At 46.2% G+C, this 70,999-nt stretch overlaps 2 protein-coding genes across 2 annotated transcripts; both read right to left on the bottom strand.

Annotated features, from left to right (window-relative positions):
• Positions 1-39,524: 39,524 nt before the first annotated feature.
• Positions 39,525-45,435, bottom strand: SHISAL2A (shisa like 2A). Its single transcript, XM_054384581.1, has 3 exons — positions 45,254-45,435; positions 39,677-39,816; positions 39,525-39,616 (listed from the first exon to the last, which is right to left on the bottom strand). The coding sequence occupies exons 1-3, from the start codon at positions 45,433-45,435 to the stop codon at positions 39,525-39,527; spliced, it is 414 nt and encodes a 137-aa protein (XP_054240556.1).
• Positions 45,436-53,397: 7,962 nt separating this feature from the next.
• On the bottom strand, positions 53,398-64,567 carry GPX7 (glutathione peroxidase 7). Its single transcript, XM_054384399.1, has 3 exons — positions 64,361-64,567; positions 56,336-56,597; positions 53,398-53,561 (listed from the first exon to the last, which is right to left on the bottom strand). Exons 1-3 carry the CDS (start codon positions 64,565-64,567, stop codon positions 53,398-53,400), a joined length of 633 nt encoding a protein of 210 aa, XP_054240374.1.
• Between the last annotated feature and the right edge of the window lie 6,432 nt (positions 64,568-70,999).

Raw genomic sequence — 70,999 nt, 5'->3', positions numbered from 1 at the left:
TTTAGACTTCCAAGAATATTCTGTATTTCTATCCAATCCTGTGTGGAGCTTTTCTTTAACTACTTTAAAAAGAGTTAGAGAGACTCTCTTGTTCTCTATAAAACCAAGACACACAGGTCTTGGTACCATGGTATGGGCACCTGCACCTGACACAAAAGCAGCCCAGGAAGTACTGCAGCAGGGTTGTGCATGGAGGAGCAGAGTGACAAGGAAGCAGTGCCTGAGGTAAGTCATTTTTATTCATTCTCTTCCCAAGCCCTTGCTGTCTTTAATGCATAAAACATTGGGAAGAAAAAAATGGTTCCGCTTTCTCACCTGTCTCTTAAATGCTAAGGATGTTTCTGCTCCTCCTTTGTCAAGTTCCCAGTAAGCCAGGGGAAGGCAAGACTTAATACTCTTGTTACACCTAAATGTAAACTGTGAGCAAACTTATAAACAATATCTACAGGCCTCTTCCATATGCCATTAAAAAAGCTTAGGAAAGTACACCTGGGCACTTCTGCTTCCTTTTCCTCCTGTCTTTCACCTCTCTGCTTCTGCTTCCCTAAAATAGAAAGGTAATAGTGTTAATCTATTCCCTGGGGCTCTTGTGAAGATTCATTAGTTAATATTTATGCAGCAAAATGAAATAAGTGTTGTGTAAGTGCTAAGCACCATTATTGTTCTTTCTCTTTTCATTAACTCACCCTGTATGTGCCAAGCAGACCAGATAAACACAGTCATTAACTGTCCTCAGTGCCAGTCAAGTGAAAAGGCAACATGACTGCCACTAATTAAAAACCTTTGCTGTGGCTGATAGCCCTGCCTAACAAAACAGCCCCCCAAAGTTTGAAGAATTACAGCTGTTTCTTCACTCATTTGAGCAAGATCTGTCTGCAGCAAAGAAGCTCTGAGCAGGTGTGCAAATTAACTGTGCTGCCTGTTTCCATGTGAGCTGTGCTCTGGAACCCACACACTGTGGAATCTGCACAGGATCACTCAGGAGCTTCTCAGCTTTCAGGATGCCAAACCTACTTTCTGCTTCAAGAAGCCACTGTGGGAGGGCACAACCATGGAGGAGTGGAGGAAGTGGAACATCTTCCTTATGAGGAGAGCCTGAGGGAGCTGAGGCTCTGTAGCTTTGAGAGGAGGAGACTAAGGGTGACCTCATTGCTGTTGATAAAGATGTGCAGGGTGAGTGCCAAGAGGCTGGAGCCAGGCTCTGCTGGGTGATGCCCAATGCCAGCACAAGGGGCAGTGGTGGAAGCTGAGGCATAGGAAGTTCCATGGAAACAGGAAGAAATATTTCTTCCCTGTGAGGGTGACAGAACACTGGAACAGGCTGCCCGGGGGATTGTGGAGTCTCCCTCTCTGGAGATAATCAAAACCCACTTGAATGTGTTCCTGTGTGATCTGCTCTTGGTGATCCTGCTCTGGCAGGGAAGTTGGACTGGATGAGCTTTTGCGGTCCCTTCCAGCCCCTAACATTCTGTGATTCTGTGATTCCATGACCACCCTGCTCTAGAGCTCTGCACTGGGAAGCATCCTGTGCTGGAAGAGGAAAAAGAGAAACCAAAATCAGAAGACAAATTCCAGGAAAGAAGGCCAGCAGATCACACTGTGGCTGTGGATGGAAGAGCTGAGGTGAGCAGTGGCGCGGCCTTTTCAGCTGGGTGAGCTCTCCACCTCCCAGGCCCAAGGTGTGAGGTTCCCACAGCACACATGGCATGCGGATCCCCCTGCCCCACAGCTCCCAGCAAAAGGGAGAGGCCCTGAAGCCCCCTGCTCTAGTAAAGTGTCTTTGCTCTCTCTACTCTGCCTTCACTGAAAAGCTGACTCCTTCCCCTTTCCTTTTCATTGCAAACAAAACAAATCCTCATTGCCCCAAGCTCCACTCTCCATGTAATCATTTGGCTCTTCAGCAGGGATCTGCAAAATGCAGCATCCTGATCTGGCAGAGTCTTTACACTGGAGCACAGAAAGCTGATGCAGTGCAAAGCACCTCTCAGCTTAAAGATGTGCTCTGTCTGGGGGAAGTTCTCTCTGGAGCTGCAAAACTCTGAACCCATGCACCCTGCAACAGCCAAGGCAAAGCCATGCTCTCTACAACTCCCTGAAGGGAGGTTGTAGCCAGGTGGGGGTTGGTCTCTTCTCCCAGGCAACCAGCACCAGAACAAGAGGACACAGTCTCAAGGCTGTGCCAGGGGATGTTTGGGCTTGAGGTGAGGAGAAAGTTCTTCACAGAAAGGGTAATTGGCCATTGGAATGGGCTGCCCAGTGAGGTGGTGGAGTCACCATCCCTGAAGGTGTTCAAAAAAAGATTGGATGTGGCACTTGGAGCCATGGTTTGGTTGTCAGGAGGTGTTAGGTATTAGATAATAGATTGGATTTGATCTTTGAGGTCTTTTCCAACCTGGCTGATTTTGTGATTCCCTGCAATAGCCAAAGCAAAGCCATGCACCCTGCTTGGGTTAAACTGGAGCATGCTGCAGCAGTGGCAGGTGCTGCACAGTGCTGCAGTTTGCAGCTGGCTCCATCTTTACAACTACTATGGTAACCAATCCCCATTTCCACAGGTTTGCAGTGCAGGAACTTAAATCAGTCTCAATCTCTTTGGAATTTCTCACTTGTCCATCTCAAAGTACAGCTGGTGGTTGTGTTTGGACACTGTCCAGAATACCTTGGCCTTTGCCTTCAGAACAGTTTGACTTTATGCAGGGATTTTTCCTGATGCTGCACAGTGTTATTCCCTAGCCAAGGCTGACATGAACAGTGCACAAGCACTTCAGCTGGAACAGCCCAGCAGAACCAGGCTGTGCTGTTACACTGCATCACAGCCAGACAGAGAAAATCTCTGCCCTTCTTTTAATCAACATGTTGAAGGGCCAGAATCACAGCTGCTGCCTGCTCAACTGTGCAGCAGTACCCAGGTGCAGGGGTGGAAAGAGGACTTTGTGCAGAGGTTCTTGCAACTGAGATCCCTAGTTTGGGAAGTGAAGAACACATGTGAGACAAAAATCAGGCTATGAAACCCCACTTGCAGAAATAACCACTTCATAACACCATTCTGCTGGGCATGGCCTTCAGCTGAGGGAAGCTTTTATTCCTGCTTATGCAGATGGGAAGTTGAAGCAGCCTTCCATGGAAACTCCACAGTCACCTAAGAATGGATCTACTCAAGAGGGACCAATGCCTCTATAATTGCTGGCTGGAGTGGAGCAGCTGCACAAGCAGCCCTTCCTTGCATCCTTCTGCATCACAACAACCTCCTGTCCCACACTTCCCAACTCCAGCTAAAGCTGCTTCCTCCCAGGGTTTATCTGTGGTGGCTCACTGGCAATTCTTGGTACTGAAGTATGGTGCCAAACTCTGCAGAGTTCTGCTGATCAAGGAGCATCTCCCAAACAAACTCATTAAAAGTGTGCAACCAGGGAAAGAGTAAAGATGATGGAAGAAAAACAACTTCTCACAGCACCTGAGACTGAGTGTGGCCTTAAAACCACCACACTGAGGGATCTGGCCTTCCAGTTGGCCAAACTGTGAGGCCTTATTTTACTAAGTTACAGCATTTTACCTATTAGTGTAGTAAAGGTGCACCAAGAAAAGTGTGTCCAGCAGGTCTAGGGAAGTTCTTCTCTCCCTCTACTCTGCCCTGGTGAGACCACACCTGCAATACTGTGTCCAGTTTTGGGCTCCCCAGTTCATGAGAGACAGAGACCTGCTGGAGAGAATCCAAGGGAGAGCCATGAGGATGCTTAGGGGACTTGAGCATCTCCCCTGTTAAGTGAGACTGAAAGCCCTGGGGCTGTTTCTTCTGGAGAAGGAAAGGCTGAGAGGGGATCTGATCAATGTCTATCAATATCTGAGGGGTGGGTGTCAAGTGGAGGGGGCCAGGCTCTTTTCAGTGGTTCACAGTGATAAGACAATGGATACAAACTTGAACATAGAAGGTCTCACCTCAACATGAGGAGAAACTTCTTTACAGTGAGGGTAACAGAGCACTGAACAGGCTGCCCAGGGGTGTTGTGGAGTCTCCTTCTCTGAAGACTTTCCAAACCCACCTGGATGCATTCCTGTGTGGACTACCCTAAGTGTGTGGACTGGATAATCTCTGGAGGTCCCTTCTAACCTCTAATGTTCTGTGATTCTGTGAAAGGCTAAGATTCCTTCTCACTAACCTTGAATCTATTGCCCTGGATACTGCAAATCCTCAGGGAAGCCTGGGGAAATGTTTTCCTTTGGGACATCTGGGTGTTAAGGAAGGATGTGTCAGTAAAAGAGTGCTTGAAGGGCAGTGTGCCTACCCATGCACAGCCCTGCTCTCTGCAAAGGCTTTAAGGAATATTGCTCCTCATGCACTGCATCCTCCAGAAGAAAGTCACTTTTTGTCCATTATCCCAGGTAACAGAAGTAGTCATTATCTCAGTGTAAGGGAAACATGAAAGGGATGCAAAAGATTCTGTTTCCTGGCATCAAGCAGTTTCTAAAAGGTACTGACTTCCTCTGAGGCCCACAGGACTCTGTGCTGGTCTGTTAGATGGAGCTAATCTCACCTGCTTTCAGAGCCATCCCTGTGGAGCCTCTAAAGTACTGAGCTCAGAGACCACAGCAGCTCCTGTGGCCCCACCTAGAAGCAGTGATGGGAAGTGACAGCTCTCTGCTGCAGCCCCATGCTGTAGTAATTCTGAACTTTTCAAAAATGATGAAAATCCCTGAAATGGGATTAAGTTTGGGGAAGTTTGGCTTTGTCTGTCCTCAGAACGCTCCAGATGGCAGCTGTAGGCAGGTGAACTGCTGAAAACCTGCCTGCTGTACGCCAGCACTGGCAGGTGAGCAGAGCCCTAACAGGCAGGATGCAAGTCACTGGAATCCTGGAGGAAGAAAAAGACCCTTCAGTGTGTAAATTATGTTAAGAGTGTACTAAGGGAAAAGTGGACTTTTGACATCTGCAGAGGCCTGACAGGCAGAAAATTTGGGGTTGTATTCCACCTGCTACACGTGTCTCACCTGATTCCTTTCTGTAGCTCTGCTTTATCTCCTGTCCTACATGAAAAATGTGTCTCCTTCTCTCATACTGGAGAGGAGAAGGTTGAGAAGGGCAGAGAACAGCCAAGGTGCCTTCCCAGGTCTGCTCTTGTTCAGTGCCTTGGGCAGTGCCTCATTGACTGCTCTCTGCCTCAGACTGACAGCCCTGCTGCTTCATCCTGCACACAACTGTTGTGTGCACAACAGCAGGATTTGGGATTATGGTGGAATTGCATCATTTGGGAGGAGGACATGGTGGGCTGCAAAGCAGAAGTGGGCATGTCCTCCAGAGCAGTAAGGTTTTACAGTGACAACCTGTCCCATTAGCTCAGATTCTATCAGAAGGCAGCTGCCCTTGTTCATGAAGTGCTGTCTTGTTTAGATTAGGCTTTAAATTAAGCCTGTGTCCCATTTTCATCCTGGGGTGTCACCATTTGGGTTTTCAGGGCTAAAGCCCACAGGACAGAATGTAGGTTACCCCTTCCTTTCCCCTCCCACTCCCCCCATAGGGAAAAGAGGTGATTCAGCCACTTCGCTCTGGGGAGACCTCACCTGGAGTGCTGTGTACAGGTCTGGAGCAATATAGGAAGGACATGGACCTGATGGAGCAGGTCCAGAGGAGGGCCACAAAAATGATCAGGGGGTTGGAGCAGCTCTGCTACAAGGACAGGCTGAGGGAGCTGGGGGTGTTCAGCCTGGAGAAGAGGAGGCTCCAGGGACACCTAAGAGCAGCCTGTGAGTACATGAAGGGGGCTACAGGAAGGCTGGAGAGAGACTGTTTGCAAAGGCCTGCAGGGACAGGAGGAGGGACAATGGTTTCAAACTAGAGTAGGGCAGATTTAGACTGGGTGTTAGGAACAAGTTCTTTACTCTGAGGGTGGTGGAACACTGGAACAGGTTGCCCAGGGAGGTGGTTGAGGCTCCTTCCCTGGAGATATTCAAGGTGAGGCTCAACAAGGCCCTGGGCAGCCTGATCTAGTTGGGGCTGGACTGGATGACCTTTGGAGATCCCTCCCAACCCAGACCATTCTGTGATTCTGTGTTTTACTTGGTTTGGTGAAGTCAGACACAGTCTGGTTTATAAACCTCACTAATCTTCCCTCAGACTAGTCCATCTTTCTCTTCTCCAGCTCTCTCAGCCTGTGTTTCAAGGCTGGCTCTCTGCCTTACAGCTGTGCCAGCAGAGTCCTGAAGCTGGGCAAATGCAGCTATCAGCACAGCCAGGGCTTTGCTAAGTCATTGTTTGGAAGTGGTACTTTCCTAGCAAGCACAGAGTGAGATGATGTCTGCTCACAAATACGTGTAGGCAGACCATTAAATATCCAGGTAATGTCAATTATTCCTCCAAATTGCTGGCACACAGAGCAAAGCAGAGATTAAAAGCAAATCTGTCTTTAGCACTCTGTTTACATGTTGTGCTGTTCAGGGCTCAGCAAATGTTCTCAGCCAGCAAACCCACAGGGAATCCTCTTAGACTGGTTAGCAGGCCCAGGACCAGAAATCACTGTGCTGGAAATAAGGAATGAAAAATTTCAATATTGTTTAACATTGTGGAGCTTTTTCTCCAGAGGAAATACAGTTGTACACAGCTTCTGGATCTAGCACACCTGCATCAGCAGGGGGATTGGACTAACCACCTCCAGAGGTGCCTTTCATTCCTTGCCCTGCTGTCATTTGTGGTTCTGTACTTGCGTGCCCTGGTTTTGCTGGGACAGAATCATAGACCAGTCATGATTGCTAGCAGTTCCAAGTCAGCCAGGAGCCTAAGATGGGAGAGGCAAGGGCCAGGGCAGCTGACCCATAAACATGATGCTCACTATAAAGGGGAAGGTTTGCTGAGGACTGGGGCTCCTCCTGCTTCTCCCTATCCCTGTAGGGCCTTTTGTTGCTATTCTGCTCCTGGGGACTGTTTCTGTTTATTGTGACTGCTGTACATTCACTGGGCTGAGCACAGCTTTGTACACTTCATGCTGGTATTAGTTTTGCTGTTTCATTGCCTGTTTCCATTTCATCCTGCAGCTCTGCTCTCCTTTTCCTGATCCCCTCTCTCAGAGCCACTGCTGTGGATTAGCCCTGGACTCAGGCTAAGTGCAAGACATCAGGTCATGCAAACTGAACCTGGGCAACCAAGTATATATGTGAGATTTTTAATGAGATGAGCAGGAGCTCATTATTGTTTTCTTAACCTGCTGTGCTGACTCCAGCCTCCAGCTGTGGACTGTACATCTCTGGAGTCCCTGAAGAACGTTTCTGAATGTGGAAGTCTGGTGGGAACCAGGGCACCAGTTCTGTCTACACCTTCCTCCTGGCTAGATGAAAGCAGTACCCCTGGGTATTTTCCAGTGCTGGTCTTGAACTGCAGAGCACAATGAGAACAGGAAATGCCATCCACCTTTCCTAGTCCATAACAGACAAGCTGGGGTTCAGTTTACTATGTGAGCAGCACAGCACCTTGCTAGTTGCTAGTGCCACATTTCTCTTGATGCAGCCCAGATCTTGGGCTGCATCAAGAGAAGTGTGGCCAGCAGGTCAAGGGAAGTGATTCTCCCCCTCTACTCTTCTCTGGTGAGACCCCACCTGGAGTACTGCATCCAGTTCTGGAGCCTCTATTACAAGAGGACATGCTGGAATGTGTCCAGAGAAGGGCCACAAGGATGAGCAGAGGGCTGGAGCTCCTCTGCTATGGAGACAGACTGAGAGAGTTGGGGCTGTTTGGTCTGGAGAAGAGAAGGCTCCGAGGAGATCTTCTTGTGGCCTTCCAGTGTCTGAAGGGGGCTACAAGAAAGCTGGGGAGGGACTTTTTAGGGTGTCAGGGAGTGATAGGACTGGGGGGAATGGAGCAAAACTAGAAATGGGTAGATTCAGATTGGATGTTAGGAATAAATTCTTCCCCATGAGGGTGGTGAGACACTGGATCAGGTTGCCCAGGGAGAAGCCTCATGCCTGGAGCTTTTTAAGACCAGGCTGGATGTGGTTCTGAGCAACCTGATCTAGTGTGAGGCCACAGCAGTGGCGCTGGAACTGGATGACCCTTGAGGTGCCTTCCAACCCTGGTTGATTCTATGATTCTATGATTCTATGAGCCTGGGGATCTCTCATTTGCCAGGTTTAATGAGCACGAGGAAGAGTGCTGTGAATAGCTGAGCCCTGCTGCAGCTGTTGATCAGTGGGAATCTGCAATCTAAGTCAGGCTTAGCAGATTAAAACAAGTTTATGAGGCAGTACTGGGCATACAAAGAAATACAAGTTGTGCTTAAAACCCAAAAGTAACACATGGCAGAACTTCAGAACTTGCTCCTTAGACATCACTGAGTGTCTTTGTGAGGCATTCTGGAGCACTGCAGCCCTCTTAATGCCACACTGTTTGACCAGGCTGCATAGTAACACCCAGATGTTAGCACAGCAGCAATTTTGCCCTCTTCATCTTTTCTCCTAAGCCTCTCTCTAACTCTGTCCTCACATAGGTGCCTTCTTTAATGGCCTTAGATAGGAAAGTAAGAGCAGCACAGAGGATTGTCTCAAGTGAAACTAAGCCGTTTCCAGTTTTCTGATGGATTCAAGCCTTTTCCAGGTATTTTGCATTTTTTTTCCTACACTAAGCTCCCAATCATAAGTAGAAAGCGCTTCCAAGTTACCGAAACACAACGAGATCCTGTAAGAAAAGAAGAGATTTTTAAGTAACTGTGTCTGTCCATGGGGTTTGGCAGGGGATAAAACCCTGGCATGCAGCTCTGCAAACCCTGCTGCTCAAAGAACAAGCAATATCTGTTCCTTTGTAGTTTCCATTAAAAATGTCTGGAATAAGCCTGGGTTGAAGGCCAGGTGTGGTCTCAAATTTGGGAAGGTGCAGTAGTTGTTATTTGCTGAAAGTAATTGCTTCCTGTTGTGATTACCATGCCAGTAATGTAATTCTCTTACACTCTTGAGAGCAATAAAGTTGCTGGAGAAGAACAGCAAACATATACCTGTGCCTGCTCTAGAAACCAGGGTAGTACTAGACCTGGTTTGTGGTGTGGGCAGCAGGAGAGCTGCCTTGCCTGTATGACTTCAGTTTGTGTTTAAATGCTTGGCTTAGGCACAGTTAGGAGAGGCAACTAGGTGGTTGTCACTTAGCAACCATAACTGGCTTCAGGAGGACAGCACTTTGGAGCAGACAATGTTTGACTACTAAATATGCCTGCTACAGGGCACCTAGGACCACTCACTTCTCTTCAAAAATGGGGAGAATGGGGCACAGGAAACCACCAAATCATCTTCTAAAAGTGGTCCTGTTCCATTTCTCAAGTTACTGGAGAAGCTTTATCTTTCCTGATTTTCCACCAGCCCATCACCCACACAGAGGAGTCTGTGAAGACAAGTTTGAGGCAGGAAGGATGCAAGTAAGCACCCAAAGCATCTAAGATGTTACTGCCACCAAAGTCACCCACATCCTGTGGACATCCCAGTAGACCTCTCCCTCTGTATGTTCACAAGGATCACCCAGATGCTTCTAAGTTTCAGGCAGGTACTTAGGATGTCCTTGGATGAACAGGAAGTTCTGAATGACAGGAGAGCTGGACACAGAGGAACCTCATGAGGTTCAACAAGGATAAGTGCAGAGTCCTGCACCTGGGAGGGAAGAATAAACTGCACCAGTGCAGGTTGGGAGGTGATCTGCTGGAGAGCAGCCCTGTGGAGAAGGACCTGGGAGTACTGGTGGACAACAAGTTCTGCATGGGACAGCAATGTGCCCTGGTGGCCAAGAAGGCCAATGGGAGCCTGGGCTGCATTCAGAGGAGTGTGTCCAGCAGAGCCAGGGAGGTTCTCCTCCCCCTCTACTCCACCCTGCTGAGACCTCACCTGGAATATTGCATCCAGTTCTGGGCTCCCCAGTTCAAGAGGGACAGGGACCTGCTGGAGAGAGTCCAAGGGAGGGCTACAAGGATGCTGAAGGGACTGGAGCACTGCCTGATGAGGAGAGGCTGAGAGCCCTGGGGCTGTTTAGTGTGGAGAAGAGAAGGCTGAGTGGGGATCTGATCAATGTCTATCAATATCTGAGGGGTGGGTGTCAAGTGGAGGGGGCCAAGCTCTTTTGGATGGTGCACAGTAATAAGCCAAGGGATAATGGATAGAAACTTGAACATAGAAAGTTTCAACTCACCATGAGGAGAAACTTTTTTACAGTGAAGTACAGGGACAGCCTCTGCTCACTTTTGCTCTGTGATACAATAAGGGGCAAAGTATGGAAACTACAGCAACTCAGCATGAGGAGGAACTTTACTGTGAGGGTCCCAGAGCACTGGAACAGGCTGCTCAGAGAGGTTGTGGAGTCTCTTCCTCTGGAGGCTTTCAAGCCCTGTCTGGATGCATTCCTGTGCAACCTGTGCTAGATTCTCTGGTCCTGCTCTGGCAGGGGGGTTGGACTCGATGATCTCTGGAGGTCCCTTCCAACCCCTGTGAGCCTAATTCTACATTTCTTGTAAATTTTGGGACTTTGATACTTTAAAACTGGTCAATGCATCAAAAGTTAGTAACAAAATATGATTCCTTTGTATGAAAGTGCTTCAAGTAACTCCTGTTTCCCTCTTCCCAAAAGATCCTAACTCAGTGGATTTATAAAACCCCTGCAGCTCTTTCTCTACTCTTCTAACACTCTGGGAGGGCTGGGGAAAGGTGCATGGGAAAAAGGGCTGTGCAGCATCAAGCACAACATTCTGTCCCAGACCTCAATGTACACCCACAGTGCAAGTAATTAAATATGTGCTGAGGGTTATTTGAGAAAATAAAGCACGGAAGACAGAAAGAGGCAAGTGCAGAAGGATCACAGTGCTTAAGACTCAAGGCCTAATTCTGTCTTTTGCTGAGCCACTCATACCAGGGGCTCTGAAAGAATAAACTTGCTCTGGTGCATACAAGGGCAGCATCAGGCCCCTTCTGCTGGCAGCTGTGACCTGACAAGAGTACTCTTGAATCACAGATGTAGAGTGGGAGGCTCAGGGCCATGCAGCATCATCCCAGAGGGAGTTAAGCATGGATTTTCCCAGGAGTTTAATTACAGCTTTGAAAAAGGTCTGAGGAGGTGAGGAATAGGAATGCTGAGGCATAGGAAGTTCCATGGAAACATGAGGAAAACTTTTATCCCTGTGAATGTGACAGAACACTGCCCAGGGGGATTGTGGAGTCTCCCTCCTTGGAGATATTCAAGACCTGCCTGGATGTGTTCCTGTGTGATCTGCTCTGGGTGATCCTGCTCTGGCAGGGGGGTTGGAATGGATGAGTTTTCAAGGTCTCTTCCATCCCCTAACATTCTGTGATTCTGTGATCTGATTCTCAGGCTCAGCTTATGCTTAAGAATACATTAAATCTGCTTGCTCACTGCCAGAGCAATGTGGACTAAGGGGTGTTTCCTTCCTTTTTTATGCATGTGCAGCTTTCCTGTCTCCTGAAAACTTGTTTAATGAAAGGCTGTTATGTGTCTGCACTGTGGGGTCCTGCTCTTCCAAGCTATTAGTGTGGAAAGCCTGTGTGCCACCCAAGCATTTGTTAAAGCACCCATACTTCAAATCAGTTTCAAATGTGCCTTACAAAAAAAACCTCAGAGGAGTTGAGGTTCTGGAAGTTACTAAGGATCACTTGAACATTTTCCAGTGAAACTCCAGAGTTTCAGGTACTGAACTGAACATGGTCTTCCTGAAAGAGAAGGACAAACTGAAAGTGTGTTAGGGGAGGTAGGAGCCACAAGCCAAAACTCCAATAATTTCCCCTGAATCCTCTTATGCTGTGAGGCTCAAAACTGCACAAACACTCTGCCCTCCTGAGGCAGAGACAAGGAAGGATTTGAGATCTGTAAGGCTGGAAAGAACTTTTCCCTCTTACATTTCTGCTGCCATGTTAGACTCTAGAGAGAATACAGCAGTGTGTGAGCACTTGCCAAGGTATCATGCTGTGGTGTGATCTGCCTTCAAGAGCAAGTCCCAGAGGTGACTGAGAAACAAGGAAGTCCTAGAGGTGACTGAGAAACAAGTAAGTCCTAGAGGTGACTGAGAAACAAGTCCTAGAGGTGACTGAGAAACAAGGAAGTCCTAGAGGTGACTGGGAAGCAAGTCCTAGAGGTGACTGAGAAACAAGGAAGTCCTAGAGGTGACTGGGAAGCAAGTCCTAGAGGTGACTGAGAAACAAGTCCTAGAGGTGACTGAGAAACAAGGAAGTCCTAGAGGTGACTGAGAAACAAGGAAGTCCTAGAGGTGACGGAGAAACAAGGAAGTCCTAGAGGTGACTGAGAAACAAGTCCTAGAGGTGACTGAGAAGCAAGGAAGTCCTAGAGGTGACTGAGAAACAAGGAAGTCCTAGAGGTGACTGAGAAACAAGGAAGTCCTAGAGGTGATTGAGAAACAAGGAAGTCCTAGAGGTGACTGGGAAGCAAGTCCTAGAGGTGACTGAGAAACAAGGAAGTCCTAGAGGTGACTGAGAAACAAGGAAGTCCTAGAGGTGATTGAGAAACAAGGAAGTCCTAGAGGTGACTGGGAAGCAAGTCCTAGAGGTGACTGAGAAACAAGGAAGTCCTAGAGGTGACTGGGAAGCAAGTCCTAGAGGTGACTGAGAAACAAGGAAGTCCTAGAGGTGACTGAGAAACAAGGAAGTCCTAGAGGTGACTGAGAAACAAGGAAGTCCTAGAGGTGACTGGGAAACAAGAAAGTCCTAGAGGTGACTGAGAAACAAGGAAGTCCTAGAGGTGACTGGGAAGCAAGTCCTAGAGGTGACTGAGAAACAAGGAAGTCCTAGAGGTGACTGGGAAGCAAGTCCTAGAGGTGACTGAGAAACAAGGAAGTCCTAGAGGTGACTGAGAAACAAGGAAGTCCTAGAGGTGACTGGGAAGCAAGTCCTAGAGGTGACTGAGAAACAAGGAAGTCCTAGAGGTGACTGAGAAACAAGGAAGTCCTAGAGGTGACTGAGAAACAAGGAAGTCCTAGAGGTGACTGGGAAGCAAGCCTTGCTGAGTACAGCAGTGTGGGCTCTGCAGCTGCTGAATGATAATGTGAGAGCAACCTGCACCAAATTCTATTGCTACAGCAGCTCATCTGCATCCCCTCTGGATCACTAAGCCCTGGGTGGAGAACCTTGGTGTCACCTGCTCCTTCTTTTACTTTTCTTTACATGCTTTTCAAACTGCACAAGAACAGATGGTGTGCTCCTGGCATTTCACCTCATAACTGTGTCCCAGGCGAGCCTGAACCACAGAATATTTAGCTGATGATGACAAAACTGGACCTGGATGTCCACTGCCTGGTGTCCTTGGCAACACAATTCTACAGATGTGCTCTGGGGGAAATGACCAGGCAGACCAATGCCTTCCAATGCCTGCTACATGCTGTAGAAAGAGTCCCTTCTAACTCCATCCTTCTCTACTGCTCATGCTTGTTGCTCTTCTGTTTCCCTTTTCCTGTGTGCTACTGTGTGGGACTAGCAAAAGATGCTGAGCACTGTTCAGACATAGCCCAAAGCTCCACCAGTGACCTACTCCTGTGAGGGCTTGAAGTCCATTAGTACTTCCAGATTTATTTTAGTCCCATTATATCACTGCAACACCATCCTGTACCTCCATTATTCTCTGTCCTGGGATGTTGTATGCTTCCTCATGCTATGACAAGAAGGTAGAGAAGCAGCTGCACAAAGCCTGGTGCTTTGTGATGGGTTTCCTTCTGGCTGGCTCCTAATGAACAGTTAAGTGGTGAGTTAGAAGTGTTGCTCCATATGCCCTGTCTATGGGTGCAGAGCGACTGCTCACTGCAAACTCTTTGCTACTTTATTTTATTGTTTAGGATACTGTGACATTCTGAATAACTTAAGAGTAATTACCTGACTGAAATGTTACTGCTACTACTGAGGACTCTTCAGCTACTCACACCCCGTCCTGTTACCAAGCTGATAAATATGAAACATCATGTGTTGATGACTTGCAGAGAACATTATTTTCCTTAAGTGGAACATGGAAACAGTTGTGACGTCTTGGAAGGATCTTTACTCCAACTGCCACCCATTAACGTGCAGCTCAGCAGGAAAGTGAGGAGTCAAAGCCAAAGCCACACACCAAAAACTCATCAAAACTGGAAGGAAATCAGAGGCATTTTACTCACCAGTAAGGCTGGCACAGTGTCTGTGTTTGGCCCACATCTGGGGCTACACTACAGCAGCTGCTCCATCACCCAGTGACCCCTCCCCAGCAGAGAGGAGGAATCTGGAAAAGGGGAGAAGACAGCCCCTGGGCTGTAGTGAAAAGACGTTTCTGGGAAAGGGGAGAAGAATTCCTGGATTGAAACGAAAAGACATTTCTGGAAAAGGGGAGAAGACCCCTGGGTTGTAATGAAAACACATTTCTGGAAAAGGGGAGAAGAATTCCTGGATTGAAATGAAATGACATTTCTGGAAAAGGGGAGAAGAAGACCCCTGGGTTGTAATGAAAATGTATTTCTGGAAAAGGGGAGAAGACCCCTAGGCTGAAATGAAAACACATGTAGTGAAATTGCCAACTTATACTAACATCAATCCAAAGCACATAAAGTGATGCTCAGCCCAGCAAAGGTACAGTAGTCAGACTGAACAGGAAGGCAGCCCTGAAGAGCAGAAGGAGGGGGAGCCCAAGCAGAAAATCCAGGCAGGAAGCTCTAGCAAGAAGCTCCCCTCTCCCCAGCAACCTTCCCCCTGTACACTGAGTGTGATGTTTATGGCTTGGGGCACACCTGTGTGTCAGCTGTCCTGGCTGACTCAGAGCTGCTGAAGGCTGCATTCCCAAACAGCTGCTGCCTTCCACGGTCTGCAAAGGCAGAGTGTGCACCTGAGCTGGCCAAACACTGACTCAGAGTCCTGCTCACTTGAAGGCTTAGAGCCACTTATTTTCCACTTATTTCCTTAGAATTGGGGGTAAGGCTGTGCTGCAGGCTTGGGACTCACATCTGAGAGGGAAAGGCTTCTGCACCTGAAGTAGGAGTTTAACTCCTCGTAGGTGGAAGCTAAAGCTTTGAGAGAGGATTTGGTTTACAGTCCCAGATGTGATGCTATTGAAGGGGACAGACTGCTTTATGAGCAATTACTCTGCATCAGATAAAGCAAAGTGCATGTGATACAGTGTGGTGAGTTGAAATTACCCCCCAGCTAATTTGAGAGAATTACCCCCCAAAATAAATTTGCCAGACCAGCTCAGTTGATGGAAGCAAATGAGAGTGGTGAGAGCCTGGAATGGGTTGTCCAGGGAGGTGGTTGAGGCCCCATCCCTGGAGGTGTTCAAGGCCAGGCTGGATGAGGCTCTGGCCAGCCTGATCTAGTGTGGGGTGTCCCTCCCCATGGCAGGGGGGTTGGAACTGGATGATCCTTGTGGTCCCTTCCAACCCTGACCGATTCTATGATTCTAAGCTCTATTTACAAGCAAACTAAAATCTAGAAATATGGAATGCAATGAACCTGTACAAAATCTACAATATTTACATGTATTTACAAATTATAAACAACACAAGAACCCCCCTGGACAAAACCAGGGGGTTACCAACAGCTTCCCCCTCTCTGCTCCCTTCCACCCACCCTGTACAAGAGAAAGAGAAGAGCAGAGAGTATCTTGTTAGTACTTGGCCAGAACAAGAATGCAGCCAAGGTCAGCAAGCCAGCAGAAGCTACCACCTGGTATCTGCTACAGCAAAGAAGCCCAGAAAGAGCAAGAGTTAGTTTATACTAACTTTATGTTAGTTCTCAGACCAATGGGATTGTGTAGACCTTATCATTATTTTCCCTTTACATCCAATCGTAATTTATTTACATTCTACCACTTCCTACTCAATCTGTGAAAATTTTCCTAAGCATCATCCTAAAACTGCCACAGACAGTTAGATCCCTCATACCACAGGAGGCAATCTGCTTGCTGGGACCTTGTCTTGCAGTGCTAGCACACAGGATTCCATTTGTGAGCACCCCTCTCTCTGGGACCCAACAACTGCAGGGGAGGCAGCCAGTCCTGCTCTGCTGCTTTGTTGGGAAAGAAAGAGGGCTGTGATGGGGAAGAAAAGGAAAGTGCTGTTTGCCTCCAGCCCTTCTTCTGCTGAGAAGGGGAGAGAAGAGGAAAGCAGCAAGCCCCCCACAGCAAGAACCCCAATGGAGCATGAGACTGCATCACGATGTGGCTGTGTCATGACAGTGCATTTGTCTCTAAAATCACAGTCCTGCTGCAGGACTCCTGTACCTGCTTGTGCTCAGGCTCAGCACCTTCACCCTCAGGTGCAGACCTAAGGATCTGTAGGACACATGCACCACTTTATCAAGCTCTTCAAAAGATTAAGCCAGACCTTTGCTCTCCCAGCTCCTACCTTCCCATGGCAATGGAGAACAGAAAATATAGAAAGTAACAGAAAATAAAAAAATAGAACTAAAAAGTAAAAAATAGTAAATATTCACAAGTTACAGGCTCTAATGACTTGCCCTTTACAAGAACCACATTACTCAGGGCTGATCTGTACCTGCAGTCCTGAAGGCCAATAACTTTGGGCATTTATTTCCCAGCTGCACTTCAGAATATTATTATTGTTTTTTAAACCCAACGTATTGCACAGGTACCAAAAGTATTCCTTGGAGTTACTTAATGGCTCCCATTAATTATGGAGATATTCTCTATTTGCTGTCCCTGTCATAAATAAAGCTATTTATTTCCCTGGAAATATCTGGCTTTTCATTCAATATGAAGCACTCAGACACAATCTCGTGCGACATTAAAGTCACTGCACCTTATCTCCCAGCACCATTAAAATAAGGAATAAGGTACTTATCTCTCTGCTTAATAATGCAATGAAAAATGGTTCAGCTGCAACACTGTCTCCTCTGCAGGAAAGATTTTGGGGTGACTGATCTTTTTTAATAATGGCAGAATGCAAGGCAATATTGCCCTGAAAAAGTAACAATGTCCTTTGCCTGTTTAAAAATCCAGATGCATGAATTCTGGTTCTTCCTTTCCCTACCTGTGGACTATCCTAAGTGATCCTGCTCTGGCAGGGGGGGTTGGACCTGATGATCTCTTGAGGTCCCTTCCAACCTCTGATATACTGTGAGACTGTGATACCCTCACTCCTTGCATCTAAAAAGTCTCTTTAGCAAAACCAGTAACAGACTGAAGAGTGCAAGCAGTCTACAAAGCTTAGATGGGGTGCTGAAGCCCTGGAAGAGGCTGCTCAGAGAGGCTGCAGAGTCTCCTTCTCTGGACACTTTCAAAACCCACCTGGATGTGTTCCTGTGTGATCTGCTCTAGGTGATCCTGCTCTGGCAGGGAGGTTGCACTGGATGGTCTTTGGAGGTCCCTTCTAGCCCCTAACACTCCATGACTCTGTGACTCTCTGGAAAACCAAGTTTTGAAACTCCACAAGCAAGTTGCTCTGAGTCCATTGCCCCCAGCTGATTCTACACTCCTGTCTCTTCTCATTTCCCACAGGTAGTTATGGCACTGGCAATTTGAAGCCTTTCATAAATAACTTGCTGGTATTCAGCATGTTGCTTTATAGCCTCTCCCATAATTGAGTTGTGCTGGTCTGACATTTTGATTCAGCACTGTAAGAAGAGCAGACTCAATTTACTGAAATTTCTGTGGTTGATGCATTTAGGAGCCAAAGAGGGATTCAATTTTGCAGTGCAGTCATTAAGGCAAACAAACTTGCCCTACCTTTGCAGAATCAAGGGTTAGTCATCAGCAACAGGAGGAACATCTCCCTCTCACAGAATCACAGAATGTTAGGGGCTGGAAGGGACCTCAAAAGCTCATCCAGTCCAACCCCCCTGCCAGAGCAGGATCACCCAGAGCAGGTCACACAAGAATGCATCCAGGCAGGTCTTGAATATCTCCAGAGAGGGAGACTCCACAACCCCACTGGGCAGCCTGTTCCAGTGTTCTGTCACACTCACAGGGAAAAAAAAATTTCCTCCTGTTTCCATGGAACTTCCTGTGCCTCAGCTTCCACCATTGCCCCTTCTGCTGTCATTGGGCATCACCCAGCAGAGCCTGGGTCCAGCCTCTGGGCACTCATCCTGCACATCTTTATCAACAGCAATGAGGTCACCTCTCAGGCTCCTCCTCTCCAAGCTAAAGAGCCCTCAGGTCCCTCAATCTCTCCTCATAAGGAAGATGTTCCACTCCCTTAATCATCTCTGTGGCTCTGCACTGGACTCTTTCAAGCAGTTCCCTGAGGCACTTCTTGAACTGAGGGGCCCAGAACTGGACACAATATTCCAGATGCAGCCTCACCAGGGCAGAGTAAAGGAGGAGAACCTCTCTTGACCTACCAGTCACATCCCTTCTAATCACCCCCAGTTTGCCATTGCTGGCTCATGGTCAACCTTCCATCCACTAGGACCCCCAGGTCCTTTTCTCCTTCACTGCTCTCCAACATCTCAGTCCCCAACCTAGAGAAAGTAACAACTTTGGACAGGGACAGTTCTAACCCAAGGCCTGGTTTCTCCAAGGCTTTTCTAGTTCTCAGATGGAGTTGAGCCCAGTGGTCACATGCAGAGCCATTTTGGCAGTCTCTTGACCCCTCACAAACACCTGAAAGCTTTCTCTCTGCTCTACACTGTGTGAAAGCAGAGGGAGAACACAGAGGCAGAGAAAATGGCAAAGGACTGCATCTTCACAAGGTGCTATATCTGGAAGCCAGATTAGCACAGTAAAGATGAGAACTGACAATGTAAAATGTTCCTCAGCCAGCTGCCTGCTCTTCCCTGCTGCTTCCCTCCAATTCTGGGTCTTGCTTCTGCGCACCCTTTGGGAAATGAAACGAGAACTTTGTGTGAATGAGGGCTCAGGAGGCTCAGGATGCTGTCCCATCAACACCTCCATGCCCTTGTGCAGCTCTATCCGACCAACAAATCCACTGCCTCCAAACACCTCTGGGTGACACTGCATGACCCAGCTGCTGTAATGCTGATGGTGCAGAGAAAAATGCCATGGTCCTTAAAATCCTATTCCCACCAGCTTCTTCTTAACAAGAGGGAAAGGAAAGCTGTAGTTTGGTAACGTGCTGGTCAGCTAGAGTATCCTGAAAGATCAGCTGCCACAACAGGGCTTGTACACAGCTCTTTGTGCTTAGGCTGTTCCCACTAAACAATTCCAGCACTTTGTGCTTGCTGTTGCCACCAAAATGTTCTCTGCTGTACATAAAGCAAGGACCTTCAATGGCTTTTCTAAAGGATGTGGACTGAAACACACAAAGCAGTAACGGAGAAGACCAACAAGCTGCTTTAAAGTACAACATGACTAAACATAACTAACATCTAAATGTGAATATATTAGTCACACACACACATGCATCAGTTACTGCTACCTGCAGACAACACTCTCATGGTCCCTAAGGAACAAGAGAATGACAGAAAGAGGAAGCTATGCACAATAATCTCTTCAGCCACCAGAAACCAGCACCCTGTCTCCAAAGATCTACTCCAGAAATAAATGTTTGAGCACTCAGACCACTCCTGGTGCTTGTTCAGGTCAGGGCTGCAACTCTTCATTTTCTCTGTGTAGCAGAGATCTCTTTTTTGAACCATAAACAGCATCACAAGGCTAGGAAGTGGCTCTCCAGAACCCTGTCTGCTGCAGAATTCTCTCATCCTCTGCTTTTACTGCAACAGATTAATGAATCTTGATTCAACTGTTCATAACTGCAGCAGTACCGGTTAGGAGGTGATCTGCTGGAGAGCAGCCCTGTGGAGAAGGACCTGAGAGTCCTTTCTTGGTGGATACCAAGTTATCCTTGGGTCAGCAATGTGCCCTTGTGGCCAAGAAGGCCAGTGAGGTCCTGGGGTGCATTCAGAGGAGTGTGTCCAGCAGATCCAGGGAGGTTCTCCTCTCCCTATACTCTGCCCTGGTGAGACCTCACCTGGAATATTGCATCCAGTTCTGGGCTCCCCAGTTCAAGAGGGACAGGGATCTGCTGGAGAGAGTCCAATGGAGGACTACAAGGATGGTGAAGGGACTGGAGCACTGCCCTGTGAGGAGAGGCTGAGAGCCCTGGGGCTGTTTGGTCTGGAGAACACTGAGAGGGGATTTAATAAATGTTTATAAATATCTGAGGGCTGGGGGTCATTAGAGAGGGGACAGGCTCTGCTCAGTTGCACCCTGGGATAGGACAAGGGGCAATGGATATAAACTACAGCACAGGAGGTTCCACCTCAACATGAGGAGGAACTTCTTCACTGTGAGGGTCCCAGAGCACTGGAACAGGCTGCCCAGAGAGGTTGTGGAGTCTCCTTCTCTGGAGACTTTCCAGACCCATCTGGATGCATTCCTGTGCGACCTGTGCTGGATTCTATGGCCCTGCTCTGGCAAGGGGGTTGGACTTGAGCATCTTCAGAGGTCACTTCCAACCCTTAACATCCTGTGATCCTGTGAACAAATCTATCAGAATATGAAATCTATTTACACTTCTTCTTAACTTCCTAAACTGGTCAACACACAGTTAAGAAAAGCTCTTCCACAGACACCTAACTGACCACTCCTCTGACCTTACAGTTACAACTTCTGCCTCTCTTGGACAAAATTTTTAATTTCTTGCCTCAGATTCAGGATAACAGATGAGAACTTAAAAGCTACTCCTTTGTATTCCTAGGAATTAGCTGGTGGAAGCCCTGTCCCTGGACATTTTAATGCCAGGGTGGATGTGGTTCTGGGCAACCTGATATGGTGGAAAAGTGTCCCTGCCTGTGGCAGGGGGGTTGCAATTAGATGATCCTTGGGGTTCCTCCTCCAACCTGGACAATTCTGTGATTCTGTGATGCTTTTCCTGCCTCATGTTTTCCAGAACCTGAGGGATGGAACAATTTTGAGAATCTCTAGCAGTTGTCATGCTAGAGGAACATTGTTTTCATTTAGAGACCTTAATTTTCTTTGGCCTTTCTTCCATAACTTAGCCACTGCAATTGCCAAAGCTTTCAGGCATTACACTTCAACAAGGTGATTCATTATGAAAATCATTAAGTCCGTGACTGAAATCTTGGCACTGCTGATTTAGGTGTTCTCTACTTACACCCAATCAGATTAAAGATTGCAAGTGAAGAGCCAATCATTAATATTGAAGTATTCAGAGGGTGGCAGGGACGGGAAAGGGAGATCATTTTGGAGTGAACTGCCACTTCTGCCAGCGTGACTCCCAGGAAGGATGCAGCCAGTCCCACAGCTACCAGCCTGGTCCCAGTAAAACCAGTCAGGCACTGCTGCATGTGCTGCCCTGCTGGTACCTGTAAATGCAGAGGGACCAAGCAGCCCTTCTTCATCCACAGCCCCTGAGGCCTGCTGCACAGTTACACCAGTCTCCCATTTTCCTTTTGTCCTTACTGTGGGGTGGATTGTGGCAGTTTTAGGCTGTGCCTAGGGAAATTTTCCACAGACCTTGAGTAGAAAAGTGGTAGAATGTAAATAAATTACAATTGGATAATAAAAGGGAAAATAATGATAAAGTCTAAATAATCCCATTGGTCTGAAAACTAACATAAAGTCAGTTGTATAAACTAACTCTTTCTCTTTTGGGCTTCTTTCACTCTAGCAGATACTAGCTGGTTGCTTCTGACCATGGCTGCATTTCTTGTTGTGGCTAAGTCCTAACAAGCTACTCTCTGCTCTCTCTCTCTCTTTGGGTTGGGGGGAAGGGAGCAGAGAGGGGAAGACTGTTGGTAACCCCCTGGTTTTGTCCAGGGGGGGTTCTTGTGTTGTTTAGAACTTGTAAATACATGTAAATATTGTGTATTTTGTACAGATTCATTGCATTCCATATTTCTAGATTGTAGTCATGCTTGTAAATAAAGCTTCATTTGCTTTCAGCTGCCCTGGCCTGGCAATTTTATGCTGGGGGGGCTAATTTCAACCCACCAGAACTGTGAAGAATGAAAAATGCTCATAGCAACTCCTGGGAGTTTTATTACCTTCTGCATGGCTGCTGGCAGCAGAGCAGCCCTGCATTTGCTTTCCTACTGGCATTTAAATAACTTCAAATGTTGCTAGGGCAAAAGATAGGCTGTGCCTGACAACTACATTAAGCCTTATTATGTCTCTTAAGCACAGGAGCCACCCTCGTGGTGACCACACATTAGGTTTGAAAGCTGTTGCGGGCAGCATGCTAACAGCCCAATCAAACCAGCCTGGGAGGCACTTTCTGGCAGCATTCAGAAATCCTCCACTACAAAACAGATAGCTGAAAGGGCACAGAAATCACACAGAATCACACAGAAAACAAGAGACCTCAAAATTCATCCAGTCCAACCTTCGACCCACTTTAGGGTCAATCCTAAACTGTGTCCCTAAGTTCCAGCTCCACAGGCTGCTTGAACACCTCCAGGGATGGTGACTCCAGCACTGCCCCGGCCAGACCATTTCAATCTTTGAGAACTCCCTCTGGGAAGAAATATTTCCTAGCATCCAGCCTGAACCTCCCCTGGTGCAGCTTGAAACCATTTTCTCTGCTCCTGTCACTTGCCACCAAGGAGCAGAGGTTGCCCCCTCCTCACTCCAACCTCCCTTCGGGGAGCTGTAGAGAGCATTGAGGTCTCCCTCAGCCTCCTCTTCTCCAGCCTGAACACCCCCAGCTCCCTCAGCCCCTCCTCTAGCCCAGGGGTTCCAGGCCCTTCTCCAGCCTCACTTCCCTTCTCTGGACACACTCCAGCCCCTCAATGTTCTTCTTGCAGTGAGGGCCCAGAGCTGAACACAGCACTCAAGGTGTGGCCTCAGCACAGGGGGATGGTCACCTCCTATCCCTGCTGCCCACCCTGTTTCTAACCCAAGCCAGGATGCCTTTGGCTTTCTTGGCCACCTGGGCATTGCTGGCTCATATTTAATCAACTATTAGCCAGAGCCCCCAGGTCCCTCTCCGAGTCACAGCTTTCCAAACACACATCCCCAAGTCTGTAGCTCACCATGGGGTGGTTGTGACCCAGCTGGAAGAGGTTAAGAGGTTTCCTAACACTGCCAGAAAACATAAACAGGCATTGGACACAGGGAAAGAACTGGAAGCACTTTTTTACATTCCAGTTTTGCTTTTCTTCTGTTGCTTTGGTATCCTAAAATATTAATAATTAATAAAAAGTCCAATATCAAAGGGAGAAATAACCTCAGCACTTGAGGAACCAAACATTCAGAAATTGCCCAAGAGACAAAAATCAAAGCTATTCTAATCTGCAACTTTCAAATCAGAACACTTTAAATTTTAAATATTACTAATGTGCTGCTTCAAGTTTGTATGAAGTTGAAAGAACTTAAACCCTTCCTCTTCTCATGTTTTATAAGTCTCTTCTTGGTGGTTTAAAATGAGGAATACGCTTCCAGAATGTGTATCTCAGGGATGGGATCCTCAAAGCAAAGCAGAAGGAGAAAAGAAGGCTTCAGGGAGACCTTAAAGCAGCCTTCCAGTACGTGAAGGAGACCTACAAGAAAGCCAGGAAGGGACTTTCGACAAGGGCTTGTAGGGATAGGAGGGAGAATTGATGGAAGATTGAGGAGGGGAGATTGAGACCAGAGGTTAGGAAGAAATTCTTTACAGTGAGAGTGGTGAGGTACTGGAACAGGTTGCCCTGGGAGGTCAGGGATGCCCCCTTTTTTTTTTTTTTTCAAACCACTCCAGGGGCCTTGAGCAACCTGGTCTAGTGGAAGGTGTCCATGGCAGAGTGGTTAGAGTGAGATAATCTTTAAAGTCCCTTCCAACCCAAACCATTCTATAAATCTGACAGACGGAAAGAGTTGGGGGTATTCAGTCTGGAGAAGAGAAGTCTCCTCTCTCTGGAGGAGACCTTCTTGTGGCCTTCCAGTATCTGAAGGGGGCTACAAGACAGCCAGGGAGGGACTTCAGAGGGTGTCAGGGAGTGATAGGACTGGGGGGAATAGAGCAAAAACTAGAAATGGGTGGATTCAGACTGGATGTCAGGAAGAAGTTCTTCCCCACGAGGGTGGTGAGACACTGGAACAGGTTGCCCAGGGAAGTGGTGGAAGCCTCATCCATGGAGATTTTTAAGGCCAGGCTGGACGTGGCTGAGCAACCTGATCTGGTGTGAGGTGTCCCTGCCCCATTCCAACCCTGACAATTCTGTGATTCTAATCTATGGTAAAAAGCATAAATCTTCCCTTCTGTTCTCTGGCAGCTCCAATCAAGAAAGTTATGAGGCTTGGAGCTCAGGTTTTTGCTCTCTTGTTATAAAAAGTATTTCCTTTGTGCATCCCTGTGGTTTTAGCTTCTAGAAGTGCACAGCAGCAATCCCCTTTTTTATTTTGGAGGTATATTGCATTATTTCACGCTGAAGAAAAGCTTAGATTTGGGAGGGGGTTGGATGCACAATACCAGACAGCTGTAGATAATTTTAAATTTCAAGCACTAACACACACTCCCAAAAAGCACCTGGCCTTAAAACATTGAAGCAGGTAGGTCAATGTCCTAGGCTCCACTTGCAAATGGAAGATTGAATCTGTCTGCTGCCTGCACATAAGCAGCATGCTTAAGTATTTTGGAAAGTCTTTTGATCATTTTGTCTTGTGAGAGTTTTCCAAGATCAAAGAAATCATTATCATTAATGTTCACCATTTGGAGGCTGAAAGCTTGGAAGGCTTAAAAACTCAGATGACAGTTAAAGCCACATTGGTGGTGTTCCTAAGACTTCTGGGGAAATCAAATGTGTGCTTAGAGCTCTTGATTACCTGCAGGAAATTCAACGATTCCCAAATTATTGCTCCAAACTGGAGCACTGCTGGAGAAGTTCCAGAGTTTGCTTCAAAATAAGCATTTGAGCTTCAAAAAGGCCAAGTGCCAGGTCCTGCACTTGGGTCACAACAACCCCAAGCAACGCTACAGGCTTTGGGCATTGTGGCTGGAAAGCTGTCTGGCAGAAAGGGACCTGGGGGTTCTAACGGACAAGCAGCTGAAGAGGAGCCAGCAGTGTGCCCAGGTGGCCAAGAAAGCCAAAGGCATCCTGGATGGGATTAGAAATGCTGTGTCCAGCAGGAGCAGGGAGGGGATTGTCCCCTGGGACACAGCTCTGGTGAGGCCACACCTTGAGTGTTGTGTCCAGTTTTGGGCACCTCAATCCCAGAGAGATGTGGAGGTGCTGGAGCCAGGGCAGAGGAGGGCAAGGAAGCTGTGAAGGGCCTGGAGAATAAATCTGATGAAGAGCAACTGAAGGAGCTGGGGATGGTTAGTTTGGAAAAGAGGAGGCTGAGGGGAGACCTCATGGCTCTCTACAGCTACCTGAAAGGACATTGTGGAGAGGCTGCTGCTGGTCTCTTCTCACAGGTAATTAGTGATAGAACAAGAGGGAATGGCCTCAAGCTGTGACTGGGTAGGTTTAGACTGGACAGCAGGAGGAATTTTTTCCCAGCAAAAGTGGTCAGGGATTGGAATGTGCTGCCCAGGGAGGTGGTGGAGTCACCAACCCTGGATGTGTTTAAAGGTGGTTTGGTTGTGGTGCTTTGGGGATATGGTTTAGGGGTGATCCTTGTAGAGTAGGGTTCTGGGTTGGACTTGGTGATCCTGAGGGTCTTTTCCAACCTGAATGTTTCTGTGATCCTGTGATTCTAGCATCGAATCTGCCAAACCTTTGCAGATGTTCATTTCAATTCCTTTCAGTGTTTGCTTCCTATGAGCACAGGTACTGAAGCCAAAACTTCCATACAAAAAACCCCACTCTTTACTGACTTTGCTTTTCAGTTGGAAAACTCTTGCACCAAAATAATTTTAAGATCTGTGAGAATGCTCTGAGGAAACAAAGGTGAGGGAAGGAACAGGATAAATTAAGGAAAATCCAACACACACAGATGCCAGCTTTTATTGAGGCACTGCGTTGCCAGAGGTTTGTGCATTGAACAATCACATTTGGATAAACAGAACCACAGTTGGGATGTGAAGACACCACATTGAGATGGCACACACAGAGAAAGGTTAAAATAAAGCTCGGACAGGGTGGAGTGCCAAGATCTGCTCTCTTGACAGCTCTGTTCTCTCACTGGAACTGCACAGACTCAAAGCAACAATTCACATGAAAATAACTAGCAGCACTAGCTGGTAGGTGCAAATCAAAATACTGCTCAGAACAGTAAGCACACACCAACACATCTCCTGGCACAGCTGCAGATTGGCCTCTGGTTATCCACAGTGGCTGTAACAGCCAGGAAACACCTCTGGAGAAGTGTGTCAGGTTCTAGTGGCTCACAGTCAGTGTTCATCCTTGTGGCTCAGGAAATCTCTTGAAGCCACCTGGCTGTGTCAGCAGCTTGCTTCAGTGGGAGCCTCATGAAGGATGCAGCTCTATCTGCAAAATACCAATCACAGTTCAGAATTGCATCAAACAGGAAGATTTTTTTCCCTCTGCTGCACAGCAGAGTTGGTAAGAAGAACCTACAAACAAATGCAGAACATACCACAGAGCTCAATGCATTTCCCTGGTAGGACTTCTTCCCAAGCATCTCATTACAGTGCTAGTCTTTATGACGTGAAGAGTTACACCTCTGAAGGACATCATTGCAGGTCTGAAAAACTAAATGCTTCCTTGGGGGTATATGTGGATGGGCAGATCTGCTGTTGCTCTTCTGCTGTGCAATCAAGGATTTCACCTTGCATATGATAAAGGCTCAAGGCTCAACAGTGCTAAAACAGACCAAAAAGGCTTAGCAGATAGAATCATATAATTGTTATGGTTGGAAGGGACCTCAAGTAACATCCAGTTCCAAACCCCCTGCTGCCATGGGCAGGGACACCTCTCACTACATCAGGTTGCTCAGAGTCACATCCAGCCTCACCTTAAAAACCTCCAGGGATGAGGCTTCCACCACCTCCCTGGGCAACCTGTGCCAGTGTTTCACTACCCTCATGGGGAAGAATTTCTTCCTAACATCCATTTCTAGTTTTGTTCCATTCCCCCCAGTCCTATCACTCCCTGACACCCTAAAAAGTCCCTCCCCAGCTTTCTTGTAGCCCCCTTCAGATACTGGAAGGCCACAAGAAGGTCTCCTCAGAGCGTTCTCTTCTCCAGACTGAACAGCCCCAACTCACTCACTCTGTCTCCATACCAGAGGAGCTCCAGCCCTCTGCTCATCATTGTGGCCCTTCTCTGGACATGTTCCAGCACGTGCAGATCCTTGACAGAGTCATTCAATTAACACTTCTATGTCTCTTGGAAAATGCACAAACACTGTTTACACAAACCGATCCATTTTGGCTTTTTAATGATAGACATGCTCACATTGTGTGCCTTTGATTCTGAAGGATACCAAAATGCATCCCAAACCACTCTCCAAGAAATGCTATACAAAGAAAGCATTGCTCAATAAAACAAGACTGCTCCTGAAGTGAAGCACAACAGCTGCTGGTGCAGGCAGGTTCAGCAGCAGGTGCCTGTCTGAACAGACAAAAAGCAATGGACACACATTGAAGTCTGGCCAGAAAATCTCAGCTAATTCAGCCACAGACAGAAGTTCTGAAGTGTGAAATCTTGCATTTCAAGGCAGATGGCAACTAGCAGCAGAGAGCATCCCAACCACCAAAGAGCATCACTTCAGTACTGCTTGACTGAAAGTGACTTTTCAGCTGAGTTACCAGCGATACTTTTTGTAGATGCTAGACTTTGTTTTCTCAGGGCTCTGAGGATGGCTGTAGTTATATATTCCTCACCACCTGAACTCAAAGCATAAGAGACGCACTTAGATTTGTAGTCTGCCCCAGCATTGCCATCTGGCTGACAGCAGGCTCAAGAGGAGTCATAGAATCATAGAATGGTCCAGGCTGGAAGGGACCTCCAAAGGTCATCCAGTCCACAGCCAGCAGGGACATCCCCAACTAAATCAGGTTGCCCAGGGCCTCATTGAGCCTCACCTTGAATATCTTCAGGGAAGGAGCCTCAACCACCTCCCTGGGCAACCTGTTCCAGTGTTCCACAGTGTGGCCTGGCAGCCAGGAGGGCAGACAGCATGCTGGGGTGCATTAAACACAGTATATAGGCAGCTGGTCAAACAAGGTGACCTTGGTGCCTTGGTGCACCCTCACCTTGAAAACTGTGGGCAGCTGAACGTGGTCCAAGGAGGGCAACAAAGCTAGTGAAAGGGCTGTCCTGTGAGGAGGAGCTAAGGACACAACTGAGGTAGAGTACGGAGACATGCTTCCCTCAAAAAACATTTGAGGATGAACCACTTTGCCTTTTCCAACAGACCTGTAGTCATAGCCTCTTGTTCCCACTTACCTGACAGGCAAAGTCAGGACAAAGAGAAATTAGACTGGTTTGTCGTGATTTGTCTTCATGTAATCACAGAATGTTAGGGGCTGGAAGGGACCTCAAAAGCTCATCCAGTCCAACCCCCTGCCAGAGCAGGATCACCTAAAGCAGATCACAGTGGAACACATCCAGAAGGGTTTTGAATATCTCCAGAGAGGGAGACTCCACAACCCCCCTGGGCAGCCTGTTCCAGAAATCTGTATCAGATTTTTCACACATAACTCAATTATTTAGTGGTTTGATACATTACCACTCCTAGCTCGAAGCAGTGCCTCCAGCTGCCTAGTTCCTTTCCCTTTTTACAGTTAGGAGCTGTGTTTGCCCTTTGGCTGGAAAAGAGCATGCAACAAGCTTGAACTGGATGCTGAACTACATCAGTTGCAAGGGTGCAGGGGGTCCTGTTCCTAAATAAAACCCAGTGAATTTGTCTGAGTAAGTATGCACACTAAGTCAAATCCAATTGCCACACGTAGCTTCCTCACACCAGTGGAAGGTTTGCAAGCCAGTGATAGAATCTCTGGCTTATCACTGCACTGTGAACTAGCTCCCTGTAACAGGTGAGGGAATGAAATCTGCCACAAGCAGACAACATCAAAAGCAAGAGGACGAAAAGCAATTAAACCCCTGGAATTTCTACCAACACTTAACCACATTATCTGTTGAGCTCCAGAGAAGATCCTTGTCTCCCTTTTCCTTTTCACAGAGAGTTCCCAGCTGCTCCATTCTGGATCTGGAAGCAAAAATGCTCACAGACTAGGGACACAGATCTCCTGGGTTTAGCCCAAAAAGAAGTCTCAGGTACTTTGAGTCTTCATGATACTGCCAACTTAATCTTGCCAAAAACCCCCCAAGACTGGTTAATTCACCCACAAAAAAGCTTCTCAATTTTCTGGTCTTTGTATAATGCATGTCTTCAAATCCCTACAGGTAAGTCCTTTACAGTTGACCTTTCATATCTCTCCCTGTTTCTCTCCTCCTGTAAGCAACAACGCTGCACTTCAGGGCACTCCATAAAGATGAGTGTCTGGAACATAGTGGAAGGTGAGTGAACTGAAGCATGAGGAAGTAAGAGGTTTGTGGCCTTCAGAAAGCAATGCCACACTCACAAACCTGAGCTGGGGTCTCATCTCAGTGCTTAACACCTCCCTCAGATATTTTTGGCTTTTCTCACTACAGAAGGCTTTCTGACTGCAGGATCATTTTTAGTCTTCCCACAACATTTTCCTTCCACAAGCCATTTCGTTTGCAACAGCAGAAAAAGAATAAAAATAAAGAGAGAAAAAAAAGCGTGGAGGTGGTTTGAGACTTTCCAAGTGAGTTTTGTTATACTGAAGTATTTCCATGAGGACAAGCAGCCCAGCCTAACCTGTTGTGCTGGTAACAGGGAGGCTGGGAAAGATGTGTTTGCACTTACCCTGCATAGGGTGTCTTTTTTTTTAAGGGTAGGAGAGAAAACACATGAGGCAGGGAACTCTGACACATTTGCTTTGCTGCTCGTCTAAGAGTAACTGCTGAGCAAACAGGCCCAGTTTGTTTGGTTTTTTCCCCCTAAGACAGACACTGCTGATCTCTGGCTATCCTCACATGCTGTGGCTACTTAGCCATCAGCTCTAACCCCCTGCAGAACGCCAAATGTATGTTTCATGCCATCTGAGGTTTTTTGCATTATTCATAAATTCCTTTTCAGTACAATTCATCTCCACTGGCATACATCTGAAATGCTACTTTGCATGGTCTGTGCCACAGGCAGTTTGACCTTTAAACATAATTTCAGCATAATCACAGACTCACAGAAGCACAGGATCATTGAGGCTGGAATAGACTTCTGAGATCATCAAGTCCAGCCTATGACCCAGCACCACCACACCGACCAGACCATGTTACTGAGTGCCACATCCAGTCTTTCCTTAAACACCTTCAGGGACAGCAACTCTACCACCTCCCTGGGCAGTCCATCCCAATGTCTGATTCCCCTTTCCATGAGGAAGTGCTTCCTAACATCCAACCTAAACCTCCTCTGGCACAGCTTCAGGCCATGCCCTCTTATCTTGTCACAAGTTGCCTGGGAGAAGAGCCTGACCCCCACCTGACTACAACTTCCCTTCAGGTAGTTGTAGAGTCAATCAAGCCAGTGCAAGAAACTTTATTTTTCTGCAAGATAATCGTCTTCAGCACTACCAGACTTGACTCAGCACTAGTAGGTAGCATCTCCAAGAAGTAGAGTATTACTAAACTACCCACCAGATACTTCACTGCTCTTACCCTTTGGCCCACAGAACCTTTCTAGCACCTTTTCACTTAAGAAGTTATAAATGAAAAGTTGGCAATAGCTGCCTCCTTAGCAAGCCCCTGTGCATCCTTGACGGCATTAGGGAAAGGACAAAGACAGCATAAGGGGAATGTCATCTTCTCTGGCACACAACCATGATGATTCACAGAATCACAGACCTGTCAGGGTTGGAAGGGACCTCAAGGATCACCTAGTTCCAACCCCCCTGCCATGGGCTCACACTAGATCAGTTTGCTCAGAGCCACATCCAGCCTGGCCTTAAAAACCTCCAGGGATGAGGCTTCCACCACAGAATCAAAGTACAAGTACATACAAGTAAATCAAGAAGAAATTTCCCTGTGGAAGGATTCTGTTAAGTCTCTGTAGATACCCCCCTGTGCAAGGACTGCCTCAGGGCAATATATAAGTATATCAGAGAGGGATTTCTAGTGCTTTTCAAAAAGTCAAAAACCCACATAAAGAACCATGGCACTTTGAAAAACGCTTACCACATCTGCATCATCAGATACAAAACAGAGCAAAAAGTGTTCAAATACAACAGAGCAGGATGAAAAAAAATGTTCTCACTGTACCTATTTTCATCACAGCATTGGTAGAATCCATCCAGTCCTTCTGTTTTTTAACATATTGAGCTCCCTCTGGTCTCACTGTCTGTAAAACAAAAGCATTCTTAGTAGAACTAACAGGATTACTCTTGCTTTAGTTGCAAGTAAGAATCCACAGACATGCCCAGTGCATGAGAAAAAACAGTTCCTGGAATTGCCCTCTACGATTTTTAGAGGATGTGACAGACCAGAGCCATTCCACTCTCCACTCCCGAGCCTCTGAGAGGCTGCAGATAATCACTTACTCATGTTACAAAGCAATAAACATCAAGGTGAAGAGTAGTTTAAGGTAGCAGAACTATGGCATAAGTAGGGCTTATAGTAGGAAATCAGAGTCCCTAAAAGAAATGGCAAAAATTTTCCCATATTAAAGAAGAAAGATCAGAAACCTCAAACATTCACCCCTCTCCAAACATGACCAGGCACTATCTCCTTCACTGCCCCTGCCATCCAGGGATCACAAAGCACTGCATGGGAGGGAGGCTCACACACTACTCTGCATGACAAAAGTGTCACCTTTGTACTTTAGAAGCATTAAAGGGATAACAGGAGGAAAAAGGTGAAAAAAAAAAAAACCCTTCCTGATTAGTTGCAGAGGAAGGCACTCTGATTGTGAAGCCTGTCTAGATTTCTTATCTTAACCAGCTTACAGCACTTATGGGTATCTTTGCAGGAAAAAACCTGACTCAATCAGCTGCACAAAAAAAACCTCACTGCTACAAGAAAGTTTGGGAAATGTAAAAGCTAAGGAGTCCAATTTAAACACAGCCAAATTTCATCTTTCCTACTGAGGTAACTTTGAGCTAATGATACCCTTTCACTAAATCTGAATTCACAGCTCCAAACCAGGAATTTTCCACAACTCCTAAGGAAATGTTTGGGTTCTTAATAGATGAAGGTCAAGCAACTGACATCATTTACCTGGACCTGAGCAAAGCCTTTGATACTGTCCCACACCACATCCTGGTCTCCAAGCTGGTGACACATGGGTTTGATGAATGGACCATTCAGTGGATAAAGAACTGGCTTGATGGCCACACCCAAAGGGTGGCTGTCAGTGGCTCCATGTCCCAGTGGAGCCCAGTGACAAGCGGAGTCCCTCAGGAATCAGTGCTGGGACCAGTCTGGTTCAACATCTTTGTGGTAACATGGACAGAGGCATTGAGGCACTCTCAGCAAGTTCACCAATGACACCAAGCTGTGTGGTGCAGCTGAAAGCTGGAGGGAAGGGATCCATCCAGAGGGACCTGGACAGGTTAAAGAGGTGCCCATGACAACCTCATGAGGTTCAACAAGACCAAGTGCAAGGTCCTGCAGCTGGGTTAGGGCAATCCCAAGCACAAATATAGACTGGACAGGGACTGGCTTGAGAGCAGCCCTGAAGGAAAGTACTTGGAGGTGCTGGTGGACAAGAAGCTCAACATGAGCCAGCAGAGTGCACCTGCAACCCAGAAAGCCAACCAGAGCCTGGGCTGCATCAAGAGAAGTGTGGCCAGCAGGTCAAGGGTAGTGATTCTCCCCCTCTACTCCACTCTGGTGAGACCTCACCTGGAGCACTGTGTCCAGTTCTGGAGCCCCAGTTACAAGAAGGGTCTGGAGGTGCTGGAATGTGTCTAGAGAAGAGCCACAAGGATGGTCAGAGGGCTGAAGCTCCTCTGCTATGAGAATAGACTGAGAGAGTTGGGGTTGTTCAGTCTGGAGAAGAGAAGGCTCTGAGGAGATCTTCTTGTGGCCTTCCAGTATCTGAAAGGAACCTACAAGAAAGCTGGGGAGGGACTTTAGGGTGTCAGGGAGTGACAGGACTGGGGGGAATGGAGCAAAACTCAAAATGGGTAGATTCAGATTGGGTATTAGGCAAAAGTTTTTCACCATAAGGGTGGTGAGACAATGGAACAGGTTGCTCAGGACGGTGGTGGAAGCCTCATCCCTGGAGGTTTTTAAGGCCAGGCTGGATGTGGCTCTGAGCAACCTGATGTAGTGTGAGGTGTCCCTACCCATGGCAGGGGATTTGGAACTGGATGATCCTTGAGGTCCCTTCTAACCCTAACAACTCTATGATTCTTTTTAAAAAACAGTTAAAAACCATTTGGCTGATTTTCCCCACACACAAATATCTGGGGTTGGCAAAGAGAAAATTAGCCTACCTGGAGCAAGTGTAAGGCCAGCCCCAGAGAATGGAAACTACTGATCAGCTTAGAAATTTATCGCTGCATACCCCAAAAAAACAAGCATGGTGTCTTTGAATTCAGACAGCACCTATCTGCTTTCAGAGCTAATAGTCAGACAACCCTACCAAGCTGAGGAGGAGAAAGTGTGAGAGTTGGGTGCTTTCTTCACTAAATATCTGAATGTTTCATGTATTTGAATAGTGCCCTATGAGGAATCTTTAATTAAGGAGAGAAGAAGGGACAGGAAGGCCACCTGTCTCATCTTTCCAGCTGAGTTTTTCCTTATTATGAAATGAAACCATGAACTTTTGCATACTGTGGTGTCATTGCTTTGGAAGAAGAAGGAATTAATCTCTTCTATTAAAGCACATTTTTTCCCAGCACTTAGGAGTAATTTGCAAGGTCACAGTTCTCTTCAAGCTCCAACCCAAAGGTCCCTGTTGTCTGACTCTAATACTCATCTGTATTCCTGTGCTAAGCCTTAAAGGCAAATGTTAGTTACCATCACCATATGTTACTTGCTATTCTCACTTCACAGTGGCATGAGGACACCTTGCCCCAAAGGTTTTCCCAAACTGGCAGAAATGCAGGGGCAACTCAGAAAATGTGTTTGCAAACTGCTTGGGTCACCAAGCTGAAAAATTCATGCTGCGGGGCCAGGAGGGAGAACCTCTCACATCAACTGCAGGTCAAGGGAAGCATATATACATCTCCTCCCAGGGCTCAGCAGCAGATATGCCTCTAGATTTCTCCCTTTCTGCTTGTTTACTGCTCCTTTCCTGACAATTATTCAACCTTTACTATTTTCCTCATCTCCCCTAGATGCTTCAGCATTGATCATTGAGCCTTAACAAAACACCTGCAATCTCATGATTCCTGAGTTCCCTACATTTAGAAGAGGATAAACCTGCACAAGAAAGAGCAGGATTTTGGTTAGGAGAACAAAGTATATGAACAAAACCCTTTAATCTTTGGCAAAATCCACGTCTGCATGTCTTGAATTGCTTTGAGGCCTTGTGTCGGTGTGAGCTGAAATTCCCCCCCCACCGACAATAACCAGGCTAGCCCAGTCTGCAAGCAAATGAAGGCTGTATTTACAAGCAGAGAAATGCAATGAATATGTACAAATACACAAAATTCACAATATTTACAAATACATACAATCAACAGAAAAGCACAACCAATTTCCCTTTGCTTCCCCCCCAAAAGGGGACCCTCCCAAAGGGGCCTCTCTCTCTTCCAGGAGCTTCCCCTCCCAGACCCCCCTGGACAGAAAGCAGAGTTAGTTAGAGCAGAAAGTTGTTAACTTAGCTGCCAAGGTCAGTGTGTGTTATCTTCAGCCAGAAGAGAAGAAGAAACAGCAGCCAGACAGCCCAGCAACTGCCCCCACTGCCGAACACAGAATGTGCAGAGTGCCTACTTTGTTTTGGGTAATAGTTCTTAAACATTTCTATCTATCCAATGGAAGTGTTTAGAACAATCAGTATTTTGCTTTCTTACACCCAGTACTGACTTATTTACACTCTTTCACTTTCTCTGTTCTGAACTTTGCAAAGAAAAAATTAAAAAGACAGTTTCAAACCATCACAGGCCTTTATTTACCAAGAAACACTTGGGCAGTTCTCCAGCCTTCAAATTGAAGAAATTAGAAACACCTGCAACAAGTTCAGTGAAAAACCCTTTCTTTCAGAAAGAGCTTATGGAGCAGTTTGAATGATTAAAAAGCAAATTCTCTGTGCTAAGAAAAAGTGTGCTCCCATGATTTGCATTCCACCTTGGTCTCAAAAGGCACAGCTCAATTCTCTACCAGAGAATTCCAGTGTACAGCTAGTCTTAGAGTCATGTGTTTAGCAAAAGGACAAAGGTCTTCTGGTTAGTCCTTTCAAGATTCCCCTGGACACTAATGTCTAGAGTGACACACAAAGCACTGAAAACCATGACACTTCCCTGCTGTTCTGTCTCCTTTTGAGATGTGGCTAATAGCATCTCACCACTTCAGAAAGGTAGCAGAGAGGACAAATAGAGGGAAAACTGTGAAGCACTTCAACACTGGCAGACCATTAACCCACAAGCCAGATCCTAGGTGAACATTGCATTCTGAGGGAGACTGCAAATAAGAAAGCAGAGTACAAAGAGCTGAGAATTTGCCTGTAAAAGGAAAGGATTTCACTGAAAGAGGTAAAGTACTGCTGCTGCTGTCTACTGAGAAATGCTAGACCTGACAAGAAACTGGACTGGAAACTCCAGAAGATATGGGCTGCTCTGGTTTGCCTGTACACACTGTCTTGCTCATAAGGGAGCCACTCTGCACACCATACTATGGCATTACAAACAGAAATACGTGAAGCTTTACTAACTTTGTAAAGATGTGCAGGGTGAGTGCCAAGAGGCTGGAGCCAGGCTCTGCTGGGTGATGCCCAATGACAGCACAAGGGGCAGTGGTGGAAGTTCCATGGAAACAGGAGGAAAACTTTTTTCCCTGTGAGGGGGACAGAACACTGGAAGAGGCTGCTCAGGGGGGTTGTGGAGTCTCCCTCTCTGGATATATTCAAAACCCACCTGGATGTGTTCCTGTGTGATCTGCTCTAGGTGATCCTGCTCTGGCAGGGAGTTGGACTGAGATGGAATTCTGCCCCTGTACTTGGCACTGGTGAGGCTTCACCTCGAGCACTGTGTGCAGCTCTGGGCTCCTCACTTCAGGAAGGATATTGAGGTGCTGGAGTGGGTCCAGAGGAAAGCAACCAGACTGGTGAGGGGGCTGGAGGGAAAGTCTGACGAGGAAAAGCTGAGGGAGCTGGGGGTGTTCAACCTGGAGGAGACTCAGAGGGGACCTTATCACTCTCTACACCTACCTAAAAGGAAGTTGTAGTCAGGTGGGGGTCAGGCTCTTCTCCCAGGCAACTTGTGACAGGACAAGAGGGCATGGGATGAAGCTGTGCCAGGGAAGATTTAGGCTGGATATTAGGAAGCACTTCCTGGCAGAAAGGCTGAGTAGGCACTGGGATGGACTGCCCAGGGTGATGGTGGAGTCCCCATCACTGGAGGTCTTTAAGAAAAGCTTGGCTGTGGCACTTGGTGGCATGGGTTAGCTGATGTGGTAGTATTAGGTCATAGGCTGGACTTGATGATCTCAGAGGTCTTTTCCAGCCTCAGTAATTCTGTGATTCTGTGATCTTTTGAGGTCCCTTCCAGCCCCTAACATTCTGTAATTCTGTGAACATTTGAGAGGTTACTCCTGGTTTACTCCAATGACTGAGCTCATCTTTCCTGAGATCCAGTTCTCAGATTAAAATGCCAATTTTCATTAGGGCTAAGAAGGTGCTCAGCCAGCTCAGGAACCCTGTATGTAACATCTGTGCTGGTGCTACCAAAGGCAGTTTGTTCAAGACTAAGAAGAGGCAAACTCCAGCTGATCTGCCTTGTGCAGAAACTTTAACAAAGGCCACCCACCTCTTTGTTGTTAGATTGATAATCGAGCTGTGAAAACTCAACCTATTCCATTGCTACATTTAGGAGATGTAGGATGAGCCCTCCCTGGAAGACCAGTTTTGACTCTCACACGAGGCAGGACAGGAACACATTAATCAATTGTATGTTTAATGAAATACACAACTCCAGCTGAGCTAATGTAGTATGGTGGAATTGAACACAAAAATGCTGGTTCCCAGTTAAAGCTCACAGCCTAACATTTTCTGAAGCTTCTAAAAACTGTTCCAATATTTTAATCCATTTTTATTGTCTCTATATAATTGTGCTCAAATCTCAGAAGAACTGAAAGAGGAGAGCAGCTGCTTCTGTTGTCCCCCAGGCCTGCAAGCAGCTAACCAGTCATGTCATAAGGTACCCAAACCTTGCATGACTTCCATGCAGAAGAAACTCAGATATGATGAAGATAAGCAATCAGGCTTGTCAATGAAATCCTTCACCATTTCCAAAGGTCTCTCAACCTTGGCAAAGCAACTAGCTTTCCATTTCTGCCAACTCACCTTGTCCACAGCTCAAGCCATCAGAATTTAGATGTAAAATAATTGTCATTTGGAGCAGCCAAAGAAGCAGAAGAATAGAAGTGAAAAAACACAGGATGTGAACAAAGTCAAAACAGTTTAAACAAAGCAAAGCTGTCTGAATAAAGCTCAAAACACACATGTGATTGCTAGGAAAAAGCAAAGATCTCTCAGCTTCCTGGAGTCTTAACACCTGGAATGAGAAGAGAGGATGCTATGTGAACACTGGGTCATCAGTGGGGGCCTTGGGAAGTTGTTCTCCTCATGATAGGAAGAGAGGAACTATCACTAATGCCTAAGCAGGATGTGGCTTTGCAGCAGGGTTCAGATCTGTAGAGAAATATGGATTTACTTGGCATCAGCACTGCAACAGCATCTGCCCCCTTCCCATCTCCTCATATGCCAAACACGTCTGGCACAAAAATATAAAACATGAGAAAAACAGCACTGCTGCCCTGGCAATGGATTAAGAGATGATGCCATAGCAGGAAAACCAGAGGGAAGAAGTTAAACAGCCACACATTGAAATGCATAATGCCAGTTTATAATTAGAAGACAACCATCTTGTAAAAGATCACTAGGCGTTTTGTTCATCCCACCCAAGGGCTTATTTAGGCTGTTCTAGGTAGCAGGTCTGATTTCCACCCTCTCTCTATAGGACAGGTGTGAAGTTTTCAATTTACAGACTAGTAGCAGTTTGCTGAATGTGTGACTTTCGCTTTGGCAGCTTGCTTAGTTTATATATCTCCAAAAGGAGGCTTTGCATTTCCTGATGGCCATATAAACCACTTTTAGACCAAAGCTTTCATTCTCTGGAGAACAAAACAAGACCTTGGAAGGTTGTTATGAAGTGGACTACGTTGTCTAGACACTCAGGAGGGAGCTCAATGCAGTGTAATAAGCTATAATTACAGTAACTCATTAGTGACTGACTGCCACTCAGGTACAGAAGCAGTTAAGTGGTTAAAAATAAACAGAGTTTGAGGTGAGGGGACTTCTTTCCATGAATTATTCCCCTTTTTTAACTTGTTCAACTTCCGATACCTAAATAAGTCAACATTCCCTTTTCTTTCTACAATATTACTGGTTAAACAACTGAAGCCACATTTAAATGTTCAGGGAGTGGAAAACAAAGGGCTAAGTCATCACCCCCTCCTCCCACCACCGAAAACTTGCAGTAGGATTTCACAGATGTAATAAAATGCAGGAGCAAACAAGAGGCTTTGGCATGCCAGTGGGCGAGGGCTGGCTACAAGCACTGTTCCTGTAGGCATCTGCCAGCACCATTTGTGCACAAGGCAATGGACTACTGGGACTAATGGTCCCAGATTTCAAAGCCTGGACCTATGTCAGGCATAAAGAAAAAAAAAGAATGATCTCTCCCTGTGACAAGAAAGTACACTTAAAATGTCTTTTGAGATTATTATTGCTAGAATGACGTCACTACTGTGATGAGCAGGCAGTGTGAGCTTGCAGCACAGAAGGCAAATCACGCCCTGGGCGACATCAAAAGATGTGTTGCCAGCAGATCCAGAGAAGTGATTCTGCCACTTTGCTCTGATCTGGGGAGACCTCACCTGGAGTGCTGTGTACAGGTCTGGAGCCCTCAAGATAGGAAGGACATGGACCTGATGGAGAGGGTCCAGAGGAGAGCCATCAGAATGATCGGGGGTTGGAGCACTTCTGCTACAAGAACAGGCAGAGGGAGCTGGGGGTGTTCAGCCTGGAGAAGAGAAGGCTCCAGGGAGACCTGCCAGTACCTGAAAGAGACTACAGGAAGGATGAAGAGAGGCTGTTTGCAAAGGCCTGCAGTGACAGGACGAGGGACAATGGCTTCAGGCTAGAGAAGGGCAAATTTAGATTGGATGTTAGAAAGAAGTTCTTCACTATGAGGGTGGTGGACCACTGGAACAGGTTGCCCAGGGAGGTGGTTGAGGCTCCTTTCCTACAGATATTCAAGGTGAGGCTCAACGAGGCCCAGGGCAACCTGATCTAGTTGGGGATGTCCCTGCTGACCTTTGGAGGTCCCTTCCAGCCTGGACCATTCTATGATTCTATGATGTAACCTTGACAAGCAATACTGAGCAACTGACTCATTTTGCCTCTTCTTGATAAAGGGACTTCTTTGTTGTGTCCTCACCTAGTCTTGTAAAGTTTTACATTCTTCCTGCTACTAAATACAGTGAGCTTGTGTTCATTTTTTCATTTGAATTTGCTACAGACTTCATTCAGGAGGTAAACCAGCAGGGTAACTTGACTGCATCTTGAGGCCCTCATTGGAAAGAAAATGAATGTTGCTGGATTCCTCCACATCCACTTAAAGACAGCAAAAAGCTTTTCCTCTGCAGGAGATAATGTGTGTCAGTAACAACTCACCTGTCATCTGTAAGCTTAAGCCAGTATCCAGTTTGCTGCGTGGCTTCGTGCTGATGAACAAATAGCAGAGAATGCAGACAGTGATGATGAAGGCAAAGAGCACCACTGCTGCTATCGACAGGCCCACCAGTGCTCCAACACTACCAGAGAAAGACAACAAAAGGAAGTTACAGACAGCTTGGGGCACTCATTCAAACAATGGTCAGGGTGATGCCTGGAGGTTACCTCTACTCAGGTGGGGGAAACCTTCAGTATTGTACTGTAAACAAAAGTTTAGAACTCAATACTTAAACTGCAGAAACTGGAATGATTTCATTGCCCTCAGAAGGGTCACTGCACATGAACGTCTGACCCTCAGCGTCATTTCATTGCAGAGTGCTACTCCTGAGTCTGATTTAGACTGTGTTCATGAAAATCAGAAGTAACTGCGCTCTGATTTAAACTGTTTATGAAAACCAGAAGCAGCTCCATGCAGTAGCTGCACCAGTGAGATCAAAACCTTCTCCAAGGCAGTGCATACTCCCTGATAAGCATAACACAAGCACAGAAATAATCCCACAAATACCATACACACACACACAAAGATGGATTCCAGTCCTGCAGGTAGCCCTTTTTCCCCTAAACAACATAACTACAAAAGCTGGATTTTCAGGCTGAAATGCCGTTTTGATGGCAAGAAGAGCCTGTTAGAACACTTCAAGCAAAGTACACATTTGTCACAGACTTCTCACCAAAGATGACATGCCCATTAAAAATAGGACACAAAATGTGCAAGCCATGTTATTCAAGTCCTTTGGCAGCTCGGTGGAGCAGGGTGGAGGATTGTGAACACTCTTGTGCCTTTGTGTTAATGCAACACATTTCCAGTCAAGACTGGAGAAGTTATTCCATGAGCTTTGTCAGGATAAAAGAAAAACTAAACATGAATTAAATTTACACACTATCAAATGCAAAGGAGCAGGAACTTCATTGTTCAAGAGGCCAAGCATACAGCAGTATATGTAGCTTTTATCAGGACGCTGATCCTGAAGGACAGAAACTGCTTTATACTCCCTGCACAGAGATTCAGTGAGACAGTGCAGGTACACAAAGAAATCTCTTCAGTAGTTTCTGTATTTTCAACCTTCTTTTCAACTCTTTTCCTAACATAAAAACCACAGGATGAAAGAAAGGCCCAGCTATCTCTTCTACAGTCCAAGACAAAGACACTGACTTCTGCCGAAATTAAACAGTGGCCTTTTGGTCACAGAAGAGGAGACTGAACCCTTTTATTACCACCCTGCCATCTTTACAGTTTTGACAGATGTAAAAAGGACAGAAGACAGATGAATGTCTTGAATTCTATGAACTCCACCCTCTACTGATAAAAATGCCTTTATCCATCAGTGAGAAGGCAATACTGCTGTGGTCTTGCAGGGCGATGAGAATTGTGCCTCAGGATGTTTTTTTATGAATTTTACACTGCAGCCACTGCAAAGCCTCTCTGCAAGCTCCCATAACAGCAGCAGACAGGTTTGTTCACAGGAGAAACTCTTAACATCATCAGGATAAGAACAGCGGATCACAGGATCACAGGATGTTAGGGGTTGGAAGGGACCTTCGAAGAGCGTCAAGGCCAACCCCCCTGTCAGAGCAGGACCATAGAATCTAGCACAGGTTGCACAGGAATGCATCCAGATGGGTCTAGAAAGTGTCCAGAGAAGGAGACTCCACAACCTCTCTGGGCAGCCTGTTCCAGTGCTCTGGGACCCTCACAGTGAAGAAGTTCCTCCTCATGTTGAGGTGGAACCTCCTGTGCTGTAGTTTATATCCATTACCCCTTGTCCTATCACAGGGTGCAACAGAGAAGAACCTGTCCCCTTCTTCCTGACACCCAGCGCTCAGATATTTTAAAACATTTATTAAATCCCCTTTCAGTCTTCTCTTGTCCAGACTAAAAAGACCCAGGTGTCTCAGCCTCTCCTCACAGGGCAGATAGAGTATGTCCACTGAGAGAAGCTCATGAGTCATCTGGATCCCAGTGAACCAAATATTCCTAACGCTGTTGCTGTGGGGATGCGTTGTTTGTAGTATTTGCACAGCAAACAGACAGATTGCTCCCACGAGGCTGGAAGAAGGGGCATACAGTAACAAAAGACTTGCTATTTTGGAAAGCCAAACTAGATTCCTGGAGATCTGCGCAGCTAAGCACAGCTAAGCAAAGCTGGGCTACAGCATTAGGTCACCATGGTTCTACTGGCATTCATTAAAGCATTTTGAATAAAATCTCTCCTTGCCCTGTCAGAGTTTAAAACAAACCCATATTACATGAAACTTGTTAAAAGGTATGGATTTGGAATGGATACTAAATTTCTGTTTGACACTGCAAGTAGCCATTAAACTTGCAAAATACAACATTTAACAGCGGCAAAAACAACTTTAAAATATTTTAAAACAATGAGAAACAACAAAGATATTGACTGGATCTGCACAACAGTTCAGTACCAGTACTACATTCACAGTTCTCCCCTTCCACTCAGCTTTGGAGGTACAGAAGGATAGAATAACTTCATGTACATGCACAGCGCGTGGCACCGAATGGTGAGCTACTCAGTGTTTTACAGCCTCTTGCTTTGTGATTTCAAAAGCTGCACAGCATTTTGGTGTATTTTGTGCACCTCTACCTTTTCCTAACATTCTCTCCCCTGCTCTATGGGCTCCTGCCAGCTCCAAGAGACAGAAAAAACACATCCTCCACTCTTCTTTGCTGAGGTCAGCTTTTCAAGAGGTGTGGAAAAGGAACCTAGGCTGCTCTAACAAAACCGAAGTCACTACACTGTTTAAAGTAGTAGCAAAAAGAGAAGGCATGAGAAATCAGTTATATCAATCACACCTAATAAATTCAAGGGAAAACATGAAATGTGTCAAAGTTGCTCAGAAATCAAATATCTGTGATTGTCCAGCAGCTCCTAGTGCAGCAGGTGTTAGGATGCACTTGTTGAATACTGTAATTTTTGCGGGAGTGGAAGGGAAAAAGATGGTTCCATTATGCTAAGGGATAGTGCCGTATGTAGCTCTAAACATAGTACAGACAGTAGTGAGTTGGGGAAAAATGAATAGCATAGGCCTTCAAGTGACAATTGCTTCAGGTTGCCTAGGATGCTGGTTTCTCTATTAACTGCTTCCGTCAGAGCTGGCTGTCAAGTGGTGTGGCAACTCATCTCCTACAGTAGGAGAAACACAAGAGAAATATGCAACAGCTTAATGAAATTCTACCTGTGTCACCACAGACAAGTAATCCCTGAGACAGCACCAACCACTTGGTGGTGCATTCAGTCAGTGCTTTCAAATTAACAGAGGGAGTCAAGCAGAGATTTAGGATGAGAAACAAAGCTCAGGAGTAAAGCAAAATATGTAATAATTTCCCCACTGGAGCTTCCAACTTCTTTTCCTTCCACTGTATGTCCAATCTCCAATCTTACCTTGGCTGCTTTGACTAACTCTTGAATAGTTTTAAGTCTTACAAAGAAAAGTCACCAGAGATTGGTGCTGAGACTGATTTTGTTCATCTCTAAAACGAAGAATGAAACCTGAGTTTCTGATGACCTTAAGTCCCCACAAGCAATCAAATGCTCTGAGGGCAAGGAAGGATAAGAAGACTTGTGAAAAACTGAGTGAGGGGGTAAAAGTGACAGAGAAGAGCTTCAGCATACATAATGTAATGTACAAAGAAACAAAGCCAAGCCTACATGACAATTAACTCAGAACTGGCAATTCTGAAATCAAAGAAAAGTTGCAAGAGTCATCAGTGACAAATCACTGAAATCAGAGTCGATGTGCACCATTGCCAAAAGTCAACAAAACGCTAGCCACTAATGGGAGACTTTTGAGAACAAGACTTGAGGGCAGGATCATGCCACTGTGTTAAAACCTTTCCATACCCACATCCTCAGCATGCAGCTCCAGATTGTGCACCCAAATCTAAGAGCAGAGATGAGGAGTAAAAAATTGTTATGGAAGAGAGGAAACTAAAATGCTCAGTTGGAACACACCGTTTGCCTCAATGATAATCCAAAAGGACTTGGGTGGTTCAGCTGGAAGAGGTGAAAGCTGGAAACTGACACACCCAACAGTTAGGAAATTTTTAACACGGTGCATAAACTGCACATGCAATTGCTGATCACCAAATCTCACCACACTAAAAATACTAATGCCAGAAAACTGATAGGAAACACCACAAACCAACCATAAAATGCTGCAGCTTAAAACTGCAGGTAGTGACTGCTGCCACTGGGGCTGCAGAAGCAGACAGCAGAATCATAGAATTGTTAGGGTTGGAAGGGACCTCAAGGATCATCCAGCTCCAAACCCTGGCCATGGGCAGGGACACCTCACACTACAGCAGGTTGCTCAGAGCCACATCCAGCCTGGCCTTAAAAGCCTCCAGGGATGAGGCTTCCACCACCTCCCTGGGCAACCTGTTCCAGTCTCTCACCACCCTCATGGTGAAAAACTTCTTCCTAACATCCAATCTTAATGTACCCATTTTGTTTTTTTTTTCCATTCCCCCCAGTCCTATCATTACCTGACACCCTAAAAAGTCCTTCCCCAGCTTTCTTGTAGGCCCCCTTCAGATACTGAAAGGCCACAATAAGGTCTCCTTCTCCAGACTGGATACCCCCAACTCTCTCAGTCTGTCCTCATAGCAGAGGAGGTCCAGCCCTCTGATCATTCTCGTGGCCCTTCTCTGGACACATTCCAGCATGCCCAGATCTTTCTTGTAATAGAGGCTCCAGAAATGGACACAGTAGTCCAAGTGGGGTCTCACCAGAGCAGAGTAGAGAGGGAGAATCACCTGCCTCGACCTGCTGGCTATGTTTCTCTTGATGCAGTCCAGGATGTGATCAATCAAGTTCAAGAAAAGGATTAGGCAAAACCAGGGATAACAAGTCCATATGAAAAGGTAGTGAAAGCACCACTCAGAAGTGTACTAACACCCTGAGACACAGCCAGCACGGGTGCCGAAGAGCCGGGGGGGGAAGAAATCGGGCACAGAAAGCAGCCAGGATGGCTGTGTACAGCTCTCAAGGCCACTGCTGGAGATCCAGAGGAGCTAGAGGGACCCCCACAATGACCCGGGCACTAATTATCTGCCATCTTCCGAGTGGAAAGTCATGTAGTGCTTGACTTTACTGAAGTCATTGAGAACTTTGTGTACGCAGCATTTGACACGGTCAGGCCCGCAGCCAGCCCTTCCCCTCACACCGCAAGCCCAGAGTAGGCTCTGGGTGCTCTGTACCCAGGCACGGAGCGGTCCGCGGGGCTTCCTCACGGACACCACCAGTTATGTCTTTCAGAAACCACCCGGGCACAAGCAGCAGTCTCTCTGGGCCGCAGCTGCAGCTGTACCGCAACTCTCAGACGGACAAAAGCAGCCTGAAAAGCGCCCGGCTACAAGTACCTCTCAAACACAAGCCCGCAGGCGAGCTGAGGCGAACGCCCATCTCCCGCCAACCCCGGGCCGCCGAGCCTCGCCCGCCCGGAGCCTCCCCACCGCCCCCCACGCGAGACTAGGGGCGGGAAGCAGGGCTCCCCTACCTGAGCCACCACATGTAGCTGTGCTCGTAAGGGAAGAAGCTGTGGGGGTCATCGCAGCAGTACTTGACGTCCTGGAAGCCGCAGCAGTAGACGGCGCGGGCGTCGCCGCCCGTCCGCGGGCAGGTGAAGGCGCTCACCAGCACCTTGTCAGCGTTGAGGTAGCTGCTGCACTCAGCGCTCATGGTGCGACCGCCGCCCGCCCGCCAGCCCGCCCGGCAGATTGCCCGGTACCTCGGCTTCGGCGGCACCCGGGCGGGAGGTGTGGCGGCGAGCGGGCGGAGCTGGGGCGGGCAGGAGTCCGCACTGGCAGCGGGCGGGAACGGCCAGGGTCGCGGCGAGTGGCACGACCCGCCCGCGCCCTGAGGCGAGGGCGAGCAGGGAGAACAGGGAGCGTTTCCCGCCCTCCAGAACGGGAGGGAGGGGCCCGCGCGGCGTTGGCCGCGCCCGGGGCTGCTCACCTCAGAGGTGCCTGTCGCTGGGGCTTGGGTTTACCTCCGTGCTCCATCTCACGTCGGGGAGAGACTGCGAGGGTCTGCCCTCATCTGTAAGCCTCGGTGGAGTCTCAGGACAGCCAAAGCAAGATGGTGATTGAGAAAGTTCATGCCTTGACTGGACTCAGGTAAAACCCCCGCACAACGTTAAATGTTTCAGAAAAAACAGTCTCCTGCTCTTTCCAGAGGGCATTCTTTTTCAGTATTTTAGGCCACTTTTTAAAGCAAAGTGTGTTCCAGAGGAAAGAGCTTCTCCCGAGGGAAAGGTGGGTCTGTCACAGCTCAGGATAACACACACCTTTGCATGTGGCTTGCCTCATAGAAAGAAGAATAATAAAAAGTCTTTGGGAGAGCAATGGGTGGGCACTACCTCTCAGTCAATCTCCTGAACAGATGACAAGAGATCAAGTGCTTTGCCACACAGGTGACCTTCTTAAGGAGAAGTTCAGGGTATAGAGAGAAAGGGAAATTGTGTAATATCAGGAGAGCTTGACTTGAATTAAGGAGATCACATTAACTCGACTAACAATTTACATTTTAATTTCAGGTCTTGCCTTCAGATGAACTCTAGACAAGTGGGAGTTTCATGTCTTCTAGCTAGCTGTCAGGCAACAGCAAGAGCCTGGAGTGATGGCAGCTTAGGGAGGGGCAACATCTTCACCAACCAGGTCTCAGTCCTGCAGGCTCTGAACAGGGCCAGGCTGGTGGCATTGGCACCAGCTCTCAGCTGTCCCAGACAAGGTAAGACACCGAGTCAAGTTCAGGGTCTATACAGGAGACAGGATGGGAAGCAAGTTACCTACAGCATAGGTCTAAAGTCCAGTTCATCCAGGAGGACCAGCAAGCAATTCAGACTAGCACAAGACAGGATTGAGCACAAACATGAGTACCTCTGGCATAGCTTAGGGAAGGTCATGTTGCCCTGGGATGAGCTGAAATGTGGCCTCTCAGCCAAGGAGAAGAGGGTTTTGGTGTGGCAAGGACCCAAGTGATGCTGGTCAGGGCCTGTCACTTAGAGCGCTGTGCCTGCCCTCTTCCAGTGCTACATAAAGTCCTCCTACGTTAGGGAGTCTAACTGTGCTTGCTAAAAAGTATAGATATGCTGCAGTTGCTTGGTTGATGTTATTTTGCGAAATCAACAGTGACAGCATCAACTGAAATGAACTCAGAAATTCAGTCACTCCGTCTACTGAATTATAGATTTGCCTTTCTAATATTTAGCTGTATACATGAACAGCCAGGGAAGATTCACGTTATTGAACTGATGGATGCTTTAAGCTTGAGCAGTTTGAGAAGGCTCAACACTTGATGTTGCACTACAGAAAGTGAGAGGATGAATGAGAGTGACGTGGCTGGAGCAAAAAGCTGTCAAAATGGGGAGACGAGGAGGGATCAATGAGTATTGAACATCAGGAAGGAAATGGCCAATGCTAAGAGATTTTTGGGAGTTGTGCTGTACAGATCAAATCAGATTTAACAGATCAATTGTTTTATGATAAAATTGAAGCTGAATTTATTCAGAGTATATTACCAAAGCCCAGCAGGCAGCTTTTATGTCAATATTGTCACTATGTGTTAGGAAGTAAGGGTGATTTTTGTGATACTTGCAGTCTTTTTAGAGACTAATCTCCAATCAAATTTGTCTGACTCAGAGCAAGTTTCATTTCAATATGGTAGACATGGGGAATGTGTTCTGTGGTTGAGAGAACAGTTTCCAGTGAGGGAAAAATGTGTTAATTTCAGCTCAAAAGTCATCAGCTGGTTGGCCAGATAGTGTGTAAGGCATCCATCAGCTAATCCTTATGTGATGTGGTTGAAACCAAGCAGTATATTCAGGAATTATTACTGAAGGGTGGACAGACCCACAGACAGCAGAGCTGTATAGACCTTGTTCTTAAATTAACTTAGTTTTAAGCAAAAGACATGCAAGAAAAATAGAAAAAAAAATGGAACCAAACCCAGGGGTATTTGTCATGGTTGTAGAGACTGAGTCACGACTTCCTGAGGTTATCAATACTGTGTTCTAAAGGGTGGCCTGAGGCAAGCAGTACAACTTCCCAGGATGAAGGAACAACTGATTCTAGCCTGATGAGATTTATTGGAGAATTGAAACCAGGAATGGTTCAATTAATTTTTCGTCTGAGGATTCCCAAATCAAGTGTTTAAGAGATGTTTAGGGATCCTTCAAGGGGATTTTCAGTAAACATTAAAGTGCTTAGAAATGCTGTTTTGAAGGAGATAAGATAAACAGAGACAAGTCTTCACTGCAAGGCTGGCATGCACAGTAAACTCAGGTCAGTTTTGTTTGTTGGTATAGCAGTTTGATTAGTTTTTAAGTCAGTTCTTTGAGCTGTTTTGGTGTTCTGAACCTGTTTCAATGAACTCTTGGTTGCCAATTTCTTAATCTTTGGCTTTCCATTTACTGTGCATGCATTTAATAGCTACAAATGTTGCCCTGCAATTCCCAGTACTTAATAAGACAAATTTATTCAGGTAATTCAGAGACTTGATCTTGCAATTTTACTCAGTGATGTTTCCTGTTGGCTTCAGAACAGCTCCATCCAGGATAAAATGGCAGCCTCTGAAGCCAGCAGGACTTCTTCAAAGAGCCTTATTAGGAGTTGTCAATTTTTTTTAACCAAACTGCTCCCTAAGATGAAAGTTGTGGAAAAATGCCCATTTTGTCAAAAGCCACAGGATTCATTTTCAGGTTTTTAAACCATCAAAGCTTTCTGTATTGGCATTTTCCCTTTTAATATTTTAGTAGTATTTTTAAAGTTTGAAAATATGGATGTCAATTTTGAAGCATTTCTCTTCAGTTATAGCTTAACCAGACTGATGGTTTAGGGGTTACTCTGTCTGGGTTGAGAAAAGGAGACTTCAAATGTAAAATGCTTGTATGACAGGAAAGCATCTCTAGTGGTAGTGGTCTCTCCAGAGGAAAGTACCAATAGTAAAATAACTACTAACTTGAAATTAGAACTAATAACAAATCAGTGTGAGTAGCGTGGCTCTAATTAAGGGTTAAAGAAGCTGATTTATATTTTCAACTGGGAATTCAGCAAGCTCTTTGATTACAAGAGCAGCATGACTATTGCAGCCTTCTTTTAAAGGCTGGATGAAGAATCTGGGGGTTGTGGACATTCCCCCCCGGCAGCTGCTCTTGATTTACCATTGTCAGATTTACCTGCTTGCTGAATAACAATATCCTGGTTTATCCTGGAGGTCAGATGAAAGCACTAGTTATGATGAAACAGCAATGCCTTTAGGGAAAGTGGGACAAAAATGGCAGGGGACTATTTTATAGAACACAATAATAGCTTTCTTACTGCATCTTTGAACTAAAACTACAGCTCCCTGTGCTAAGATTTCTGTAATTTCTGACGTGGAAATGTTCCATTTGTAGATCAGGTGTTACAGAAGTTTGCCCTTCAGGAAACTGCAATTCAGTCTTCTGTATTGTTCAATAATATTATTATTTCCTTGTATTATCATTGTTCTACCAATCAATGCTTAGGAAATAATCTGTCTCTGATTCTAGGGATGCTGTTACTTCTGTTTGCATGGGAGAAAAAATCTGCATTAGCAGAATTGCATCACAAACTTTCATGTCTGTGCCTACCTTCCAGAATACAAGTCTGCTTACTTACAATGCAGTGATCCTTCAGCTGCTCTCCTGTTCTGGAATTAGTTTAGCAGATCTTCTTGATGAGCAGGTATCATGCAATGCATTGAGATAAAACAGCATGCCTTATCTCTTAGGCCTGTAGACTGCCAGCTTGGATCAGGTTCTCTAGGCTGAGTGGAAAGTTACCTGGGGCAGGCTTCAGCTCCTGCATAGAGGCAGCTGGAAAAGGTCAGCCTCTACTGCTAAACAGGTCCTTCCTCTTCTTGCCTATGCCTATGTGGTGCAGAGCTGGTAGAAAAGACATAGCTGAGTTTTGTTTTTTTCAGCCTATATTGTGGACATCTCTATGTTTGTGAGCTGGCTAGGGAGATGAGTTAGGTCACAGAGTCACGTCGTTAGTGATGTTCAAGTAGAGCTCCATATATTTCCTTCTCTGTGTATGTTTCTGGTATGGAACTTTAACATGCTTCAGAATTAGCTCTCAAAGCTCTTGGTGCTTTCAGTAGGTCAGTTTTCAAGGGGTTTTTAAACACCTCTCTGTGCTCTGTCAGTGACGTTTTTGTCCAGGATCTGTTAATCCCATTGAAGAGAATACCTGATCTCACTGCTAGGCTATTTGGTTTTGTGCTCCTTACAGTGCCCAAAAAAGGGAGCTAAACCCCACTCTATTGATCCATTTCATCGCTCTATTTCAATGTAGCTTGCTGCAGCATGTAGGTCTGATGTTACATTCTTTATGAAACAAAATTCTGAAAGATTAGAAGTGTCCTGTCTATTTTTATAGTTAAGCTTTAAAAGTATTTCTTTTCCCTCTGGCATGCCACGGAGGGGCACACAGCTCCAGACAATCACGTGTCCATGTGCTTAGTTTAGCATTTAAATCAACATGCCAACCTTCAAAGTTGCAAACCATAAGAGATGAAGAGTTAAATGATCAAGATAATATCTGCACGCACACAAACATTCTCATTTGTTCGTGCACACCGTTGTTTTCCCTGTGAAGTAGACAAGCTACAAAGGAAATAGTCTCATGCGATGTTTTCAGAGCTGCTTTACAGTTTTGGGGACTTGCTGTAGGGAAGATCCCTGTCAGATGAAAACAGTGTTGGAACTCATGAGCCAAAAATGTAATTACTGATCTCTGCATGCTGTCTGTAGCATCTCAACAGACAAATTCAACCCTGTGCAATTTGATTTGCAATTTTCCTGAGCAGGAGGTGATGAAGTATTTATAGCATGACTAGATCTGAATTTATCTACAGTGGAGAACGTTTACCTTTACTCTCTAACTGATGAAAACACCAAAGCATTTGGTCAGCAAACTGATTGCAGTGCAACAAAAGACAGAATGTGTCATATGCTCAACTTAATCATGAAAATATTTCTGTTAACTTCAGAGAGAGTAGTTACCTGCTTGATATCATGCTCAATTCTGTTGTTGTTTCAGAGCTTGCATGCATAATATTTATCTTAGTTCTCTTTGAATGGCCATACTGGTGAGAGCACCAATTCTAACAGCTATTTCTCTGTAGCACTCCAGCATCTGCTCAGCCTTCAGACTGCACAACTTCTTAGCTCACACTAAAATAATAACATTGTTAGTCATAAACACTTTAAAAATCTTGTCAGCAGGAACTCCTTTTATCTCAACAAAAACATTACATACAGGTCCCCTGAGGCTCTTGACCTCAGGGTGGTTTAAGAAGGATCTAATCTTGTCCAGTTGCAGTATTGTTCACGAGTGAAAGCTTTTCTGTGCTTCATAATGCCTTTTAAAACAGTACAAACAGTATTTGTCCATGGAGTATGAACCCTTTCCAACCGATCACAGCCATGGTGTGTTTTTAGACTTCTCAAATTTGCCTAACAGAGAATGCAAGATGATATCTGTGTAAAGTCAGAGTTCTGTTTGATGCTGGATGCCCAAAATTGAAATAGAGAGGGATTAAAATGTCTGGCAAACCATGTTCGGGGCTCACCCATGTTTTGGTTATAAAATAGAAGCATATTTTCTAAGGAGAGCTTTTTAAGCTGTGCAGCACTTACTAACAGCACACTGTATCAATAGAGTATCAATAGAGTATCAATAGAGTATCAATAGTATCAATAGAGAAAGAAATGTGGAGCAGCCAACAGAGCAATAAAAGGACTCCTTTTCTAGTAGCTGAGTTCTCTGTAGCAGCACAGGATCATCTGGGCCTGATTTCCCCTTTCTTTGTGATATCCTTGGTAACCATTGTCTTAGAGTGATTCATGTAGGAGCAGACTAAAGGGGTGAATGGAGTCTGGAGTACACTTTCCTCGCCAGCAGAAGAGGAAAATGCAGACATATTCACTGCCACAAGCACCAATTCCCTTCATTCTCAAGTTACACTGCAAGTAGCTGCTATAGCTTGGAACATACTCATTAGCGTCAGTATGTCCTGAACGCTTCCAGGCCCTGTTTGTCCCAAAGATTCCTTGGCTGCAAACTGTCTTTTTATTTCCTTTCTACCTTCTTACTTTATCACTGTTTTTTTCCTTTTTTTCTTTTTTTTTTTTTTCCTTCTACTTCTGTTACTATCCTTCAGGTTCTTTCTACAAAGCCTAGAATACCTCTAGCTCTTACTTCCTTATACTATTCCACAGAATAAGTCCAAGACTTCAGGAGACAGCAGCTCTTCAGGTATGGGAACTAGAGTGTACTCTGGGGGTCAGTGCTTTTATTTCCAATAGTTCCTCAGTACTCTTCTTCCCTCTCTTGTTCTGCAAGCCAGTGCACACCATGATACTTGCCTTTGATTTCAACTAGAGCCTGTTTGGTACTGATGAGCTATAATGGCAGTGATGAATTGGAAAAAGCTCTTACCAGGGTTTATTTGTACACTCAGGCACTGACAACAATATGGGCAAATATTGTTTGTGCTGCTTTTAAAAGCATTAGGAAAGGGGGGGAAAGCTTCCACTTATCAACAATACTGCAACTGGACAAGACCAGACTCCTCTTAAAGCATCCCAGGGTTAAGAGCAGGGGACCTGTGCACTGTGGCGGTGTTGAGATAACAAGAGTTCTTGCTGACAAGATTCAAAAAGGGTTTCTGTCAAAGAGCAGTGAGGCTGTAATTGTTAGTGGTATTCTTTTAATGTGAACTAAGAAGTTGTGCAGTCTGGAATCTGAGGAGATGCCTGAGTGATACCTTTGGAAAAGGTGCCATGCCATATTAGTGATATAAATGTGCTATTAAATAATGTAACAATTAAACACTTGAAAAAAATTATTTCCACTGAAAAATGTTGATTCCATGGTGTTTGTCTGTACATGCAGCAGAAGTGGGTGGTGTTATAAAGGGAATAATACATTTAACATCTGTTTTATGAGGCGAGGCTAATTCTTCCCATGCAAAATGCTAACAGAAGAAATAGCCATTTCATACAGGCTCTGGTCCTGAGATCTTCAGTGGCTTTTAAAATAGGTGTGACAATGCAGAAACTCTTCTCCTAGTGTTTGGAGAACTTTTACAGGTTCTTGGCCTTCACATTTCTTTCGTTGAAGTTTTATAGATGGTTTTTCTCCACGCCCTTCTTAACTGACTTTGGAGTCAGATGAAGTTAAATATATTTGGCCTTGGTAGCCAGAAAGACATCTATGGAATCTGCCTGGCTTGAAGATATCTGGTTGGGCCCTCTTCCCAGCATCTGTCTTAATTCAAGCAGTGAGATTCCCCCCCTTTTCTGAACCTTCCTCCTACAGCTGCTGAGCTGACTTCACACAGTGTTGCCAACAACGAACAATTTGAACTTGGAAAGAAACAATTGCTAAGGAGTTCTTCTTTCCTACAAAGGTCACATTTTATTCAGTTGGAGAAAAGAAATGAAATTTTTCTGACCATGACAGCTTGCTTGTTTCTACATACTTTGGGTGATGAATGTAAATTCCACAGGTCATCATTTCCCTTCCCCACATATGCTCCTTTGGAATGTGAAAATACAAACCCCTGCTCTGATTCTCAACACAGAAGTAATTGGCATGCTGGGATTTTTGAAAATCATAATTCATCCTTTCTCTTCAGGATGATTTTCCTTACAAGTTCTGTAACATAAGGTCTTATTTCTTCAACAGAGACAGTAGAGTCCCAGGCCTTTACTACTTTCCCATTGGGGTCCACCAGATATTTCCAGAAGTTCCAGGTTGGTTCTTCTCCTGTAGAATCTACAGGGGGAAAGAAAAAAAACAATGGGGAACCTTAGAAAAGAAAACCACATTAGCCAATTTCTGACATTTGTTCATTTCAATTTGATGACTACATTTTCAGAGGAAGAAGGAATGTAAAATTAAGAGGGAGTTCAGACTGAATAATAAGATTAATTTTCTGGCAAACAGGGGGCTTTAACTAGATAGTTGTCCCTTGGAGACTAATGGGAACAGTCCAGATTGAGACAGACAGACAGGAGAAAGCACCATAATCAGTTTAAAGTGTGTGTGTGTGTGTATGTGTGTGTGTGGCTGTGCCACACAGATAAATTTGAAAGAGTTGAAAATTATTAGAGGAATGGAATCTGGCAGAACAATGTGGCTGTACCAGGACTCGTGGTCTGCATGTGTGTCTAGAAGTTTTCCTCCAGATGCACCCAGTACCACCTGTTTCAGAGGAATGTTTCAGGAAATGCTTGACAATGAATTAGCAAAGGAAATTGTTCCAGGAGCTTTCCTCCTAACCCTCAGCTACACATTTTATATGAGTCACATTCTTTACCCTTTACTACTGTGCTAGATGACCAACAAAATGTCCATGGCTTTCAATCAGACCAGGAGCCTCAACCCCACTAATTGCCCAAGTACAGCTGCAACAGGCACGTTATCATCTTCTTCCATTAGTGAGATGCTAGGCAAAATGGCATCAGGAATCAAAGGTATTTCAAAGTATCCTCTAGACACAGCCAGGCCTACACTATTGCCTGTCTTGTCGTTATGCTTGTGGTGGGTTGAAAATTCCTCCCAACGTTAAATTTGCCAAACCAGCCCAGTTGGAAGCAACTGAAGCTATATTTACAAGCAAAACTACAATCTACAATGAAATGCAATGAATATGTACTGAGTATACTGGATTTACAGTATTTACAGGTATTTACAATTTATAAACAGCACAAGAAACCCCCCCTGGCCAAAAAACAGGGGAGCTTCCTCTTCCCTGCTCCCCTTCTTACTCCCCTGGACACAAAGGGACAAGAGAAAGAGCAGAGAGTTATTTTAGACACTCAGAAACAAAAAAGAACACAGCCAAGGTCAGCAAAGCCAAGCAGAAACAAGTTAGTGTCTGCCACAGTGAGGAAGCTGAAAGAGAGATAGTTATAGATCTAAGTTTTGTCTGTTATCTCTCCAATGGGATTGTTTAGAACTTATCATTATTTTCCTTTTTATACCCAATAGTGATTTATTTACATTCTACTACTTTCTCAAGATCTGTGGAAATTTTTCTAGGCATAGCCTGAAACTACCACAATGCTATGTAAATATCCTGCCTCCAGCAGCCTGCCTCTGCCTAGGGACCAATAGGGAAACACAAAGTTTGCAAGCTCCATGTGCCATGATTGCAGTAATAATCCTGCTGATCAAAACAGAAATGGAAGGATGTGAAGTTTTAACTAAGTTTTTAAGGCCAGGCTGGATGTGGGCAACCTGATCTAGTGGAAAGTATCTCTGCCCATGGCAGGGGGGTTGGAGCTAAATGATCTTTGAGGTCCCTTCCAACCCTGACAATTCTGTGATTCTGTGAAGAGGGTTAGAGGGAAGTTTGGCTAGCAGAGAGAGAGATGTCTTTAGGCTAGTCAAAAGTAGTACCAAGACTCCTTTAAATTTAGTAATTGTGTGGGAGAACATTGTAGTGCTGGAGAGAAGCAGCAGTGATATGGTCCCTGCAGAATGTGGCTCAGGTGATGCCATGCCACTCTGTATCACTGCAGAAAGGCATTTCCTTCACCTTGCAACAAGACTGACAGTTCAGCATTGAAATGGTATTTAAAGCATTCACCCAGTGCACAAGAAGGAGTGCCCTGATAGACAATCTCCTTCCTTGCAGCGTATTTTATCAGCTGCCTGCTAAGAACCAGCACAGAACCAGGTCTCAGTACTAGCTATAATGAAGGTTGGACCTGGAGGAACTGTACAGTATGGCTATGCCAATGCTTGGGAAGGGATGAGGAAAGGAGGATTCAAGGATGTCTCTGAGTGATTTTATTTTTTCATTGTTGAAATAAATTAGGTGCTGTGCTTCCTCTTATCCTACAGCTCTTGAAATTACAGGGCCACAGGATGTTAGGGGTTGGAAGGGACCTCAGGAGATCTTTGAGTCCAAATCCTTGCCAGAGCAGGAGCGTAGAATCTAGAGCAGGTCATACAGGAACAAATCCAGACAGGGCTTGAATGTCTCCAGAGAAGGAGACTCCACAACCTCTCTGGAGAGCCTGTTCCAGTGCTCTGGGACCCTCAGAGTGAAGAAGTTCCTCCTCATGTTGAGGTGGAACCTCCTGTGCTGTAGTTTATATCCATTGCCCCTTGTCCTATCACAGGGTGCAAGTGAGCAGAGGCTGTGCCTTTCTTCCTGACACCCAGCCCTCAGATATGAATCTTTTAAGTCCAGCCTGCCACAGCAGTGTCACAGGAGAAACACTTACAAGACCACAGTGAATGAAGATTAGGGGTAGGTATTGCATGCATACAGGAGAATGTTTCAAGACCTGTGTTCCATGTAGAGGTTTACTACATCAGTTTTTACAGGGCATTTGCATCTTCGTCCCTGGAGGTCTTTCCAGAGGGTTAGACAAAGCTGTCAGGGGCAATCCAGAGAAAAATCCTGCCTGGTGCAGGAGGATGGACTATATGGCTTCTGGCCTCTTTGAGCCTGACAGTTCTGCACAGGTATCTTTTTTTTCTGTGTCAGAGGGATTCTGCAGTGAGGGAAGAACCCTGCAGTGCACATTACTCACCAATTAAGTACTTGAAGGCTGGAATGGCAGCAGCTCCGCTGACTGCAACCTTGCTGAACATAGGGAAGGAGGCACCGTAGGTCTTGCGTGCAAAGCTCTCGATTTCTTTGTTGGTGTCTGGCTCTTGCTGCCCAAACTGATTGCATGGGAATGCCAGCACGTTGAAGTGGTAGGGGCCCAGGTCTCGCTGCAACTGCTGTAAGGCCTTGTAGTGGCTCTCTGTGTACCCACACTCACTGGCAACATTGACAACCAGCGACACCTGAAGAACAAGGGTTGAAGGCATGTGCTGCACATCACTTCTCCGGGTAGAATCATAGAATTGTGAGGGTTAGAGGGACCTCAAGGCTCATCCAGTTTCAACTCCCCTGCCATGGGCAGGGACACCTCACACTACAGCAGGTTGCCCAGAGCCACCTCAAGCCAAATGAGGATGTCTAGAGAACTGGGACTGAACACTTATGCTTGAAACTGCATCAAGTTATATTCACAATAGGAAGATTTAATATTTCTTGTACCTATTCCCATTTGGCAGCTATGAAGATAATCAATAAACCACTAAGCAATCTTAATTCTCAGAGTACAGAGAACCTGTGTTCCTCTGCTCTGCCTTCTGGATGGTTTCTAAGCATATTTAAGAAATTACCATCCAGCTAAGGTGTCCCAAGTTGCATGAAAGAACTTTGCAAATTAATGTATTTCTGTCATTTTGTTTCTCTGTAGTGAAGCATCTGCTCTACAGCACCCTTCCTTGTCCAGGATTTAGTGTTCACACAGAACTGGCTGATCCATTTATCATTGCTAGTCTAGATGTCTCGATCTTGAACTTAAAAGAAAGAGTTACAAGGTTTGGGGCTGCTCTATGCAGCATGGACTGTAAAATTTCCCAGTAAATCTACATAGTGGGGACAAAATTATGGCAGGTTTTGCATAGGGGTTTGCTGCCTTGATTAGAGGTTCCTGGAAGCGAAGACTGGTTCCACTGTCCTTGGAAGAGTTCTTCCTGCAGCTGATCATCTTTATGGTGTGATCATTGTGTCATTCGGACATTGCCACTGGGCACCTATCTGCCTGGGCAGATACAGCAGAGAGGCAGATGCCAAACACAGAGCAAAACAGAGGCAGAATATATGGTGGGACAGATTCTACCAAGAATTTGTTGGAGAAATTCAGTGACCTAGCCCTGAGCTGACAGATACTGCACAGCTTCTCAAGGCCATTAAGAGCTTCCTGTTTTGTTGTTGGTTTTTTGGGTTTTGTTGTTTTGGTTTTTTTTTAGCTACTTTATCCTTAAATAACTTCTAGAATTTGTTTTTAGAATTACATTTTTTGTTATTCTTACTCATTAAGGGGCTTGCCATTCCTTTTATGTAAACTCAGGCCACTCCCATGTTTCACATGATCACAGGATGTTAGGGGTTGGAAGGGACCTCCTGCAGATCATCAAGTCCAACCTCCCTGGCAGAAGAGGACCATAGAATCTAACAGAGGTCACACAGGAGCACATCCAGATGGGTCTTGAAACTCTGCAGAGAAGGAGACTCCACAAACTGTCTGGGGCTCCTGTTCCAAAGCCCTGTGACCCTCACAGTGAAGAGGTTCCTCCTCATGTTGAGGTGGAACCTCCTGTGCTGCAGTTTATATCCATTACCCATTGTCCTGTCACAGGGTGCAACTGAGCAGAGCCTGTCTCCAGCCCTCAGACATTTATAGACATTTATTAAATCTCCTCTCTGTCTTCTCCTCTCCGGACTAAACAGCCCCAGGGCTCTCAGCCTCTCCTCATCAGGCAGTGCTCCAGTCCCTTCATTATCCTTATAGCCCTCTGCTGGACTCTCTTCAAGTACATCCCTGTGCCTCTTGAACTGGGGAGCCCAGAACTGGATGCAATATTCCAGGTGAGGTCTCACCAGGGCAGAGTAGAGGGGGAGGAGAACCTCCCTGGATCTGCTGGACACACTCCTCTGAATGCACCCCAGGACCCCATTGGCCTTCTTGGCCACCAGGGCACATTGCTGTCCCATGGAAAACTTGCTGTCCACCAGAACTCCCAGGTCCTTCTCCCCAGGGCTGCTCTCCAGCAGATCACCTCCCAGCCTGTACTGCTGCAGTTTATTCTTCCTTCCCAGATGCAGGACTATGCCCTTATCCTTGTTGAACCTCCTTAGATTCCTCTCTGCCCAGCTCTCACTCTGTCCATGTCTCTGAATGGCTGCACAGCCTTCAGGTGACTCATCCAAACCTCCCAGTTTGGTATCCTTGAGAGTGGATTGAAGCTGGATGCCATAGATCCAGCTTTTTTATTAATGAAAATAGCATTGTGCCCTTTATACCCACATTTCTTTTACATGTAACTACATTTTATTCCTTTCTCCAGACCAATTCTTCAGATTCATAAGGCAATATAAATATTTCTATACTGAAACATTTCTACCAACCTAGCTGAAAAATCAATCACAGTGCAAAAGAAGCATTATGGTCTGGAAACTGAAATTCTAACCAGTTTACATTGAATCCAGTAGGTTTCTACAGATTTCACATCATCCCTGGTCCTTCATTCTTAAATTGCAGAAAAAAAAAAAAAAAAAAAGAAGGTTTTAATTGGATCAGAGTAGCCAGCACATTCCCCAGTGCTAGACCAGCAGCAGTAGCAATTCACATTAGATCGTTCTCCAAGGGTTTGGAAATTTCACAGAAGCTGGATGCTTGGTGTCAAAGGGCTCAGTGCCAACAGGAAAGCCTGAACTTTGGAAACCATAACTGACGTGATCAAATCACAAGGCAAGTAGCTGCAGAGCAAGAACAGGAAGTAAAAAACTCAGACTTCAGGCCTCATATTCTTGTATCTGTGACCTGATCTCCTACCTTGCTCAACTCACAGTAGATTCTGATGTTACTATTGTTCCATATCCTTATGTGTACATTTTTTATACCAAATAGAATAGAGTGTATCAAATAAATTAAAACAGATGAAAAATTACTGCATGTATACAGTGGTTTTAAGGTCAGAAAGCACTCTGGCTTATAAAAGCCCACAATCTGGGTCAGGTATAGGCTAATAAGATGAAATCCCTAGAAGGGGTAGGAATCACAGAATCACAGAATGTTAGGGGATGGAAGGGATTTCAAAACCATCATCCAGCCCCACCCCCCTGCCAGAGCAGGATCATCTAGAGCAGATCATACAGGAACACATCCAGGTGGGTTTTGAATATCTCCAGAGAGGAAGACTCCACAACCCCCCTGGGCAGCCTCTTCCAGTGTTCTGTCATCCTCACAGTGAAATAATTCTTCCTCCTGTTCATATGGAACTTCCTCTGCCTCAACTTCCACCACTGCCCCTTGTGCTGTCATTGAGCATCACCCAGCAGAGCCTGGCTCCAGCCTCTTGGCACTCACCCTACACATCGTCATCAACAGCAATGAGGTCACCCTTAGTCTCCTCCTCTCAAAGCTAAAGAGACCTCAGCTCCCTCAAGCTCTCCTCACAAAAACAAAAGTTTCAGGATTTTTTAGTATTTCATGAGGAATGTTTAAAATGCTTGCTCAAAAATCTTTACCAAGTTATCTTTCAAATGTCTGGTACCAGAAGTGGTTAAATGCAATATTTTTTTTTGCAGTATTTTGCTTTTAATAAAAAAACAACCACTCTTTTTATTTTGTGCTTTGACTTTTTACAGCTATGAGTGATTTAAATTAAGTTCAGTGTGCCTCCTGACTGACTTCATGCTTTGAGAGTGTAAGCCAAGCACACCACCTAGTGTGCAGTTCAAACAATTCATCCTGGACCCAGTAAAAATGATGTTTTAAGCCCAATTCTGTACTTGCCATTGTCTGACCTCTTAATGCTTCCTTCCCTTGGCTTAGGAAACTCACACATTCTGGTAGGGAAATCGTTTAACCCACTGCAAACACAGTTCTTGGTTTACTTAGTGTTTCCACCAGTGAACCTCCTTGGGGCAAACAGCCCTGGAGAGATTTGTGAATCTGCTAGCAGCTTGAAGTAACCCTGCTGGATCTTTTAGCAGACAGGAGGTTCTGGAGGTTTTTAGACCTAGAGATTCTAAACTCCATCTGGCTCCATCTGACTGTTGGCAGCACCAGCCACGAGCGTCACAAAGCTGCCACCTTCATGGAGATGAAAAGCAGTACTTGTGCAGGAATGAAACTGCAATGCACTGTATTTATCCACACTCAGTAACACCACATTCTCAGACTGCACAGCTGGGATGCAAAGGGCCTAGCAAAGTAATGCTTGACATTATCATAGTAGCTTTGTTTCTGGACTTCCAAAGCATTGCACTAACACTGCTCAAACACTCCTCAGCACGCTGTGCTCAGCTGTGCAGCAGGCAGGCAGGCATTCTTATACCTAGGTAGGTGTAAACACAGCAGGGAACATCTCATGCTTGGGAGTTCCAGCTCCCAAATAGATACTGGGTTTGGTGAGAATGCTGCCTCTGACAGCATATCTGATGGAGATGATAAATAACATATAAGCTTTCTTGAATTACATAGGTAGATAGATTAGTCAGAAAAGTCCTCGTTTGGATCCTGCCCTTCAGTTTTAATGTAGGTTGGGCAACATCATAGAATCAAAGAATGGTTCAGGTTGGAAGGGACCACCAAAGGTCATCCAGTCTGACCTCCCTGCAGTCAGCAGGGACATCCCCAACTAGATCAGGTTGCCCAGGGCCTCGTCCAGCCTCACCTTGAATATCTCCAGGGAAGGAGCCTCAACCACCTCCCTGCGCAACCTCTTCCAGTGTTCCACCACCCTCACAGTAAAGAACTTGTTCCTAACATCCAATCTAAATCTGCTCTACTCTCGTCCTGTCCCTCCTCCTGTCCCTGCAGGCCTTTGCAAACAGTCTCTCCCCATCCTTCCTGTAGGCCCCCTTCAGGTACTGGCAGGCTGCTCTTAGGTCTCCCTAAGAACACCCCCAACTCCCTCAGCCTGTCCTCATAGCAGAGGTGCTCCTAACCCCTGATCATTTTTGTGGCCCTCCTCTGGACCCTTTTCATCAGATCCATGTCTTTCCTGTATTGAGGGCTCCAGACCTGTACACAGTACTCCAGGTGAGGTCTCCTCAGATCAGAGGAAAGTGGCAGAATCACCTCTCTGGATCTGCTGGCAATACAGTATAGTAGCTTGGCCAGATCATAGGAGGATGGCCTTCTTCTGCAACACAGTCAAGCAGGCAGCTTTAGGATCTACTTCTCTTGTGGTACACTTGTTCTCAGTTGGAATGTCCTGCCTTTATCTGCTTTCAGGTACCAATAATACCATACCTGATTTTGTAGTATATAGGTCAGATTTTTAGCACCTGGCAGTCTAATCTCTTCTGCTCCCCTAAAAAGGCAGCACTCCCTTACTTATTTTTGGTATTTTTATTAAAGTGAAGGAGATGTTATGTCTGTGCACATTTATTTCAGAAAAAGAAATCAATCTGTTTCCTGGTTGTGTTGGGGGTTTTTTTGTTCATGTTGGTTATTTCAGAATTGTTAGCACATTTCTTATGTACTCTGTCCAGAGGTACTTGTGACTTGTATTAATGTACACTTCAGTGGAAGTGGAATTCATAGCAATGTCTGACTTTTCTTTTTCTTACTGAGAAGAATTGCTTCAGTGATTTGAGTACACAGTCACTTATATTAATGATGAGTTATTGATGGAAGATTCTGCAAGTCATGAACTGTACTGAGTGTTTAGACTTAGCATGGCTCTTGTGTTTTTACAGTTAGCAAACTTTTATATATATATATATATATATATGCTCTATATTTTCAGTTCCAAATTCATTTCTTGACTACCGGTTAAGTAGCTGTTTAAGTAAATTAGTTGAGTGACTGAATTGAAGATAATGTCTTCTCTGCATCTGCCAGAAAGCTGAAGGCTGTGAACAGCTGGTTTAGCAATTAGCAGACTGTTGGCCCAGGGGCTAACTAGAACCTCACTTTCTTCAAAGCACCAGGAACACACATAGTGCTTACATATGATTTGCTTTCTTTTAACAGGTTTAAAATATTATGATAAATCTACACCTTAATATTGCTGACCTAACTGCAGATGTAAGCAGATTTAAGAAGCTTTAATTAAACTTTGTCTACCTTGATACTGAGTTCTGGCAAAGTAATGACAGAAATTTTATGTTTTTTTGCCATAACTGTATTTCAAATTGTGCCCATGAATTATCAAACAGCAGCTAGGTGAGCATCCCCAGGCTCTCTGAATGCAAATCCTTTTGCTCCATACAGAAGCTGCTCATCACTATTTTGGAACAAACTGTTCTGTATGGCCTAGCAGAGATCCAGCAATGCCAGTCACCAATGGTGTTACCTTCCCCAGGGCATGGCTGTAGAGTTCGCCTCACAAAACCAGGCACACCTCAAGGATGGCCGTGGTATCAGAGCACCACTGGAGGCAGAGACACAGACCCCTGAGCTGGTGTGTTCCTGAGATTCCAGGTCAGGCTCTGCCGCTTGCTCTGGAGGGGACAAACACCCAGAGTTCTCTGTAAGGAATTCCTCTGAGTTCCTTATTACACCTCTCCATGTGGATTCTGGCCCTGAGGTAGAGAAGCTGCAAGTGGCATTTACTTATTCAGACAGATTTGCAGACGACCTGCAAACAAAGCATGCCCCAGTAGCTGGGTTTATTGACAGAGCCTTTGGAAGGAACTCGTAAGAAAAGCGAATATTGCTTCATATTAAATAGGTCTTATGGGTTTTCCAGTATAGGCAGTTGAGTGTGCAGTGCACCAGTTCTGCTCTGCCTGGATTGTGAACAAAGAAGGAGGACTTTAACCAGGCAAGATTCAGACCTCCCATTTGGTCCATATCTACGAATCTCCCTTTCTACTGAGCAAATATACATCTCCTCCCATGGGCCTCTGCCTTCCTGCCACTGTTTTAGTGACTCGCTGCTGTGACCAGTGAGCTCAGACACCTCAGCCAGGCACCTGACCAGGGTGAAAGCTGGAAGGTGGAAACACAAAGCTGGAGACTAAGGGTGAAAGCTGGAAGGTGATGCTTGCCTTTCTGAGTAGCAGCTGATGGACTGCCTGGCTGCATCATGGAAGATGTGTCCCTTGGCTGCCAAGGGTGGCTGTGGTGGGCTTTATGTTGATGTCAGCCTCTCTCATTTGTGAATGTGACTACGAGAGCTTACAGCATTATTCCCCCTGTCCACTAGGTTCCCTTTTCACTCTTCCATATGTGCTGATCGTCTTTCCTAGAGGGTCAAACTACTAAAAAAATGTAAAATAAAATCAGATATTATTCAAGGAAACTGTTCTTAAAACGGGAAGGAGAGTTCTGCCTGGAAGTCATCACTGTAATATGTAAATAAAATTTAAAAGACATCCTGTGTGCATGTATCTACCTGCCCTTTTTCCTACTGCTGTCACACTCAAAAGCAACCAGCATGACATTGCTACAACTTCACTACTACTAGGATGTTAAAAATTATAATGTCTCACTTTTTTTGCTAATTATGTGAAATCTGTTAATTCTATTGGCTACCGTCTAAATCCCATCTTTTTTTTTTTTTTTTTTTTAAGGTAGAACGTCAAAGAAGATTGAGATTTAGGCAAAAATAATTTGCTACGAGTCATGCAGTTAAAAGGCAGAAATAAGCTTCAAAAGCAAGTTATATACAGCTAGAAACTTCCTGAGCTTCACATTTCCTCGGCACAGCCCAGGGCAGTTTCTGCTGCTTGAATGAAAGCAACCAGGCATCGATCGCCTGCCTGCCACGTCTGCAGGCTGCAGCCTGCACCAAGCACAGAGGCGGACACACAGACAGGGGTTAGACTGAAAACGTTTTATTGAGCCTGCGGAGTCCTTCGGAGCTCTATCAAAAGAGGCATGCAGGCAACCCTCCGGAGCAGTTAATGAAGAGGCTTACCCCCAGGTCTACCTTGCGTGCGTGCAATCTGCACCCCCGCTTGGTTTTGGCAGACATGCAGAAGTGGCTGGTTAGTGAGCCCGGGCGAAGAGCCGCCGGTCTCCGCGCAGACTTACCGAGCCCCTGTATTTCTCCAGGGAAACAAGCTTGCCCCTGATGTTTACAACTTTGAACGTGTAAAAATCGGGCTCCTTCTGCTGCGTAGCGGAAAACGCTAAGAGAAGCAGCGCTGCAATGGCAAGGAGCATGGCTAGAGGGATGAGGAGAGCTCTGGGGAAAGCGGAGGATGGCTGGTGCTCCACACTGCCCTCCGGATCCAGCATGCTGCACCGCCCTGCCGCAGAGGCGCCCGGCACGGCAGGGAAACACTGCCGCAAAGAAAGCGCTGCTGCAAACGGCGCTTTTGCAACAGTCTGGCCCCTCGGCAGCGCTGTGGCTCGCAGAGCTCAGGGGAGGCCGTGTTCATGGAGCATTCAGAGCCTCTGAACCAGAGTATTCCCACGGTGGTAGTGATGGGAAGGCCGCTTATGAACACAGGACGAATTAAAGCACTAGCTGGCTCAAGAATAGTAGCAACGTATGTTGATTTGGAGATCTGCTCGAACTGTGTCCTAGGAAAGGAAGGGATGGGGTCACTGCGATTTCTGATGTATTTGCAAATGCCTTTTTTTAGTATGCTAACTATAGCATCTGCTAATCGTTGTGTAATGCCAAAGGATAGGCACCAGTGGCTTGGTTGCTAGTGGTTACTGATGCAAGTGCTCTGAACGAGAGTCATGGCACAGAAAAACCTGAGTTAGAAACCTGCCATGGGCTGTAGCATGAGAAATGGAGCACTGTCAGCCAGGCTTTTAGGACATTTGTCTCTTCGTGCACCTGGCCAAACCACTGCTCTTCACAGTGTGATCTGGGAGAAACCCCATTACCAAAGAGTTTTTAAGGCAAGAAAGAGGCATTGAGCATCAGGAACTGAATTTGCTACTAAAGCTTTCAGAAGCACAGAGCTAAACCACTGCTTCAGTGCACTGATGCCAATCTTGGGCTGACTGCAAGGACAAAAAGAGCCATTTGTATGATTTGCTACTAAACTTGCTGGAAGAAAAACATCTGTATATATAAAGGAACAACAGTAGAAAGCATTTGATGGTCATCAATTTCTTCTTGGACCAAGACACTGGTCCTCCTCCATGATTCTGATCATTCTGGGTAAAAGAAAGCAAAATGCAGTGATTTACAGAAAACAATTAAGTTGTAGATCCAAGGCATATATGAAATCTATCTTTTGAAGAGTAAATGACATTTTGGAATCTCACCTTGTGATTTTTCTTTTAAACTGAGTTTTGGTACGTCTGTGACATTTGCTTAGGTCATTCAAACATGAATAAACAAAGAAGCTTTAGAGTTTCTTCAGACACAGCTGGAGATAGAAAATATAGCTTTAATATAGTATATACATTTAAATAAATGGTACCAACCTAGTAAATCTTAAAAATATATTTTAAAAAAATCCAGTGATTAAAATAATTCAATAATAGATTTTTTTTTTTGCCAGAAAATTAAATCTACAATACACTTTTATATGTTACAGTAGTTGAAGTATGGGACTATAAATGAGGCAACATACTGCAGCATGAGGCAAGCAAGGTTTTGCTCTGAAAAAGACTCTTATAAAATCTGCTTCCCATAGCTCTAGGGTGATTGTCTCTGATTTCTAGACAAAATGTAATGGCTTTCAGAATTATATTTTCTCTTAAAAACAGCCCAGAATCTGAACATTTTTGATCACTGGCACTGAACTGGGAATTCCTTAAATAATGGCCAGCTGGCAGTAGAATTCAGCTTCCTCTTTTACTGCCGTGTTTCTATATTGCTCCCTGAAATAAAATGTGCTTTAACACTGGCAAAGAAGAAAGAATTGTTCTTGAATATAGAGAGACGATGTCAAAGACTCTTGGCTTTAGAATGGTTCAGGTTTTCAGAGCCAAACTGCACTAACATTTCACGTTAAAGTCTATGCAACTATTTGAGCTCTATCTGATACTTTCTAATAACTTCCAGCTTGCAGGAGAAATGCCAGTCAGGTTTGCAAACAGGTGTGTCTCCTCCCTGGCATATCTAAGTGTTGATCTAGGAGGATGGTACCCAGTATTAACAAAAGCAATTGGCCTACTAAACCTAATAAAATTCTTTGTCAAATAGTACTGGGCTGAAGCCATTCACCCAGCTAACCTGACCTGTCCCCCAAGCAGCATTGCCATTACTGTCCCTGCTGAGCTGATCTGTGAACAGGAGCAGCGCATCTCCCTAAGGGTGAGAGCTCTCCGCTGCATCCCATCAGCAACGTCCTGGGCTACCCAATCCTGAGTTCGTGAAAGGTGAACTTCAACTGAGCCACAAAGCAGCAGATTAGGTCCAGGGATCACCCTGGTTTCACGATACATTCAGAAGTGCATCTTGCCCACTTCAACATGAGGAGGAACTTCTTCACTGTGAGGGTCCCAGAGCACTGGAACAGGCTACCCAGAGAGGTTATGGAGTCTCCTCTGGAGACTTTCAAGACCCATTTGGATGCATTCCTCTGTGACCTGTGCTAGATTCTATGGTCCTGCTCTGGCAGGGGCATTGGACTCGGTGATCTCCAGAGGTCCCTTCCAACCCCTAACATCCTGTGATCCTGCAATTTCTAGAAGCCAGTATTGCAGATTTTGCAACCTTTGTTTACCTACATAGGGACTCTCAAGAGTTACTGTTTCCAGCGCTACTATTCACATCATTTTTTAACACTTTCCTTTGAAGCCCTTAGTGGTTCAACATTGCTCTTTTACGCCTCGTTTTTCTAGAAAGACCTCCTTAGCCTGGGCTGGGAAGTGCCAACAACATGCCAATTTATTGCCAGCTAGGGGTAGTGCTGTACTGGATAACAAGGAGGTTTGCGCTTGACAGCTTCTTTGGGTCGTCGTCCAGCGCTGCCCAGAGCCGGGTGGGCCGGCTCTGCGGACCTGCCAGTAGACACAGCGGCCAAGATGCTGTCCCCAGCTGCCGCCGAGGCCAGCTCCACAGCCAAGGTCATGGAGACAGGAGCCATTTGCCCCCGGCGCCCTTGCTCCCCAGAGGCTGCTTTGTGTGGAGCTCGCCCGCCTTTCTCCGCCGATCGGCAGCGCCGGGAGCCGGGGAGGGGCGCCGGGAAGCCCTCAGCTGGGGCGGGGCGGGGGGGATCGGGAGAGCAAGGCCCAGATCGCGGCGGGGGAAAGCCCTGCAGGCGGGCTCTAGCCCTGCTCCACAGGACTGGGGGCCTTGCGAGCGTGAAGAGAGACCTGGGATGAAAAGTGAGGCGAAAATAGCAAAAATTAAGGTAGCTGTTGGAGAGGATAAAAGAAAAAAACTGAGCCGCTTATTCCCACATTTCTGTTTCCACCTGTGGCACTGGAGAAAGGCCTGGACCAGCGGGGGAGATGGCAAAGACCCTTCCAGCAGAGGGGTATCTCTGGGGCACAGAAAGAACCCCCCCAGCAGAGCCGGGCCGGTCCGGGCTCATCCGCCTGCCCGCCGCCCTGCGCCCGCCCGGCAGCGCCGCCCGCCCTCACGGCTCTCCCTCCCGCCCTCGCCCCACAATGCATCGCGCGGCGCGGCTGACATGGCGGCCGGGCCAGACTGAGCCGCTGGCGTCGGGGCCTCCAGCAGCTGGAGCCGGGCATGGCGGGGGCGCAGCGCTGGCACCCCTAGCGCCGCAGCCAGGTACCGGGCCCCAGGGGCCGGGGGGCTCCGCCCAGCCGCGCGGGGCCTCCCCTGAGGGTTGTGGGGGTGGCTGGGCGCGCTCTGCGCTCTCCCCGTGTGGGGCGGGGGAAGGCGGCCTTGGGGGGCCCTGTCCGCGCCGGCGCCCCCCGCCACTGCCCGCGGAGCCCCGGCCCCGCCCTGCCCCGGCCCGCGCCCCGCCTCGACGGGCCGTCGCAGCCTCCCGACCCCGCCACTGGCCAGGGTGACGGCGCCGAGGCTGCCCGGCACACCCGGCCGGGAGCACCGGTCACAGCCCGAGGGGTGGCGGAGGGGTGGGGGGCGGCCCCAAGGTCAGCGGCGAGCAGGGGCCGGCCCAACGGCCGCATCCAGGCGAGCGGGCAGCCCGAGGGCAGTGCCCAGCTGCGCGGTGGCTGCCAGGCTGGAGCTGCGTGCGTGCAGCTTGTTGTTCTCGCTCCTTGTGGAATTAAATACTGGGAGGGAGAGACCGTTGCAGATGGCGAGCCCCCCCGGGGATATGACCCCCTGTCCCGGGCCGTCCTTAGCCCACTCCGCTCTTCCTTGCCGAAGCGAGAGGTTCTGCTTTCTGTGGGTTCTGATCTGCCTGAAATGACACAGAGGCATCCTTTTGCCTATGGGTTTGTGCTCTTTTGTTGGCTTATCTTGTACACAAATACAGCCGAACGACTTCCCTGCCCTTGCACTCTGTTGCAATTTGCCAGTTGGTTGAATGTGTCACATTACCTGAGGCCTTCTTGCTTTTGAGGTTGTTTCTGGGTATGTCAAAGGAGGACAAGCTAATAACACGAAGACAACAATGTAATCAGGTTTAGGCTAAGGTAGAGATTACTGCATTTTAAAGATAGTTGTCTTTAAATATGGAGCTAATAATTTTTTTATATTCATGCCACCTCCATGTCATTTGGCTTCCTGGGCACTGTGTCCTGGATTTGAGAGTCAGTGCATTTGCTTAAAAATAGGGGGGATGTGGTGGTTCTGGTGGTTCTGGGTTTGTTCATTTTGTGCTTTTTGGGTAGGCTGAACCTAGACTCTAATGATTATTTCCGTGACAAGAAAAGTAAATGAGCCGTGGCAGTATGACTTCATTAGAGTATCTGGCAGAAGATGCTGTATTAAGAGTGAGAAGTCTCCTTTACAAGCATCAGTTTTGCAGTGAGCTTTTTAAATTTTCTTTTTTTTCCTTTTTACTTCAGTGAAAATACCTTCATAAAATTAACGTTGAGATAAATTACCAAAATTAACATGCCGAGCAGATCAGAAAGTTCCCTCTGTGCTGTTGTTGCACAAAAGACAGCTTGACTTTTCTTTCATACTCAGCTAGCAGAGGAAAAGAAGCTGCCAGATGCCATGGAGACCTGCACAGTGCAGGGCATTTACCTGGCTCTTCATTTGAAGCAAATTGCTGCCATGGGGAGAAAGAAAGGGAGCAGGATTTCCTGTGTCCTACTTGAAAGCAACTTATCCCTGAGGAGCTCCTCTTAAATGTCTGGTGGATCTGCTCATCACAGTAATTGTTTTGGGTTGTGTATTCATACTGATACCATAAGGCAGGTCAAAGTGTTGCCCAGTTCAGACTGTATCCTGTTTTCCAGGCAAAATGCTGGCTTTTGAAATGTTACAAAGCATTTCTACTAAATGAACTTTATTTTTGTTCCTGTCTCAATGAAATGATGTCATATTGGTACTTAGAGCTCACAGGGAGAGGGACCCTGCAATGTGCTTTGTGGATTAACTTGCAGAGTGGATGCAGTCCAGGGGAAATCAACATTCCTGATGCTGTTGGCACATGAAGACTGTTGTAGAATGGTTGAGAAATTGTTTAATTGCACATAAATAATAGATCTGTAACTCTTGAAACTAGAGTTACTTAAATTTAGGCACCATCCATATGAATCTGTTTTTGACTATTTTTATCATGTGCCTACCTGTGTGTGCTTAAACTGTGTCCATGGTTCTATATGTGTGTGTGCTCAAACTGTGGCCTGGGTTCCATACCTGTGTGTGTTCAATCTGTGTCCTTGATTAGATGCATGTGTGTCCATGCTTCCATACGTGTGTGTGTGCCCATGACGTGTCCTTCGTTTCATACATGTGTGTCCATGCTTCCATACGTGTGTGTGTGCCCAAGAGGTGTCCTTGGTTCCATACATGTGTGTCCATGCTTCCATACATGTGTGTGTGCCCGTGAGGTGTCCTTGGTTCCATATATGTGTGTCCATGCTTCCATAGGTCTGTCTGTACCCATCCTGTGTCCATGTTCCATACCTATGTGTGCCCATGAGGTGTCCTTGGTTCCACACGTGTGTGCCCATCCTGTGTCCATGGCTCCATACATGTGTGTATGCCCACCCTGTGTCCATGGCTCCATACATGTGTGTGTGCTCATGCTGTGTCCATGGTTCCAACCATGTGTGTGTGCCCATCCTGTGTCCATGGTTCCATACATGTGTGTGTGCCCATGCTGTGTCCATGGTTCCATACATGTGTGTGTGCCCATCCAGTGTCCATGGCTCCATACATGTGTGTATGCCCACCCTGTGTCCATGGCTCCATACATGTGTGTGTGCTCATGCTGTGTCCATGGCTCCATACATGTGTGTGTGCTCATGCTGTGTCCATGGTTCCATACATGTGTGTGTGCCCATGCTGTGTCCATGGTTCCATACATGTGTGTGTGCCCATGCTGTGTCCATGGTTCCATACATGTGTGTGTGCTCATCCTGTGTCCATGGTTCCATATATGTGTGTGTGCCCATGCTGTGTCCATGGTTCCATACATGTGTGTGTGCTCATCGTGTGTCCATGGTTCCATACATGTGTGTGTGCTCATGCTGTGTCCATGGTTCCATAGATGTGTGTGTGCCCATCCTGTGTCCATGGTTCCATACATGTGTGTGTGCTCATGCTGTGTCCATGGCTCCATACATGTGTGTGTGCCCATTCTGTGTCCATGGCTCCATACATGTGTGTGTGCCCATCCTGTGTCCATGGCTCCATACATG

Source organism: Indicator indicator, chromosome 10 (assembly GCF_027791375.1).
Source record: "Indicator indicator isolate 239-I01 chromosome 10, UM_Iind_1.1, whole genome shotgun sequence".
Classification (NCBI taxonomy): domain Eukaryota; kingdom Metazoa; phylum Chordata; class Aves; order Piciformes; family Indicatoridae; genus Indicator; species Indicator indicator.
The sequence above is the reverse complement of the archived record's forward strand: the minus strand, read 5'-3'. Positions and strand labels throughout refer to the sequence as shown.

Bases quoted from the DNA above. Each gene is read 5' to 3' on its own strand.
- SHISAL2A (XM_054384581.1), bottom strand. From the start codon at position 45,435: ATGAGCGCTGAGTGCAGCAGCTACCTCAACGCTGACAAGGTGCTGGTG. The intron at 39,817-45,253 runs GTAGGGGAGCCC...TTTCTCTGGTAG, and splicing joins AGCTACATGTGGTGGCTCAG to TGTTGGAGCACTGGTGGGCC. The intron at 39,617-39,676 runs GTGAGTTGTTAC...GCTGTCTTTAAG, and splicing joins CTTAAGCTTACAGATGACAG to TGGATGTGGAGGAATCCAGC.
- GPX7 (XM_054384399.1), bottom strand. From the start codon at position 64,567: ATGCTGGATCCGGAGGGCAGTGTGGAGCACCAGCCATCCTCCGCTTTC. The intron at 56,598-64,360 runs GTAAGTCTGCGC...CTTGTTCTTCAG, and splicing joins TGGAGAAATACAGGGGCTCG to GTGTCGCTGGTTGTCAATGT. The intron at 53,562-56,335 runs GTGAGTAATGTG...TTCCCCCTGTAG, and splicing joins AGCCTTCAAGTACTTAATTG to ATTCTACAGGAGAAGAACCA.